This window comes from Anopheles arabiensis, chromosome 2 (genome assembly GCF_016920715.1).
Source record: "Anopheles arabiensis isolate DONGOLA chromosome 2, AaraD3, whole genome shotgun sequence".
Lineage (NCBI taxonomy): Eukaryota > Metazoa > Arthropoda > Insecta > Diptera > Culicidae > Anopheles > Anopheles arabiensis.
Window position 1 is genome coordinate 43743094 of NC_053517.1, and position 72089 is coordinate 43815182.

Consider the following 72089-nt stretch of genomic DNA (forward strand, 5'->3'; position numbering starts at 1 on the left):
CGTGCATAAGTATATCCTGGGCCGGGATATTTTTAGACGAGACAACATCCACACAATCCATACGAAAACAAAACGATAGAAACTTAACCTCTTCGTAATGAAGTGTAAGACATTCACTACCCCAAACACAGCTTCGTCTATGTAGATTGTGTCGTTCATTATTGCCTAATGGTCCAATGGCTCATATAAAAACATATACATCGGAAACCAGATGGCAACGACTGTTGTGTGCTTACAGAAAATTTCATACACACCTTTACTTGCGCACAATGTGATTTCTCAAGAGCTCTAGAGAAGGTTAAAAGATATCCCAGACCATTTAACTCAGACTCTGCTACACGATTATGCTGGTTTTCTAGATCATATGCAACGTATTTAGCAGCAGCAGAAAGAACGTTGAAGCCATGCAGCTAGAAACCGGTCCAATGTAATGTCGAATGTTTTTAAGTCTAATAAAAATGTATTCTTCACACTTATTTTCAAAGCTGTATCCAGCAGTTTAGTTCACCATCAGCAAAACAAATGTAGTGGCAAGTGTTGATGAGGTACTGGTGAATCTTTGTTTAGTATACTGTTTTGATCATTTTCAGTGGATCACTTAAAGCGGATAGGAGTAATAAATATCTTTTTTTCCTATAGGGACATTGCTTTAATAGCATAGCCATCTCTGGTAAAAAAGTGAAATAATATAAGAAATTACTCAGCTGGATGTTACTATTACGAAAAAACTCAACGACTGTCATAAATCGCGGTTGTAAAAAGGGGGTGGTAACGAGTTAATCAAAAATATGAAACGATGAAAAAAGAGAAGAAAAGAACAAAATTACAAATTATATAAGAATAATTTTCATATATTTACTTAAGAACACGTTTTTCTCAATATATAGTTTCAGTTAGACATTGTGTGTACTTTGATTGTTCTGTTTATTATTGACTTAATTAACATTATTTTTTTTTCAACTTGAATGGCATTAACCGTAGGGTTTGAGGTTAACATTATACAGTTCCTTCAAAGTTTGGTTCATACTATTACAATACAAAGTTTGCAATAGAGAGTAGATTCATCGTACACTAGGCTGTTTGTCAAACTACAAAAATATCCACAGAGTTTGGCATTTGTCATTATGATTATAAACATACCATAACTATAGCAATTGGTTAGCCCCATTATCTGTTCCGATTTTCTCATATTCAATTTATTTTAATGCAGCATTCTCGATAAAAACATCGACAGTTGGTTATAGGATATCTTCAATGGATTCGGATTGTTTACACCTTTTACATCCTGAAAATGAAACAAATCACTATAATACGTAACAGCGTGCCAGCCTCAGGGTAAACCCACCAACAACAAAAGTAACTGTTACACATCAACAACTTTGCTGCAAGGTATAATCATGGTAAAAGTGATGAAGGAATGTTTGGTGCTGAAATATTGAGGCCGCGCAGCAAGGTTGTTTCCAAATGAATGAACTCTTTTTAATGATGGTTCTGGGCAGATTCACGCGAATCTGCCCGCAGGAAAGCGTTCAGCGGTTTGTCGAGCAAATTAGAAAGGCTGGCTAACTTTCAGCGTTTGCTCCTTTCCAGCTGACTTACATTGCGGTGCAAATGTTCGCACATGACTACACAAGTTTACTAATTTGCTTTGCTTTTCTGCCAGGGCTTGGCTTGGCGGTGAGTCCGACCGTCCAGAGTTTGGCAATGAATGAATGAGACAAACAAACCATTCGTGTGATACTTAATTCAGCCTACAGCATTTTATAGGTTCACCCTGTTCGCGGTGCTCCATCTTCTTTTTAGGCATAACGACCGTTGTCGGTCAAGACCTGTCTGTATCTCTAATAGGTTTATCATCAGTGACTCAATGATTATCTATAGCAGGATAGTCAGTCCAACATATGGGAAGTCACGGTCCATACTGAGATTGAAGCCATGGTGAGCATGTTTGAAAGTCGTGCGAGATGATCACTGTACCAACGGACATCTTCGTGAGTTGTGATTGAGCTAGGTAAAATTTGATTGATTAGATTATTTTTAATTAAAGTTGTGTTTTTATTTAAATTTAAATGAAAACTGCTTATGTAACTGCTTAAGTATAAAACTTGCATCTATTAAATACCTAGGGATACCCGGTGGTCTGTTGGATAACATTCAGAAAACTGGAAACTGGTCTCCATTATAATATTAATTAGCCACATTATCAGTATGAATGACTTTCTGCTAGCGTGATGCAATGAGATCAGACGTGTAGGTTATTGTAAAATTTTAAAGGGATCTAAATTTAAATTGTTTATTATGAAATAAAATTACAATTTGTTGTGTAATTTAATGTTTAAAAAATAAATAAATGTTAAAACTCTCATAAATATAAGCGCACCTTAGTGTGATTACTTACAATCATTTTAGTACGTTAAAACATATTTTAGCAAATGTATGTAAACCAGGAGAGAACAAACTTATATAACAACACGTATTAAAGGTGTGCATAAATTAATTCATAATACTGTTGTTGATGACAGAAGGGGCTAAAGGTAGTTTATACTCATATTTTGGGTTGGGTCTAATGAAATTAGCATATTTTGTACGCATTAAACAACTAGTGATAATTTGATGCATACAAAGTTGGACACGTCGACAAGTAACTTTTGAACTTTCAGGACTATGGGCTCCTTTTATGGTAAAGGTGAGGGAAAGGTTCTGAAATAAAGTACCTGTCCACCTAACAACTTTAACCCAACAAGAAATGTTGTCATACCTTTGAGACGAGCATACTTAATTAGGGTAGTGATTCCATTATACAGGTATAAACAAAGAAGTATTATATTAAAAAAAGATTTATGAGTAGCTTACGGGTTGTGTATACCAAGTACAACTAAAATATTTGATGTCGTTCTTATTGGTGTAGCAACGTGTCCATCTCGGACTAATACAATCCTCGTTCGTCATTAATATTTACAAAACTCGTTAGCATAAACAACCTACTCTAGGACTTATTCCTTTACGGGAACCAGCTTGTCTGCTGTTAGGCCTTTCATCGATATCCTTTATATAATATTAATTCTATGAAAAATCAATTATTTGAAAAATGTCAATATCATTGTCGTTGACGAATTTTCAATCAATGACCTTTTTGAAAATAAGTGACCTTTTTTATTTTTTGTTTACAAGTTAATGATTTTATCCTTATCTTAAAATCTAACACTATTCTTTGCAAGTCGTTTTGCGCTTATACTCTGATACTGGGTAGTTGCGGTTTACTTAATGCTACTCGCCGATTTTATTAAAAAAAATTATTTAGTATACATGCAATTTTAGTTAAAATTCCTTGAAAATGGTAGTAATACGTAGATATTTTAAAAGTTATCTTTGTCAATGGCTGTCTGTTGAGAGGATAGTGTCGATGGTGGGGTCCAATTTGCAGGTGATGCGTTCTGCAGTATTTCGATGGTGAGCCGGATGTGTCGGATCCGAAGTTGTGATAACACTATCTGATCTTGGTGTGGTTAACAGTCGCTCCATCGTGATGTTGTAGTATTGATGGTTCTCAGGAAAACTTTTTCCCCACTGCAAACTTAACAACCGTTCCAACTATTAACGACGATGGTATAGCTAAGCCGAATGAAGTCACGGTGGGGAAGGGTGTTATGTTAGCATATCAAGTTACTACAACCTGCGTTGCTAATCAATCTGTTATTTCGTTTCCATGAATACCTATGTGACGAGGGATCCACCAGAAGGTGACTTCTGGTGAATTTGGTATATTGCTGAGCTGTTGGATGTTCGGGTCACAAGTGGTTCAAGATTCAAATGCCTAAAGGACACTTGCACTGTCAGTGAAGATCGCGTTGGGATTATCTCTGCATAGACCCTCGTCATCAGCGATAATCATGGCTATTGCTTCGATGGTGAAGATAGAGGTATAAATAAGTGGTCTGGCCGAAAGGTATTGAAACCGGTTTGTATTGATCCATCGGTGTAGATCAAATGGTGGTTGTGGAAATTTTGCTGAACAACCTCAGCAAAATTATGATAGATGAGGATTGAGGGTTTACGCCCATTACGCTAAGTTAAAAAGACGAAGTATCTATGACAATGCTTTTATGATCATTACAATATTTGCACCAATTATTGAAAAGTGCTAGATACGTTTTGTTATTGCTCAGCCTCACTTGGACCTAAATTGTTTAGTTGATGAAGCACTATTCCAGCAGATACCAAACGAACATGCTTGGTATGCTGGTACTAATATAAATTCGATAAATTTGCTGAATTCATTTCTTTTCTACTAATTGTTATCGAGGAGCAAAGATCAAAATGCGACACATCACGAAGTTTTGCTGTATTTTCCAGGAAGAGGAATAGAAAGAGAAAAAGACACAGCAATTAAATATACCAAACGGAACAGATAACGACCACGAGAGGTCTAACGGGAAGTGAGGTACGAAGCAATAAATAGAAAAGAAGGCGTATGAAGCAACTCTAAATCATTCCAATTTTGAGAACTTTAGCACACGCTGGAGAACCTCCCTTACCGCCAATCGAGATGCATTGCGACGGGAAAATCTGGAAAGAAATAAACGGAGAGCCACTCAATAGATAACTCCTACCGTGGTACGAATGGAACAGGGGTAAATGAAGAACGAAACTTATGCTCATCAATTTCTTTGACCAACGCCCCCGAACTCTATTTCCAACTCCCTACCCCAAACCTCACCACTCCACTAGGAAACACTTGAATCGAACGGTTCTACTTCAATTTCGTTAGATGTGTTCTGCAGCGCTGTTTTCCTCCCTCTATGCCGATGGTAGACCAAATGCCAATACACTAACAGTTTCATCCACGCTGCAAATCGTTTCGTCCACGCTGCACACTTCTCGAAACACTTCAGCTACGAGTGGTATCGAGAGCATGTCAGCATACCAGGAATGAAAAAGCAATGGTGGAAACCATGTCACACGCTTTCAGAAGCGCAAACCTTCGCATGCAAACCGTGTCAATTGATCGAAATATTCCACACTATCAGATTTGAATTTTTGGCGTACCAGTATGATTGCGATGCACTCTTTGTTTGCGAACCGTTTTCTGTCCTATGCACGTGTTCTAGGGCTGTCTGTTATCTTCTCAGCCGGTTTAGGAACAATCCTCATTTTGCCACAATATTCAAAAGCCACAAATTGTTTTGGAGGGTGCTCACCGTGTGATCTAAGTGCTTTTTGGCCGATGATGAAAAAATAAACTTCAATTGCTGATTTAGCGGAAATAGTGGAGTGGAAGTACAAATTTCACAAACCAAATGCATAAAGTATAAACATAAACGAATTGAATGAGAACGATTTTAGTATTAGGAATTGTAATTGGAAGAAACATTTTCATGTCCCATTTTTGCTTGTATTATATCCATTCGAGTCGATTTGTTTACTAATTCTTATTATTATGCTTTAACATGAAAATCCCTGGAATCAAGAAAGAACAATATATATGCAAAAATAAAAGTATAATGATGAGCAAGTACGTTGAATTTTGTAAATCCAAATTAACAAACCACTCTATCGGGCAATGAGCCTCTCGACGATTAAATTATACTGATTGTGGAGAAGAGTGCAATTTCGAGGTCGGTTAAATGGTGCAGTGTAAATAAACTACCGCACATTATGCAGTCCCTGAGTCCTTTTATCTGTCGATAAGAGTATGTGTGCTGCAATCCAATCAAATTAAGTAAGATACTATACGTGTTGATAAATATTAACGATTGATCATGCAGCCTGGCCTAGAGTGTTTATCGGCAGAGGGAACCACATAAAGGATGCATTCGTAACGTTTCGGACGAATCGTCCAAAATATCCCGATTGAGGCCTTTGACCCTTAGTCACTCTTTTGCTAAACCTGAAGAAAGGTCGATAGTTGTTTCTTCTTCTTCTTCTTCTTCTTCTTCTTCTTCTTCTTCTTCTTCTTCTTCTTCTTCTTCTTCTTCTTCTTCTTCTTCTTCTTCTTCTTCTTCTTCTTCTTCTTCTTCTTCTTCTTCTTTGACACAAAAACCGCTGTCGGTCAAGGCATGCCTGTAGCACTAGTGGGCTCTGCTTTCAGTGCCTTATTTATTACCATAGCCGGCTAGTCAGTCCTACCGGATAGTAGGCATGGGGGCACGGTCCATTCGGGACTTGAACCTATGACGGGCATGATGTTAAGTCGTACGAATTGAAGACTGTACCACCAGACCTGTCTCAATGGTTGTTTAGCGGCCCCAATGTTTAGTCTCTATGCTAAGTAAAACTCGTTCTTATTGGTGTCTCTTATTGGATTGAAATACGTTTGTTTTTATTCAAGTAATAATAAACTCCGGGTGAAAGAAGCAGCTTATTGAAACAATACAGCTGTACGAGAGTTTTTTCATTCTCTAACCGAACGGCCACACAGGACGAAATGCACAACAAAATATCTATCAGGAAACGCATCACAGAATCCAGCTAATGTGCTGCGTAAAGAAATAACGTATACAAAATTGTCACTAAATCTATTATGTCACTTCAATATCAAGAAGGGTAACTGCACCAATATTCGGCAGTGTACTTGTTTTCGGCAAGGGTAACTAAAAACGTGTAGTCTGGAAAAACCCGTTGAAAATAGTCTCCACACATATTTTTTTAAATAGAGATATGCTCACTCCTTATTCATATAGGAAGTATCATATCACTTCCTTGCATATTTTTCAAAATATCAAACAAAATGGGAAGAGTTCAACATGTTTCTGCAAATTTGCTGTCAGCCAATAGTCCGGCAGGTTTTTAAGAGAACCAGAATAGCAAATGAATGAATGTGTGGTTTTTAGGAAACATTCTATGGTTGTATAATTTATTCTAACCCGTTTAGAATTTTAAAATCACGTAAAACATGTAAATACTCACTTTAAATACTGCCGATAAAAGGTACACGCTAAATGTTGATTTTTAACAAATCAATGTGGGCTCCTGTCGAAACTTGAAACAATAACACACTTTTGATTTTGCTGCATTCATTTATAACTTGATCAGAACACTACAATGCGTATGTCAACACATAACACATTTCACATTTCTTGTATGATATAATACCAATTTCACTGTAAATAATCCAATAACTTGAGCGAAAAATGATAATTTGTGAGCCAGTTGAAGCCGTAATCTAAAGCCGTCAATATTTTCTCAAGCAGAACATTCCCTTATTCGACGAAATGATGAATTATTCACTGAAAAAATGACGAAATACTTGATATTAAAGTTATTAACTGGATTTAGTTGCGATTTTGTACACGTTATTTGTTTACATTGCACATCAGTTGGTTGCTGTAATGCGTTTCCTGACAGATATTTCATTTCGCTGTATATTTCCCCTCGTGTAGCCGCGTGGTTACACTAGCGGACTTTTCTTTGAAGTGTTTTGCAAGACAAGAAACCCGTATTTTGAACAACGCCTGCCAAGACTAGAATGGTTTGTTGACGTTGTTTATGCATTCCTTCTAATAGGGCTCATATGCGTACACATACATATGAACTTTCGAACATCATCATAGATTATGTTTTAATCCATCAGCATGACAGGCTGCTCACTGTGGTAGTGTTCGCACTCTGTCTATTTATTCGCATCACAAGATATATGCTTTTTATTGTGCCCTCAATGAAAGTGAGAGAGTGCATTTTGTTGTTGTTAGTGCTTCGACAATGTGATAATAAATATGTATAAACGTATCCATCAACAAACATACATTAGCTCGATCGAATACTTGAAAGTTTACATGAAGGTTATCCCAAACATCAGGGTTATTGTAACGTATTGCAAAACAGAACCACGAAGGTAAAAGGACTTTGTGCGATCTTGTACAGTGCGTTTATTCTCTTGCGTTGAGCGTTTACCTTCTCTGTTTATCATTTATATATTTGTGACTAACTTTGTTTCATAGATGTTTTTGAATAGCATGTTTATATTTTTGAATGCCATCAACCAAACCAACCAAGAATCCAAAATTAACGGCAGACATCAACGTGGCGTCTACACGGAGTATATTAGTCGAATCGTGAAAACGTAACGGCCAAGTTGGCGAACAAATTAAATATTTAAAACATAATGAACTTAACCAGATAAAAAATTCCCGAAATCTGATTCGTGAGCAAAATCATAATTAACATTAATTTTTTTTTTAATATTTTGAGTTCACATTTGTTGACAGTTGTTCACAGTTGTTGATAAATCTGACAACTAAGTAATTAAGTTTTGATTTTGTAAGCTGTGAGTTTTTGGCTTGTGATTCCCTTTGTGCCTTAAAAATTAAAATAAACTTCTACAGGCATGTTCTGCGATTCATTATATTTTACATAAGGTTTTATTGAACGGTCTAGCTTTTTTCATCACGCCACACGTAACCACAATCCTTCCTGCGCATACATACTTTTGAAACACATTACGACAAAATTCGCTCCAATTTGCATAAGCTGATAAAAAAAGTTGAAGGTGTTGAAAGCATTCCTGCAAAAGAATGAGGCACCATTCTTCCATGACCAATCCAACTTATTCTACAAATTCCAAACGTGTAGAATTTCTCTAAGAAAAAAAGCTTTTGCTAGATCAGCAAGAAAGCATCAGGAGATTCCAGATTTCACGATTTTACTATTGGATATAGATTGAATGAAATTAAATTTCCTCTACTTTGAGATGTCTAAAAACCGTTGTAACCTGAAATTTGAAAGTAATAAATTGCGAGACGCATCTTCTAAAACCGCAATAACATTGACAAGGAATATTATTCCAGCACCGGTAACATACGAAAAGCACTTCATCCTATGTTTCGGGAGCGTAACGTGCAAGTTGCCAATCATGAGTGTCCATGGAATTTATTACTGATACTTTATATGGTGTGCACTTTTCCATTTATGGCACTATGCAGTTGTGGCCAACTACACTACTAATATAATTTTTAAATTGTTTTTCAGTATAAATTATTTTCAGTTGATGTTTATTTTGAGGGGCAGCGATGGTACTGACTTGCGAATACTTGGTGCGATTGACCTGTATCTATATCGATACACACAATATTGGTTTCCTCCAATCCTGCAAGCATAGATCATGGAACATTTTCATATCATTAGGTTTGTTTATCATGTTTAATATAAATGCATTGTATTTTTGTTTGTTCTTGTGTGATGATTATTATAATAATATACAGGCGTATTCTATTTTGAGCTCAATTCGATTCGAGTCGAGAATATGAACTCCAAAATGAACTTTTCTATACAAATGAACACAAAAAAAATCATCAACTCGACGAGGAGACGACTCGATTATAAGAAAAGAATACGCCTGATAACTTCATAATTTTTGGCACATGTTTTAACGACTATTAGGTAACGAATTGAAAGGGTAATGACAGCTACACTGAAATATTCATCTTTTTCACTTCATTACAAGTATATTTCATATTCTTCTCAATTTCTCTAATGTGTCTACTGACTAACATTTTGACGTATGTCTGATATTAATTATTCAAATTTACCCACTCCATTTTCAGCTAAAGTATACCTATGCGGGTCTCGTTATAATTTGGAGATACGCGAAATTAGATTGTTTTTCCAGTCAACCAGTTTTGGTGATATGGGTAAGTATGCTTATGTTTTTTTGCACTACCTCAATATGAATCCTTTTTCATTCATATGGCTCCATTATTTGTGATGCTTAAGGTGAAATTCAATGCACAATTTGCTGTCTTACAGGCGACCCTGTTTTGCGTGAAGTTAATGTGATACGAGTAACAAGGCAAAGAAAAAAAATTAAATAAAGGTTGCCTGTGTAAAACATGCTTTAAAAAGACTAAATGAAGAGATGCAGCGACAAAAAAAAAATAACAAAAAAGAAAACAATGTTGTGTGTGAAGCAGATGTCACTGGCAGCTTTATACTTCAGTTCTTCACGGATCAAGCTTGATCAAATTGGTTTCATCTATAGCTCACGCAGGATGTTGAGTCTCGTTGACATTTCTTCACACTGTACAATTTTTTCCCGTTTATTGTTTTCCATAAATAACAAAACAGAATTTAAAAAAACAGGGCATATTCAGAATCGGCTTTACCACTTGATGTGACAGTAAACAAAACTTCTCGGATTGTTTAGTGCCATTGAAATGTTTGGCATTTACTTTTGAAATTACTTTTGAACATGTTATAAATAATTTGTGGTCTCGTGTATTTTTTTTTTTTTTTGTACGGATTGCATACTTTCTAGCAAATGTAGCATCCTGAAAAGGACGGGTTGAATTATGAATCTAGGTTTAGCTAGAAATTCATCGTTTAGTCAGGAATTCATCGAAATCAGTAGCACTACAGGTTGATCATATATCACAACTATCAAATTTGTAAGTTCTAACTTTTCGTGTGGACTGTTGTTACTAGTATCACTCAGCAGCAAGTATCACATCCTAATAAAGACATTAGTTTGACTACAAGCGCCTTAACTAAAAAATGAAGTTAAATTGTTTTGTTCTTTTACCATTAATATTGTTACCATCATGGGCTCTCACTTCCAGTCGATTCATAAAGGCAAAAACTTCCACTCACAGTAGGTCTTCCACGAAACATAAAAAATGCTCCGAAGCTCATCGTCGATTTGACCGAAGCAGCATCTTCGTATTGCAATCGCTTTTGTCCTCGTGATTGTTCGGATTCGTTCGTTTTATCGCCGACTCACGAGGGACCAAAGAGCGTTAGCAGGGAAGTCGTACATTGGATGAAAACAACTGAACGAGATATTGCAAGACCTCATCTATCCCAAGGCCAGCCATGCGTCAGTCAGCTCGTAAACGTTATCATTGTCGGACGGATTCGCGTCCTCGGTTTCCCGGGTACACCTACTCGATGGCACGTTTTTGTTGTGGTCGCGATACGGGTACATGCGAATGGTATGAGCATTTGTGTTATTGAAAGTGTTTTGAGAGTAAAGGTACGCCATGATGCTGAGTAATAAGAGAGTGTGTGCGTTTGAATGAGTGAAGTCAATCAGTTCTAATGAAGCAAACGTATTCCTGAGTGAAAGTGATGAAGTGTGCCAACGGCCATACCCTCTGCCCATGTTCATGAGCAAACATCTATTTACATTGATGAAGAGCTGCTTCTTCACTCATCCGCGTGGTTGGCTTTCGAAGGTCAAAAGGAACTCATTAGTACTAAAGGAACCACCAATCACTAATTAGTCCCGAAAAAACATCCCAAGGTTGGAAAATGGAAAAGAATATTGTAGCCCATGATCAACACGCTATATGTATAGAATCCAGTAGACATCTAGGAAAAAAAAACCCGGAACTCATATCATATTATATTGCCTATGCATATCACACCGTTATCACTAGGTCTGCTTCAGACTCAAAGTGCAAGAAACAACTTACGATGAGGGTTTCATAGAGGTCAGTGTTAAACGAGCACCGAGAAACGGTAGCAGATTTGATAGGCTACACAAACAGGGTGCCAACGGTGTCGTTATGTCTGGTGCAAAACCACAAAACTTCCTTAACGATGCATTTTTTAGCACTGGTTGAGGACAGTGACTTAGTAGGTATAGGTTGGCCAGACTAGTACTAGGTGTCTTGATCGCGTGCTATGCTAACATCTATTAGCCGGAGGCATTTTGTGGCGAGCTATCGTTATACTCTACAATTTGGTCATGGCTAGATTGCCATCTAAGTTTTGTCTTTAGCTAAGGCAGCTTCCGGCAGACACGTGAGTGGTTCGACATTTTCCCCATATGGAAGAGCAATGGAAGAGAGCATACGATTACATAGAACAGACTAGTTAAGAACTAGTAACTCAGTTCTAGTATTTTATGAGCGTGGTTTACTCCTCACTTCAAAATCCATTGCCTTTCTGATATGGTCATTGTGGATAGGTTGTAAGTCAAGAATCTAATGAGAGTATAATATTCAACCTCGATTCAGCAACTTTTCAAATGTATTATTTTAATTGTTTGTGTGCGATGCTGTTTTTTATGAACAGTTTTCTTTCAAAAGGAAGCGTTTTATTTTAAGCTATTGTAAGCATATTGGCGCAACAACATATGGCTTTTGTTGAAAACCATTTCCCTTTACCAACCGCAAATTTAGCTTTGTTTTTCTGTTCCGACAATAGTATACCGGAATAGTTTGAATAGCTTACCTAATTGAAAAAATACGTTGCTCATCTAATATGAATCACAATGCATTTTAGCTACTCTCAATTGATTTGTGGTAATTTCTGTGGTATTCATTCTGGGCGAATATTTCCAGGCTTACCTCATTTTATTTCTCTTGGGCGGAATGGGACAACTGAGGGTCTGTCAGGCGATTAATTATTATTATTTATTGAATTAAACGGGCAGTGTGGTCTAATTGAGTATTTCTAATGTGAGATTAACTCAAAAAGTCCGTTTTGCTACTTAACTAATTGTTACACAACTGAAAGACACATATTATTCTGGTGATTTTTTTTTTGATTATTTATGTTGCATCTCAATAGTATAGAAAGTCTGGGGTCATTTAATATTTAAAAAAACATCAAAACCTTAATGAATAGAAATGTTCAAAGACTGTGGAAAGATAGATAGCCGAAAAATCAACTTATTAAATTTGTATCACTGATATCTTCATGTGAAAAGAATGTTGACTTATCAGTTTCATAAAATGTTATTCCAGTATTTAAACCCCAAAATGAGTGAAACATCTACACTTACTCTTAAAATATAAGTTTCTCATCAATTGATATTGCATAGAGCAGTGAATTTGTTACAAACAAATGTTTTTTTGTGCAGATATTACTTTGATGGATATAGAAAGTGAAGATCCTAACTCGTGCTATTTATAGTCCGCGCAGAATGTGAAGTGTTTTCGTTTCTTGTTCTACACATATGTTATTCAACGGTATGCAGTTCTCACCTCTGTTTGAATAGTTTATGCAATTACAGCTCCCATCGGATACAGTTGCAACATCACCTCTGCATTGGACAACCGCATACTAGCGAGCGCATCATTCGTTCGCCCATGTCATCTCATTAGAACCATGCGAGTATTTGCTAGACTTTTCATAAAAATTAAACACACGCAAAACATTATCCGGTAAGTAGTAGTAAGCAAAATGACTGTTATGTGAAGAAGATTCATTCGTTAATTATATGGAAATTATATTTGTTTTGCCAAACTACCAACTACTGTTTTGTTACTAGATAAGCTATTATTAAACTGACTTTCTATTAACGTACCAACATCTCTACTGCTGTGTTTGCGTTCCAAAACAAAGTTTTTTTCACGCTTTTGACCATCCAATTTAGATTGAAATCAAACAAATATCATTATTTCTAATGATTAGGTATCAAAAATTCAAAATGGGGTTAAAAAAACTCTCATTTTAGTCCACTTTTAAATAATTGGAAAAAGTGAGTGCTGCGATCCTATGTAATTGAACGGCCCAAAGCCTTATGTTTTGATTGTACGATCCTTTTGTTAGTGGTTTGTTTATCATAGGCATGTGAAAGTAGGTTGCAGTTTGTTACTTATTTTCTAAAATACTATTGAACCAAAAACACACCAGTAATGGCACAAGAGGCTGGATCAGCCGTACCGGTGAATTCGTTCGACAAAAAACGTTCGTCACTCATGAGAAAACAGGGTTGTGCCATTAGGTTGGGCATAACAAAACCTAGACGGTTTTCAAGTTTTTGATCTAGAGGTCTATGCAATGAGCGAAAATGACCGTCGTGGCGAACGTTCCAGGGAACGAACGAGTTCACCCGTACGGCTGAATATCTCTGTAAGCTGACGGTCCCTTAAAGATTCACTTTAGAGATATTTCACTGTGATTCGGGTGATTTGAGAGCAGAAATTAGTTTAATAAAAAATCGGGTTTTTTATCCATTAATAATCATGTATTTTCCTAACACAAAAATACATAATATTTTAAAAAAATGAATGCTCTATCTACTCTAGACACACATAACATGAATATTGGGATTTAATCCACTTAAAACATATGAAATACGTTGGCTGTTCTCTTAAGTGTGCATCTGTTGCCAAATTACAGTCGCCAACTCAAACTACTTAAAAACATTGCCCGTCATGGGTTTAAGTCTTATATGAACCGTCCCCCCGTAGTAAGGATTGACTATCTGCCTGCTTGGAAATAAATTAAGTCTCGAAAGCCTGTCTGTAAAGGCCAGCTTGTCCACGTAGGACGTTACGCCAAATAGATGAAGAAGAAGAAGAATATTATTATAACGGTACGTTTTTTTACTGTTTACACTTTTGTTTTATATTTACATAATTGCTGGCACTTTCTTCGATACAATACTCAAGGTTGCATTTTTCACCGAATATATCTAAGATGTCAATTCAAATATATTTTTCATCGATAAAGCTCGCAATCGATGATGAGAGACTGTAAACTTTTTGGAAATGACACAGCTATTTTCACCATTTCATCTCAAACGTTAACTGCTCATCAGTAAATTATTTATCTGAAAATTTTGTTATTTCCGATTTTATATTGACGTGTCATAAAAACATTTTATAAAAAAATACAAAAAGATGTAAAGTAACCTATATTATAGGATGAGTTTTTCCTCTCGCCGAAAATTGGGACAATAGTGCCATGTTAAGCAAATGGGCATGTAACTTACATGCAGAAATTTGGTACAATTAAATTTTGCATTTTAATTATATCTTTCAACATTTAAATGATTGTCAGTTTTTTTATGCATAAATTCTTTCTTTTTTTTAAGACTTTTTTCAAAGGGTGTTTTGCACTGTGTAACGTGTTTCTATTCATTTGCATTAGGCAATCTATTGACATTATATCTTTATATTTTGTATAGTATTCTTTTTTCATTAATCCGCCTCCTTTCATTCGTGTGCGATCTCGTGGTACAGTAATTAACTCGTAAGCCTTAATAAAATGCTCGTTCTGGATTCAAACCTCATATGAACCGTCTGATGTGCCATGGCATTGATTGCTAAGTGTCATATTCGTTTTTGTGATCTCATTTGCAGCAAATACAACAAACATAGTAATACGGAATACGGCTCCCCTAACGAATCCCCAGTTCTCTTCAAATACCCAATAATAGACTATCCTACTATCCTATCTATATACTCCAATTAAACCAATCTCTCAAGTTCCTGTTCAAGAAATCTCAACATGTAAAGCAATATTTTGTTTTGTTATTTGTTATAGGTCATATTAACTTTTAATTGCTTTTATTTACCTTAGACATATTTTTTAAAGGGCATTCAGTTTTCTGAAATGCCCAAACGTACACTGGTGTATCCCATTAAATACAACTCCTCTTTAATTTTTGCAACAAATTTTTTTGAAGTTTTCATTGTTTATTCAAGAGCTCCAGCGCATACAACATACCTTTTTGTTGTTTTTTTTCACATCATGCACTGCTCTAATTCTTGTTTAGATCCCTAGTTTAATGGATCCGAGATTACTTTTTTCCGGCTTGTTAGTCATTTAGGGTAGATGGTATCGTGCACGCTGCAAATTAATTACATCAAAATGGTCACGGTATCATGGACGGGCGCGTGATCCGTCCTATAGTTAATGCCAAGATTCGTTGGTCCTTGAGTTAGGGACAACACACCGGGACATGACCTTTATTTACAATGGGTACTTTCGGGAAAACTCGCGTTTATACCCGCTATCATCCTTTCCATCATCCTGTTTTCCTTTATGCCTATTGGTGGTTGAAAAACCGAAAAAGCTATTAGAAAGATTTAAGAGTTTTTCCGCAAGGGAGGAAAAAGTAGCAAGAATCTCTTGAGTGATTAATGTTAAACTGATTGGCGTAATTCCGCTAATCTTAAACGGACGTTCAAATCGATTTAACTTCGTCATATGACCGCATATTATAAATCATAAGTCTTGTTAGTATCAACTGTTTGAACAAAATAATAACTACGTTCAAACAGGTTTAAATGTTCATGTATGATAACTAAATATAACATATTATTTAGTTCATTAACGGGAACTAGTGGTCAATTCGATAGACGCGTTTGCTCCTAGGATGACGCATTGGATTAAAATCTCCAGTGGACCGTTCCCCCGCATCAAATATGGATCATACCCGAACGTATGATACTAAAAAGTCTTGGAAACCTGTACGATCGCAAAGAAAATAGACGGATAAGTTGTTTCATTATAGCCCATATAAAGTGTTTGAGTGTTACAATATAAATACCAACATGAAACAATTGTTAAATTCATAGTTATATCAGTACATACAATGTTCCTGATTGTATGATGCTAAAGTTAGCGATTCATGTCAAAGCGACAATGCAATCTGAGGCATATACTTAAAGTGATAAAATACTTTTAAATGTTAAAAAAGGAACCTATCTTTGATTTCCGGATACGGCCAACCATTTCTTCCTAACTGTGGAATTGGGATCATGAAAATGAAGCTAACAAAGACGTTGAAATAAGAAATACTACAAATGATAGGAAACAAATTTGTACGATCTTCAAGTTGGATTTTATTCGGATTCAGTTGCATGTACATTGATAAAGCTCTAAAAATGAGTAAAGCTATGATTTAACAGTGATCCAGTCAACAGTGAATAAGAAAGCTAACTTCATTGCCATATCAAATAGCTCATCCGATCCGCTGGTCGGCATGATTTTCTTGATGTTTGATCTACTGTTACAACACGTATATCTAAACCTAAACCCTACGTTCATCACGTAACGCTATCACCATCAACAGCTCTTGATACACTTAATGTTCCAGTCAAGTCCTCCTGAACCGAAGGACCTTCACACCCTATTCTGTGTTTTGCTCGTTGGACCACATTTATTTTTATATTATCGTTAGTTTTCCCGTGAATCACAACCGTTATCCTCTCACTCGACATTCTTCACAGAAACTAAGCCGCTCTCAATCTCAAACACTCTCGCATCAAACGAAATTCGTTTCACCGCACGTCAGCCATACCAGTACCATCATAAACTTGTTGGCTATTGTTTTGCTCTTTTTTAGAGCTTTTCTGTTCAGATAAAGTATGGACCAATCATCATCGCACATACATAATCTAATGTTGTGCTGTTCATTCCATACTGGCAAGTTTTGAGGTTTTTCTTTTTCACTATGGGTTTGGCCGGATGATTCATGCAAGTGGACTGGATATCTTAGATAACTTTTCATACGTTTCGTACGGCTTCTTTATGATATACCATTTGCGCACCTATCTTTTGTTTCGACTTTTTTCTAAGTCTCGTAATATCGATTTAGTAAGCTTTTTTATTATTTGTTAGTGTATATTAAGCGACAAATTTTTGCAAAAGACAGCTTTTATCGGTTAATTTAATCTTTTATTAAATAGAGAGCAGCGGGCGTGTAGGCTTTTTTTCGAAATATTATAATTCGTATTAAAGAAATTTATAATCAGCTATTTAGGTGTCATAGCGATTTAAGTATTAGATCAATGGGTAACCTTATGCAAAAGTTATTCACATACATCTCATGCCAAACAACAAAAATAATAAAAATGTAATCCCGAAAGAAAAAAAAGCTTCTTTCCGGTTGTCTAACAATTTTCCCCTCTCATTCGACATAAACGACGTGTTGGAAGCTTACCGCATCATTCTACATAGCAGTTTGGTAAAATTTGTTTGGTAACTGGATCGTTCGGATTGAACACGTTCTGTCGGAGCTCAGGTGTTAAACGTATAAGTTTTGGTTATGGCGCTCGCCGTAAAAAGGATCGTGTATAAATCTTTCTATGCAAATTTCGTGTTTTGATTGATTATATATTCTTTTGATCTTTTTCTTACGCTGTTTCAATCGAACCTATTTAAAATTAGTGCCACAAATGAGATTGAGTTCCTTTGCCCTCCATATTATTTTATTTGCAAACAATTTTACTTAATCTTTTTCCAATAACTCTTTTTTGTTGTAATTACACTCAATATATGATGGGCTTAAACGCATGACGGGAATTTTATTGAGTCGTACGAGTTGACGACTGCGGTCTCAGGGATTTCAAAGAAAATCTGGATAGGAGGGTTAATCTTGTACTATAATAATTATCAATCATTGTGTTATTTCATTTCATTTCATTTCACTTCAGCTCAGCTGTAAGCAATGTGCAACACGATAGTTTTTTACAAATGTCCCTTTTGCAATTAACGTCGTGTGTAAAAAATAATTAGTTGTTAAGAAAAATCACATTATGTCACTTAATTTATAGTAGAGTAGTAAAGTGTGTTGACGCTAAATTTTCGTCTTAATAACTGGTGCATTACTGGTGCAGACTTCTTTATGTTGTTTTGTGGCTATAGGCACTGTCAACCGATATCATTTCATTAGCTACTTGCAAATAAATTTCCATAACTTCGATAAAAAGTAGTTTGCGGTCTGTATTGCTATTCTATGTAGCATTTTGATGCATTTTGATGCTCAAACATGTTTTACATTGCACATTTAATTCATGATTTTCGTCATAGTTAAAGAGGGCATTACTCAAATGAAGTCACGTATAAAACTACGAGTTTTTTTTTATCAAAACATTTTATTTATCGATCCGTAGTAGGTAAAGGTAGAACGCAAAGAAAAATATTCAGTGCTAGTCAAGCTACGTTTTTTCTCCTGGCATAACTTGTTTAGTGACACGCGTTTGTATTGTGTTGTTAAGTACTCGAATGGGATCGAATTTCGGTTCATTTAAGTGAATGTGAGTGAACCGAGTCATTGTTTAGCAAAAAAGCAATACCTGTACAGTCTATAAATCGGTACACTACTCGAAAATCGGTAACAGTACAGATTAATCCGTTGGTCTGATCACATTAAAAATGAAGCCAATATTGACAATCTATCCTCTATATCAATCAATCTCCAATATAAAATCGACTATTTCTTGTCTTGTCTCAAAATTTGCGAACGTTGGAAAGTTCTTTTGCTCATTTTTTTGCGATTTTTTCAAATCCTCATGAATGTTTGAACTCATTTTCATAATTTTTATTTTTTCATTTTGATGTATAAAAAAAGAACCATAGCGTTTTTTTCTTGTGAATTAGTTAATTCATTTTTTTCTCGTGAGCTTAATAAACCGTACTGTTTTGGTTCATTTGGTGATGATGATGATAGGTCCCTTCTCATAACCCAACACAGGTTTGAGAAGGACGATACTTTGTCCCCCACTTAAGCGTATGTATCACCACTTAAGCGTGCGCGTGTCTCGAACCCATGTTGACTCATTCATTTACATTTACTTTATTTTTTTTTCTTTAAGCTAAACAATATTCTATCATCATCATTCAGTGCATAATGGCAAGTGCAGACAGCTACTTCAACATCATACTTATAAGCTATCAATGGCTTTAATATGTCATCAAGATATCGATTTTACCCCTATAAAAATAGGGACATTTTCACTCTGTTTTAATCAAAATACTAGAAAAATTCAATTAAAAATTGCATCTCAAGGTGCCAATTATTGTTAAAGTGTTCCTATCAATTCACCATAGCTGTACCAATTGTGGCTGTATGCCAAAGCTCGTGGATACTGACACCAAAATTATTTTGTGACATTGTTTTAACTTAAGTCAAGTAATAATACGTTGACTGCAACAATATAAGTAATAAATACGTAAAATTTTCAAATATCCGCTTTCTATCACTGGTTGTATTCATAACTACGCTCAATCAATCGCACAATTGATGGGAGGATAATCCCTAAAAAAATAATTTCTTATACATTTCTGATTACATCTCTACCGTAGATCGTACATCGTTGGACACACTTCATATCACCTGACAATGCTTCATATCGACAGAACCCAATCCAGATCCTGGAAGCTATACCGAATCCAGCTACCGTTTCATATTTTGCGAAAAACCTGCCATGAAGTACTCAATGACTATGGCAACCTATGGGCGTGTCTAGTGTTATTGTTGTGATATTAATATTGTAAATACATTACAAATGATAAAAAAATCCTTTGCTTCCATTAAGAATTGTTTTGCAAGAATTACTATCATAATTTTTATTATTTTAGAATAACATTACTACGGTCGTATGTTCAATCTGCATCGACAGATTTTATTTTCTTGTTTGCAACAGAATTTATCGCTTCATGTACAATGCTATGTAAAAAAAGAATTCGATTTAAATAATTTGTAAAACGTATTCTTCAACGTGGAGCTAATTATTCCGCCTATTTATAGATTTAATCATGGCAAATGTATCCATCATTGCAACCATTGATAAACTGTTCCAAATGTCAAGCTTGTGCAATCGAATTCGCATCATTGGACATGAACTAGGGGGGAAGTCCGTGGAGGCAACATAACTACCATCATGAATGCCATGTATGGTATGGTAGGAATGAAACAAACGTTGAATAAAGAAACGTGGCCAAATTGAGAGAAACGCAAATGCGATTGTATTGAATGGCTAATGAGCAGTAGGAAATAAAATGCTTTTGCCGGAAATTCGAGCAAGGAGGAAATGTTTCAGAAGTGGCCCGAATTGTTTCCTTCCGCATTGCTACGTTCAACGCAAACGTAGTATACATATTTTAATAATGGGTTCTAGTCAGCTTTTTTATATGGAGTTTGACAGTTGGAGGCTGAAACCATGTCAACACTCCATACAAATTCACACACAAAACACTAACCTGCGATTTAACCAATGACGGGCATGTTATTAAGTCGTTTGAATGAATTTTATTTTTGAAAGCACATTTAAAACTTTTTTGAATTGCGCGATAAAGTTTGCCAAATTCCTAATAAGAATTGTAATGTCAGTCCTAGCCTGACTAGCGTACTTTTTTGTCTTGATAGTTTTTGTACATGTGATTGAGATAATTTTGTGAATAAGACTAAAGGCACAAAGAGAGTGATTTGTTATGCCAACAGCACAAACAACGTAAGGATGAAGGGATCAAACGCGTTAAGAAAATTTGGAAAAATAAATGAAGGTAATTAAGTAAAAAAAAAGGTTCTGAAGCACTAATGTACAGTCACGAGGCAATGAATCAAAACATCATCATTCACACTAAGTGTCAACGAACAAAGCAAAACAAAACAAAAAGCAAAAAAAAGGGAAGTGGGCACTGAAGGGGATAAAAGAGATTTATCTTGTTGCTCAACGGTTGCCTTTGTATGTCACAACGGTTTCCAGCATCGATCCCTTAGGATACTTTTTAGGGGTACTAGTACTCCTTTTCTCTCAAATGATTTTATTTTTTATAACTTCATAGTTAAAGGGTAGTTTTTTGTCAACCAAGCCGACTGATCACTAGATGCGTTGTTACGCCTTTTTTGTGTGATGGCGTGTTCCTGAATTTGGGCTTGTATTTTGATGTTGAACAATGGGATGGTTTTCTTTAAAACCTGTGGTCAACTTAACCCGCGAAACATAAAAGTGATAAAACTTGAATGTTAAAGTTATACGTCATACTTCAAGCATTGCAATTTATGACAATTCTTAAAAAAATAAAATTGTAGTGTAGATAAATATGGACATTATATATTTGTGTTGCGTTTCAATAAATCTTTCAGATGCGCTAAGAAAACAAAATTTCGATGTTTTTATTGAAGCTCTTCCTGCGGATTTTAAAACATCGTAAATATAAACACAGAAAAACCTAAGACTGTCATCGTAACATTGCAATAACCCAACAATCTTTAGAAATGATTTATAAATAAATCTCTTTACTTGTTTTGTTAACGTACGCTTGTTAAAAGTAAGCTGAGAATAAAATAAATAATAATAATATAATATTTACTCCACAGGAAGGAGCCCTTAGATCAGATATGTCCAACTGGAGGCTCGCAGATCACATGTAGGTTCTGAGGGCTATAAACAAACATATAATCTCTCAATATGCTGATATTAAGTTGAACTGGAATAATCAGGTGGATATACCACCGTACTACACACGTCTCAAACTTTTAGGACTAGAGATGCTTAAAAAACGTAGAGACTTACAAGTAAGCTTCATTGAAGGGTTAGTTCTAGGAACAATTCATACACCATCGCTTCTTCATAAATTATGCTTTTGCGTTCCTAGTTTAGCATCGCGGCAATCTTGAATATTATATTAATCGAATATATCGAACACATAATATGGTGCAAATGACTCCAGGAGCATCATGACCAACACTCAGAATTAATCGGAACCTAACCGTGACAACATTTAGAAACATTTTAAAGACATTATTGGTAGAATATGCTCTCTTTTACGAGTATTTTTTTAATTTAAAAAAACAGCAGTACTGTACAATAGTATTCATGAAGCAATAAAATGCCATGTTATATTTCTCGAATTTCAGAAACTCGGATGAAATTTATCACTTCCTGCTTGTCATGACTACGCTTTCTGCTTGTCATGAGTAAATTTTCACGCATGCTAGCAACGTAAAGATGCTCTAGGCGAGTAATTTATGACTCCTTTTTTCACTAAAGAATTCGTACTGTAAAAGATGCTACAAAGGAATGAAACTACTTCAACATAATCCGTAGCTTAGGGCAGGGTGAACTAGGAAAGATCAAGTACGTGCTAATGGCGCTAAACTAGCGTAAGGTAAAATAATGGTAAAAAACGTAGCAAAACACCTTTAAAACCAACTACTTCATCGTCCAAGCCAGCACGCTTGCCAATCATATTGCAGACAAATGATAAAATATAATTGTGCTTTGGAGGTCAGCTGGTATTACTTTGGACATTTTTCATCATTAAGATTACCATGATTTCGAAATGTCTTCGCCATCATGTTTTAAATCCTGATTATTAGCTTTCTTTTGACACCATAACAACATTTAAATTTAATTGAAGACTTGAAATGGTGAAATACAGGGTTGCCCACGATTTATTGATTGATTCCTATTAATTTTAGTTCGTTCCCATATTTTTTTGGTGCGTTCCCACGATTTTTGGCCGTTTCCCAGAATTTTTTGTTCCAATTGTATTGTTATCCAATCGGGAAATACCAATAGATTATGGGAACGAACCAAAAATCTATGGGATACGATCAAAAAATCGTGAGAACGAACCAAAAAATTATGGGAACTGACCAATAAACCCTGTAAAAAGAAAGTAAACTTGTTCAGAAACAATAATATTTCCTTTATTACTTCATCATTTTTCTAAAAGAGTTTTTCATATCATACAAAAATTCCATAACTGAATAATTTCTCTGAGTTATTTTTCATCTTCATGTGCACTTGAATCTGAGCAGTTTCAGTCTACAGCAGGGAAAAATCTTAAAATACCAGCTGATCAGCAACTGGGATTATTTCATTTTACATTCTATATTTTTATATCTATATTCTATATTCATTTCATAGATGCTTACACCAAGTTTGTAATATGAAAAGATAATCAGAAATAGTATCCATGCAGTACACAAAAGATGGGTATGCTACATAACGTAAAGCTTTGCAAAAAATTACAGAAAACAAGCAGTCTGAACTTGTAAATCTTTGAACGGGTAAATTGCGAACAACTTGGGTAAAGCTGAGTTTAATCTTACTCGTCGATTGTGTCTATTGAATTGAAGAATCAGTCCATTTTTAATGTCCTGACAATTGAATAAATAAAAGCCTTTGCAGGTTTTAACAAAATAATTTTCAATTTCAACAACATCTGCATTGCTTGCGAGATGTATTACTTGCACGAACAGCTGTCAAAGATTGTATTTGAATCACAATGAAATCACTTGGTCCACATGAATTTCAACATGTTGCAACCTAGATTGAGTTTGACAGTTCTTTGTGATGTGTTGAAAATCATGTATAAGAACTGAAATTTTATTATCATGCCAATACAATTTGTGGCAGCTGTTCTCGGAGGTGGTGTATAATGATGCACACTTTCGAAAGTGGATTGGGAAACCCTGTATTACATTTTTAATAATTCATACAGGGTTTTTCAAGTCATTTAGCAATGTGTGCTGCATATTTTATCGATCACGAAATTTACTTTGACTCCTTACTTTGACGTACGAGTTGCGATGTTAAAATCGAAGCAATCCGAAACAGTGTTGAATACAGTAATAACATAATTTTAAGTACTTTAACAGATAATGTGTTGTTTCACGATATATTGCATGCTTCAGGTTCTGCCTCGCATCAGTTCCCAGATAAAACCTCGTGCTTTCGAACACCCGTATGCTCCCATCTTCGGAATCTGCTCTTGGCGCTGCTTAAACATTAAGATTCAGTTTCCTTACTGTTCCATTTTATGCTCCACATGAACCGGTAAAACTCTTCTTCTGTTTGAGATTTCTTTGGTAAAACAGTGCAATTGGTACCAATTTGTTTGTAGTAAACTGTATGAAAATAATGCAACGCGCAACACACAGCAACAAGCTGTTACTATCCTTGGCTGCCGAGCGTGTGAATTGTTTACCGTTATTCCCATGAGATATTACGAAACAAGCGAATACTTCATTACAATAATGTTTGCCCGCCGGAATGAAAATAGAATCAGCGCAGTGTGTGGCTAACAGTCACATACATGGATTTGCTGTGTTGAGGGAATTTTCCAGGGTATTTCTCGGCTTAGCTTTATTCAGCCTTCATCCGCTTCTGGCGATATGACGCTGTAGTTGATAGCACCAAGCAAAGGCAGCTGCAATAGTGAAATCACGAACAACAAAACAACTTTTTGCCTATCTCTCACCAACTCCCTTCAATTTTATGTCTCCACCGAATTTACGATCTTTTTTCATTAACCCATTCCAACATCCTGGTAGTCCCATGGCTGCAATGAGCTTTACGCCTGCAATGAGCCTGACGTTGGAGGGTTCGTTGAATATATGCTATTAACAGTTGGTTGGTTCACATTTTCGTTCGCACTTACGCACATGCAGGGGCTTTGGCGTTACCATACTCAACCACAGGAGGTTCATGGTACTTGATAAACCCGTACACAAGCTGAAAGTCACGGGTAAAAGCAAACAGCAACAGATGATGATTTTATTTCCCGCGCACGCAACACAACTGTTGGTGGAGGCAAATTTGGCTGCTATCCAGTAGCGACCCTGTGCAATGTATATGGTCGACTCCTGATGGTTTACACACTTCGTGGACAGATTTTTGACACAAACCGAGCAAAGCGTCACAGTTGAGTGTACGGTAAGGTTGGCACGAAGACAAGCAACGAAACAAAATATTTTAACGTTTCCTCTTCATCACGCGTGAAAGCGTAGGGCTATGTACTTGAATCAAAAAACAGAAACCAAAAAGGCATATCCCGTTGTATTCTCTCGATATTTGCACAGTGAGAAATTAAATAAAAGGTATTTGAAATAAGAGGTACCGTTGTAAAAAGGGCACGTAAAAAACAGCTTTTGAGCTGAGGTGGGTGGGGGGTGTTTTTCGGGATTGAATGAAAATAATAAATACTAAAAATATTAAAATATTACAACATTAAATAATAATAAAATACAATTAATGCCACTAATAATGGATTCCTCTACCGTGCAGGCTTTATCAAACGGTTCGTAATTTTTGTTGTTTTTGCTATTTTTGCTTCTTTAATGTCACACCCATTTTGGCAAAAATCGCTACGTTGGCTCCTAAATGGTAGTGTACAAAAACATTAACGACCGTTTGCACCAACGTGCAATCTGAACCTTACAGTAACGTAATTTAAATAATGCAGTACAAATTGGTCGATCCATAGTTGAATAATGTTGTAGACACTGTATAGTTAAAAAAATACGGTCTTGCGTCAACTAAATTTTTAAAGAGGTCGTTTATCCTGCGCATGGTGTATTTATATTTTCTCTTCCCGCGATAGCCGTTCTGCCATCACGTTACACAGCGAAGCTTTGCCCTTATCTCATTCTTCGAAAATTTGAAGAGAACCTTGACAACTGAGGAGTCAAACGTATCGCCTATCATTTACGTGATTGTTTTTGTTTTCGTGTGCCATTAAAAGGGCAAGCGGGTTGTCAGCACAGTTACTTCAACATTCACCATATTATTGCATCTCTAATACCTCGCTGACGTGAACTACCTGCATACGAGATCTTGGTGCTCTGCTAGATTGTAAGCTCAAGTTTCATGAACATCTTAAAAGTGTTATATCCAGGAGTATCCAGGCATTAGCACTCATAATGTGTAAAGAGTTTCACGATTATATGTGCCTAAAAGTCGTATACTGCGCCATCGTTTGGTCCATCTTACAATATTGTTTTGTAGTATGGTGCCCCTTTGCAGCCCGCTCAATCAATCGCCTGGAAAGTATTCAACGAAAGTTTACTAGATACGCTTTACGGCTCCTTACTACCAACGGTGCCTGTTGCTTGGTTTGGAGACGCTTAATGTCAGGAGAAAAAACATGCAACCCTCTGCAGCTTATTGTTTAATTGTTGAATTGTTTATTGTATTGGCCAAACAAGCGGCCTTATCACTGAATTAAAACTATAACTTAAATAACTATCACAAAGAGCAGGTTAAACGCAGTGTACAATATCAAGACGGATCAACAGAATCTCGTAGGTTGGTGCCAGTCAAATCAAATATAACGCTGATTAAATTTACGGGCAATCGCAGTCATAGGGTCGTTCTTGCTGTATGTACGTCTTGTAAGGTCAGTTCTTATTAGTCTGTAGTTACTGAACACTCTCGGAGGGACATTTATATTGACTCTAGCCAGTAGTTCTGGCGAGCCAGTAGTTATGTGTCGTGAGTTAAATGTTGTGAGTGACCTGTTTGATTTTAACATTTCTACGTCAGTGTTCAAAGATCGACTATGTCAGCGTTTCCATTCTGATAGTTTATAAGTATACATATTAGTTAAGCTATTTGTGTAGACCCGTGAAGGTCCGACAATTCATCATATAATTAAATAATAACATTGGTGGCTTTGTATTTCCGTGCAATGCTTTCCACATCCTTCCATGAATACTTTAAATCTAAATATTTTTGGAAAAAGTTAAATCTAGGAAAAAAACTAACATCACGCGCTTGTACATTTTTATTACAGAAATATAAACAAAGCTTCTCAAACCGGACACAGCATGGTAGCCCAAACCTCACTAACGCTAATGAATTGCGATTCTACAATAATCTACTCTAATTGAAAACACCTGGTCGAATACTCTCCAAATTAACCATTCCGATAGCTACCAGTTCTTGGTTATCTATTAAGAGAACTTAGCGAATAGAAAAAAGCAATCAAAAACCAAATATCAAAAACTAAAAGCGAAAACACGTAGTAATGCTCCAATTTCTTGGACAACTCATTCGCTCAAAGCCACGCAAGCGGCTACTTTACGTTTTCCCCATTGGGCCTCTATCTTTCTCAGTCAGTGCCAACAGACGCGTAGCTTGTCAGCTTCTGACGTTTACAGTATCGTTGTAGTCATACCTGCCTTTAGGGAAACTGGGAAAAGAAGGCTGTTTCCTCAAACGTACAAACGAAAGTGGATAAGTGAGCTCGTTATGCCGTTACGCTCCAGTCTAGTTCTTACGGAAGCCCGTCATTTGCAGTAAAACGGTACTTTGCATCTGTACGGTCAAATTTATTCAACTAATTATCACATCATTTTTCCATTATCTACTACACACGTTTTACTTCTCTGAAACGTTCCTTTTCAACGTTGGCGTAGAAGTTTACCGAGAGTCGTGAGTTTAAAATGGTCTCCGCTGGAGATAATATAATGACAATGTAATTGGTGTGTGAGAAAACGAATTTGTTGTTTTAGTGCCACATGAGGTACAGACTTTTTTTAAAGAAGATCACAATTTGAAACATAAAGTGATGTGACCATGGACATCCTAAGAAACATATCCTTTTACATTTATTACATATCTGACTAATGATTTATTATTATAGACTAATGACACTCTCACTCCAAACGTCACTGTGACTGGTCGAAGATTCTCTGCGCTCCGACTATTTTCAATATTATTCCGAGAAAACCTGTATCTTTGCTGAACTTGTTGCTGGTGTAGGTGACTTCATTGCCTGGTTTTGTTTAACAACTGGATTATTCACCGTCAATCACCTGGAAACGTTTTCCGGCCCACAATCATTACGTCGCTTCAACATCACAATCAATCGCTCATCCACAAAGCAATGGCTGGTATTTGTTCCGCCTGCGCTAACGACATCGTAGCTGCTGATCGCATTGTGAAATGCCAGGGTTGGTGCAACTCTGAGTTTCACTTCTCATGCAGCGGACTTTCTGAGGAACTTTCCGCTACTATAGAGTCCTGTGCACAACTTTTTTGGGCTTGTAAAGCCTGTGTAAAGTTTCACAAGGATCCGCGTACGGCCGTGTTGAGGTCATCCACCCCGTACACTCACACTTCTGTCGACCTACTGTCCAGCATAGCCGACCTTAAAGCGGGCCTCCGTAGTGAGCTGTCACAGCATACCACAGCTATTAAGTTAGAGCTTCTGGAAGTTTTAAAGGCGGAGATCCGTTCCTGCTTGCGATCGACGCATGCCGCCACCGATTTACCGTCTCAACGGCCCATTCATCACAATTCAGCGCCTAAATTGTTTAATTCAGTGGTCAAAAATATCCCCGGTACTATTACACCCACACTACAACAGTATCCATCATTAGCCGCTTCTCTTAGTGTGAGTGCGAACGAACCGTCATCCTTCACCAATATGCCACCAGTTTACAACCCGCAAACACCACTACTCAGAGGATCGGGATCGCCGCTCGATTCTGACACACTAGACACCATCCCACACACCGATACGCGAATGTGGCTATTCTTTACGCGTTTCTCCCCATCGGTTACCACTGAGCAGATTTCTCTCATGGTACAAGTACGGCTAGCACTCGATAAGCGGGATGTGTTTGTACACCGTTTGACGAAGCTTGGTGCCGACACTAGTACACTCTCATTTATCTCATTTAAGGTGGGCATACCAGCCACTTTACGCAACAAGGCTCTCTCACCTAACACATGGCCCTCTGCTCTTACCTACCGAGAGTTCCGTGACTATCGGACCAATAATTATAACACTAATACCTGTGCAACAACTGAAACAAATTCGATGCTCGATCAAAACGTTACTCCCGCTACCGACACTTATCATAATCCTCTCTCACATTCTGGAGGGAGTGCCGCGATGCCAACTACTACAACAGATACGCTCGCACAGCCCGTTACGATTTCCTCACCTGCCATGACCACTACAGACGCAGCTTTGTTTACAAACGAACCACATCTTGACCTTAATGAGCGAATGCTTGTTACTACCACACCTACTAGGTCACCTCCCGAATGCTTAGCCGCTCCTAAAAAACGACCGAAGCGAAACGCTAAACGGACTGATGAATCTGCTGACGCTGGCCCGTCGGATGAATAGCAATCTTGCACCGCATCCGGCGATGCACCTCGTTCAGCTCATCCCAGTCTCTCTATCTACTACCAAAATGTACGTGGTCTACGAACGAAAACTACAAATCTTCGCCTGGCGCTATCAGAATCAGAATATGATTTTATCATTCTTACCGAGACTTGGCTTACTCAGTCAATACCTTCTTCGCTCCTCACTGACGATCATTATCATATCTACAGGTGCGATAGGAATCTTTCCAACAGTGCCCTCTCACGCGGTGGGGGTGTTTTAATTGCAAGTTCCTCTTCAATACCGACATGTGAAATCGCATCGCCTAATACCATACTGGAACAACTTTGGATCAAAACATTGCTGCCAGGTGTCTCTGTTTACATCGGCGTTGTTTACATTCCGCCTAGTCATGCGAATGACCCCGCAGTGATGAACGCTTTACATGATAGTGTACGTGAAATTTCAAGCCGCATCAAAGAGAGCGATTTATTATACGTCTTCGGAGATTTCAATAAACCTGATATCAGATGGGAGCTGACTAATACATCAGAAGCCACCGATTGCTCTCCATGTTATTCTGTCATGCATTATGCGCCTTTATGCAATTCCGTGGCTAATACCGATTTCGTTGATGGGTTGCATAGTACCGGATTATTTCAGTTGAGTGGTATTGCAAATCAATCTGGGCGTCAATTGGATCTGGTCTTCGCAAACCTTGCCGCAACCAATATTTTGTGCGACTCAATCACACCTCTGCACTCTGTGAATGGTACTTCGGCTCTAGAGAACTTCCTCCCATACGTAACACACTGTAGTATTCCACTTCTCAGTGAGGACTTTCATCATCCTTCATTGGATATGATGATTTATTATCCCGTACAACTATCCCACACCACCAACAGTCACACTCGCAGTACAGTCAATAGAAATTTCTTCAAAACGAATGTGGAACGTATGAATGCCCTTATTGTGTCGTTTGACCGTAATTTTGACTGCTCCAACTTTTCCACTATCGACGAAGCCACCGATTGCTTTAGCGTTTTTATGCGCTCAGCGATTAATTCCTGCGTTCCTGTTGCTCAACGAAAGCCTGGCCCCGATTGGTCTAATGCATCTTTAAGACGGTTGAAAAATAAAATCAAAAGCCTACGCGGATTACAGTAGAACGAGATCATCGCTGCATAGGAGAATTTTTTTCGATGCACTGAACAATTATCGTCGACATAATCGTGTGCTCTACCGCTCCTTCATTCGCCGTACTGAAAGGCAGCTATTTTCCAAGCCGACACGGTTCTGGAGCTTCTGGAACAAACGGCGCAATATAAGAAGTATCCCTCCGTCAATGAGCTACAATGGCCAAACTAGTATCGATACATCCGATATTTGCAACACTCTCGCCAATCGTTTCGCTGATGCATTCACCCTTCCTGTTCACAATCCTAACACACTAGCAGAGGCCACCCGCAATACTCCATCGGATGCTATCGATTTTATTATACCCACAATTGACGAAGCATTAATTGCGCGCACACTCAACGATATAAAACCATCTACATCATCTGGACCTGACAATATTCCCGCATACATATTGAAGCACTGCCGTCAATCACTCGCACCCATTCTTGCCAAAATATTTAATGATTCCCTTATGCGTGGCACGTATCCTGAGTCCTGGAAACACGCGCGAATGATTCCTATCCATAAAAAAGGCAGTCGACTTCATGCTAGTAATTATCGTGGCATTGTATCCCTATGCGCTTGTGCAAAGGTGTTTGAGCTCATTCTATACAATCCGCTACTCACAGCAGTTCAAAACTATATGAGCCCTAGTCAGCATGGATTTCTCCCAAGGAGATCTTCCACCACAAATCTTGCTGAATTTGTTGGCTACTGCTTCGACAACATGGATCGTGGTACTCAAGTTGATGCAGTATATATCGACTTCAGGGCTGCGTTCGATAGTATTTCTCATGATATTCTACTTTCGAAGCTAAAAAAACTCGGTTTCCTCGACTGGCACATCACCTGGCTGCGTTCATATTTAACTGGTCGTTCGTACTACATAAGTATAGGATCTCATCGTTCTCACTCTTTCACCAGCTCCTCCGGTGTGCCTCAAGGGAGTAATTTGGGACCGCTACTCTTCCTCATCTATATAAATGATCTATCTTTCGTTTTACCGCCAGGCCAACACCTAATGTACGCCGACGATGTAAAAATATTCGCTCCAGTTAGAAACGACAGTGACTGTGTACGCCTTCAAACGATCCTTGAGAATCTGGATAGCTGGTGCAGCAGAAACGCTCTCCAAGTGTGTGCTGATAAATGCCAGTGTATATCATTTAGCAGAGCCCGTCACCCCATCACGTTTACATACACTATGCTCAACACGGCTTTGGCTCGCACGACATGTATCCGTGATCTGGGGGTGCTACTCGATCAGAAGATGTCATTTCGCCCTCACATTGATAGCGTTGTTGCGAAGGGAAATCAGCTACTTGGTTTAATTACGCGGACCTGTAGCGAGTTTACCGATCCCATGTGCGTCAAGTCGATCTTCTGTGCCATCGTAAGGTCGTGCCTGGAGTACTGCTGTCCGATCTGGTGCCCGCTTGGCGTTGGTGACATCAATCGCCTCGAAGCCATTCAACGGAGACTCACCAGGTACGCGGTTCGACTCCTTCCATGGCAATCCCACCACGCTCGGCCCACCTACCATCAGCGGTGTCTGCTTCTCGGACTCGAACCACTCTGCTCTCGACGTAAAAACGCCCAATGCCTTTTCATATTTCGGCTCCTTAACGGAGAGATCGATTCCCCGGCATTACTAGCCAGCATCAATTTGTTCGCTCCCTGTCGGATTCTTAGATCCAACTTCCATCTCCGTGTACCGCGTACCCGCAACAACCATAGCCAGGGACACCCTATTATACGTATGTCCCTCGAGTTCAATGAAGTGTTAGATTTGTTCGATTTTAGTATGTCTACTTCCACGTTCAAGGAGAAATTGCGTCTACGTCACATGTAATGTTTGCTTATAACTAGATGTTTATTTATATGCTCCTTAATTTAATTATAAGGTTGCCGATTAGACACGATGGTCCGTCGGTTTATATATGAAATAAATAAATAAATAAATAAATAAATTATGAGTGTACTATGTCACCTAAAATGAATGTCTTTTAAATATAATAACGTTAGAGTTAAGCGAGTTTTAGCTATAATATACTTTTCGTTTACACATTTTCGTTTCTTCTTCATTTGCTTGCAATTGGTGATTTTATCCCCTACATAGAATATAAGGTATGATTCCGACTGAAGAGTGAATTTTCTTATTTAAATTAAAAGTTGTTAGTCTACACAAGCCACAAGCCGGTCTCGTAGTACAGTCGTCAACTCGTACGACTTAACAACGTGTCCGTCATCGTTTCAAACCCCAAATAGACCGTGCGTCCATACGTAGGACTGATTATCCTGCTATGGGGGGGGGGGGGGTAAAATCGTAAAGTCACTGAAAGCCAAGCCCATAAGTGTTACAGGCAGGCCTTGACCGACAACGGCTGTTGAGCCAACAGAAGTAGAAGACGAAGTCTACACAAGAGCTTGCTAAAGCTATGTGCTGTTTAAACCTATTCTAACCACATAGAAATGGTATGAACGTGTGATCAGGAATGTCCTTCTGATCCTTAGTCAAAGGAATCCATTTTTTATTGACATTATTGTTGATTTGTGTTTTCAATATGTCAGCCATGGTGATACTTTCATAAGGACTCCTTAGACCTTGCGTGAAATGAAATTTATTTTCAAATGAATTAAAAAACTGAAACAGCTAGTCCGGATCGAGTCAAGGTGGGTTTAGTCCGACCCGTGGGTCTAGCGAATTTGGATAGACTCGAATGTTCAGTAGATGCGAGAAAGTATCCCGACACGTTGGTGTATTCAGGTCGGGTCGGGTCAAAGCAGGTTCAATACTCAAACTGAAGTCGCACCAGGTTCGAAGTTGCTAATGATTTCTCGCACCTATTGAAGAACGTCGGGTCGTGAAAGGAGGCACTGAACAGGTTTGCTCTTAAAACCGCAATGTGCCAGGATGCGCAAGGAAATCTCATGACGGACGAGCGGGAGGTGATCGAAAGGTGAAAGTGCTACTTCGAAGGACACCTGAATGGATCAGAGACAGGAGAGGCTGGCGCAAGTGGCAGAACAAGGCAACCGCCACAGCATCAGCACAGAAATAACAACAGCGACAGCATTGGCGCAGACGACGAGGTGCCCCCACCATCTCTGGATGAAATTGCCAGCGCCATTAAGCAGCTTAAGAGCAATAAGTCTGCCGGCAGCAATGGACTGGCGGCCGAGCTCTTCAAGATGGGGCCGGAGAGGCTTACCGTCGAAATGCATCAGCTGATCGTAAAAGTCTGGGAGCAGGAGGAACTACCGGAGGAGTGGAAGCTGGATGTCATTCACCCAGTCTACAAAAAGGGCAACAGGCTGGATTGCTCGAATTTTCGAGCCATCACAGTCCTGAATGCCGGCTACATGATCCTGTCCCAGATCCTGTTCTGCAGATTTGCGCACCTTGCTACAAATTTTGTCGGCAGCTAACAAGCTGGGTTTGTTGGAGGCAAATCCACCACCGACCAAATTTTCACACTACGGCAGATCCTCCAGAAGTGCCGGGAGTGCCAGATCCCTACGCACTTCCTGTTCATGGACTTCAAGGCGGATTACGACACCATAGACAGGAATGAGCTTTGGAACATCATGCAGCGGTACCATTTCCTCAGACTCAGACCATCTGGGAAGCAGTGTATTAGATGAAGGTGACAATCTCAAGGTAGTAAAGGAGCTCCCCTATCTCGGGACGATCGTTACTTCGAAAAACGACATCAACAGCGAATTTCGGAGACGCATTGTCCATTGTCTATGTGCTTCACCGACTGCTGAACCATCCAAGCGGAGGATGCAAACGCTCTGGGCGTGTTTGACCGACGCATCCTCCGGACCATCTTTGGCGATGTGTTTGAGCATGGAGCGTAGAGGAGAAGGATGAACCACGAGCATACTGAGCTGTACAGCGAACCGAGCATCCTTACGGTGGCAAACGCTAGCAGGATGCGATGGCTGGGGCATGTCATGAGGATGCCGGACTCATGCCTCACCAAGAATGTGTTTGACAGCGATCCACAGTTCGGCATAAGGCGCAAGGGACCATAGCGAACACGATAGCTGGATCAGGTGTAGCGAGACCTGTTGGAAATCGGGTGTCTAAATGAATGGTAGGCTGCAGCCAGGGACCGAGCATCCTGGGGAATGAATGTTGACCGGGCCATGTCACATTGACGTGCTCTATTGTGAGCATGCCAACAAGAGAGATTGAGAGAGACGTTTAGAACATTTTTAGAACCAATTGAACAATATGCAAGGCACTCTACGATCAGCAGTTGAGGAATAAATATTTAATTATTAAGAATATTGTTATTATTCCCTAAGGCCCGGGTCTCTAAACATGTTCCTATGAACAACATTTGTTCAATGGCAACATTTCTGTATTTTTCTGTTTATTTCAAAAATTGTGCACATATTTGCACAATAAAATGCTTCATAATTAAGTTGAATTTACTTCCCATCCATTTTGGTTTACAAACAACTTCGAAAATGTTACTGCAACAAATAAACATGAAACAATTCGTTTTTTTCTCTTGCAACAAAAATGTTCCCGTAACATGGGTTTGACAATTTGTCGATACGATTTGGAAACAAATGTTCCCGCAACATTTTCATAGACCGATGAAGAATCTATGTTACTTGATTGATATTACCTCCGCACATCGCATTTCGTCACTATTTTGTAAGCTCCAAAGCTCCAAAGCTCCAAGCTTTGTAGGAGATCCAAAAAATTTTCCACGACAATTTTTGGCGACACTTTCCATCCGTCTTGGTTTTAGCACGAAAATATGGCTAATTTCGATTGTTTCTTCGCGAAACGCGAGCGCTGCGTTTCTGTGCAAATTTAACAAACTCGCGGCAATCACGGCTGCCCATGATTTTGTTCTAAAATCAAGAAGTTTACAAAAATAGGTCATCTAGAAGCAGTGTTAGCAAACGCGTGTTCCCGCGAATTCAGTAAGCTAGCATACCTAAAGACCCTTGTATTAGGGGTCTCCAAGCTTTTCACTTCACGGGCCGCATTGCTTTACAAATAACGTTGTTGTGTGCAATTTTGACGTTTTGATAATAAAATGCTTACTAAATATGAATCAACTAAGTTAAGTGAACAAAATATTTTAATGAAATCAGTCAAATCAATAAACTATTTATTTTAACATCAAAAAGTCATCGCTGGACACATTACACGCTAACGAGGGACCGAGGGTCTTAGCTCGGAGGCTAATACCCTAGTAGATGGGGTTTGCTGCGAGATTACATGGATTTTTTTTTTCTTTTAGCTCAACAACCGTTGCCGGTCAAGGCCTGCCTGTACCACTTGTGTGCCTTGGCTTTCAATGACTAATTGATTTCCCCCCATAGCAGGATAGTCAGTCCTACGTATGGCGGCACGGTCTATTTGGGGATTGAACCCATGACGGGCATGTTGTTAAGTCGTACGAGTTAACGACTGTACTACGAGACCGGCCAACACATGGACTTTACTCTATCTAAAGTCCATTCCAAAATTAGTTAACTTACCTTCTACGCTTGCCTTCTTCTAGTCCCTTTTACCAAGGTCCATCAACTGATGAATTTTTATTTTTATACATACATGGTTTTGTTTAACCAATATCAATTTCCAAATTAATTTACTCTTGATATTCTCGGAACTTTAGGATATTTTCGATTCTTGGAATTATGAAATTTAATTATTTGTTTATAATTCAAAATATGGGTTAAATCGTAAATTTCAAAAATACAGAATCTCAAAATTATCAACATCTAAGAAAGCAAGGCTACGAACAACATTAGGGGAACTGGGGGTAGTTTCGACACCTTAAGGGTTTCCCTTGATTGCAATACTTTTGTCAATGTAAACTTAATAGTGGACATCGACAAAGCTTTTTTGATTCATTATGTACCATTTTACGAGAAACTACGGTTCCTACTTTTATTTTAATAACATTTTGATACAAATAAAAAAAATGTCTTTTTTGTTGCATCAAGACTGCAATGCGGGTAAGATCGACACCATGATGGGGTAAAATCGATACCTTGTGGAGTGATGTCGACACATTGGTTATAACTTTTAAAATAATTAACTCTGATGGCCGGTTGTTTTTCATTGAAGCTCAACAAAGTATTTCGTACCAATTTTAAGAAAAAATAATACAAAACATTATTGAAATACACAAAAGAAATGAAGTTACAAACAAGAACAAATGTCTCGTTACAAATAGTATGGAACCAGACTCTATATAGTAGAAGCTGCGGAGATAGCATCTGGTTTACGAAATGAGTGGTTAAGATTACTTAAAAAAAATAACCTTGCATCCAGTATTATCCAGCAATCTTCTTCTGTTTTTTTTCTTTCATAAAATCGAAGGGTGTTTAATTTTATGTTTCTCTGCTAAATCGACAGCCAAAAGTCGAACGTCGGCCAATGTAATTCCATACCAGTGAATATTTTTTTCTTCAGTTTAGCCTTAACCGGCCTAAAGTAAGCCTAATATATGGTCCAAGCCATAACAATATTTATTTTAATAATTAACTATATGTACTTAATCATGATGTGAGTCCGAGTTTGGCAGACGTTTTATGCGTTAATGATAGCTCAATTCCATAATTATAAGCTCCTTGGTTAGTTGACATCGCTAGTATCAGTATCGCTAGTGAGCTTCTAAGGTATTTTTAATTGAGTGTTTGCTCAGCTTAGTCATTATGTTTGCCGTACATAGTTGCGGGACATCTGTAGAAAATATAGGCCCTTTCAATTTACGAAATAAAAAAAAGTTAACATGATATAAATAAGCATAACACTACTACGGAGTGTGGTGTCGATTTTACCCTCATTGGCCACACAAGTTTTAGTGACATTTTATACTATATAGTCTAATATAAAAATTACGCCCTTTTATATAGAACTAATCAATAGTGTTTATATAACAATACTATTAACACGGAAACTATATTTTTGTTGAAATAACGCCACAATTCCTTAAGTCCCAGAAGTAAAAAATTACATCGACTGTCAATCAGAACCACCATGTATTTATTTTGTTGTTTTTTTATAATTGACAGGTTTCTGATCAGTAAAAAATAACTCAAATATTCGAAACAGTTAATATAAATAAGGTGTCCCAATTTTTGTCCCTTAAAAAGTTCTATAAATACTAAATCGGCAAGGTGTCGATGTTACCCACAATGTCGAATCAACCTTGACTTCCCCTAATATCAATAGAAACAGTTTAACCGGAAAAGAAGGTTAAGTGGAAACATATGTTGTGAAACATATTTACAAAACAACTATAACTAACTGCAATATGCAACAACGATTAGCATTGTACATATTATTGATGGTCATACATTTTTGGGGCTTTTAAAGGAATCATGAATTGCAATTCATCGCTGCCCTTTGATGTATACAACATTTTCCTTTGGTATCATTTGGAGAGCAATTAAGTGCCACCGTTTACAGTTCGAAAGGAATACATCTCTGACAGGATAAATAAACAAGTAACTTAACACAGCCAACAATTTAGTGAAAGAGGCAGCAAAAGTTATTCGTTATTCAGCAGAAGAAAATATGGTATAATTTTCTTTAAGTGTTAAGTATTAAATTAAAAGTATTAAATATTGTGTGCGGATGCTCTTAAATACAAACCGTAATCTGTTACACTAATTGAGTTCCTTGTAAGTGAAGGAACCACAAGCCATAACCAATGACACTTATTTTGAATAATGTTTTATTCATGTATATTATACTCATTTGTCTCTATATTTGTCTAACGCCTAATTTGATATTAATGTTTAATTACAGACAGTTATGTTGTTGTGAAGAACAGTTTCATCAATCAATATCAATGGATTACTGTAGTGCAATTATGCAGAGACATAAAATATGACTCTTGCTGTATCGTAGTATTGATCATGTAGTGGATTAGAAAAAAGAAGTCCAACTGAACCGAGACTATCCCATAGAACCAAACAACCAACCAGCAACGGCAAAAATTCTAAAGGTGTCCAAGGAGATGAATTCAATCTGGCGTGTGATAGTATTTCTAATAATACTATGGCGAATTTGCTACAATAACAATCTCTTGGTCCACGGCTGTCCTCTGGAGTGTATCTGTCTATCACAAACACAGGTAACATTTAAATTAATTAGTATTTCAAATGTATTCCAACGAAATGCAAATGAACCACAATATCTACAGCAAATTTAAAAATGGAATATTTGAAAAACTAAAAACTGTATCATGTTTAGAAAATGTCTTAGACGCTTAGGATTTAGAATGATGAACAACCTGAAATGTTGACTGTGACACAAGAGTGCCTGTGACAAAAGGCATGGAAAGTATTCTTCAAATTCTATTTTAAAAAATGAGGAAAAGTTTTTTATAGAGGGGAATAGACATAACCTAATCAATATCACAGAAGATATCGGTAAATCAGTAAATCTGAGTTTATATTGAGTGCGGTTATTTTATTGCAAGTACTTTACATCATATCATCAACTTTTGCTCAAACGCTTCCTACTTAATGTTTTCTTAACTTTTTATGGTCGTAAACGCCAATCCTAACAGCATAAAGAAACGAGACGTTAATCTAATCATAGTTTTGCTAACCAAAACGATTCATACGGAAAAATGAAATAATCTTGAACCGGCAATATGGTCATAGTACAATTTAGTGCCAAATTTAACTCCAACTTTTAACATAGGATATACGGGTACTGCTTGGAGTTCTCAGTGCATATCGAGGTTAAACAAAGAATGGACATTACAATGGCTCTCTGATTTGGGTAAAACTTATTCATTATTCAGCTAGCACTAACGATTTGTTTATAAGTTATGGGGAGTGAAAGCAAACACTGACTTCAAATACTTTCAAGTACAACGAGATACTAATAAGATTGTGCAAAATATCATTTCTGTAAATTGCTCTGTATTAAAACCTTCTTTTCCAACTTGTTTCCACATAAAAAATAACTGCTAAATTAAAGTTTCCTCGCCTTTCCTAGAAGCACAACGCCTCAAAAGAACAAGTGTTGAAAGTTCAAAAGAGAACGCTATGCTGGAACTTTCTTATCACCGAATGAGAAACATTTATGGTCTTCCATAGTGTACGTTAGATTGCCAATTCTCGTGTGTTCAAGCTACATTCGAGCCAAAGTGGAAATTCTCGCGAGACAGGATACATTTCGAGAGGCGAAATAAAGTTTCATGCTATGTTGGTTGTACGAGTCTCAGACCAATTTAGTAATCGATTTATAAGGCTTCTAAGTGGTCGAAGGAGAAGGGAAATATTCTATAACAAGCTGTTTTTATTCCGTTTAATAGAATGATAGTTGTTTAATACCATACGTGAGCATTTAAGAAGGGTATATAATACGATTTTATTCGTTTGCTTGTATGAATGATGATGTATCGAATGTTATTTTACTCTTTCTTATCAATTTATTTTAATTATTTTTAATACTTATCCAACGGATTCTATAGGTCATGTGCAACACTGGCGCTCTGCGTGAGATACCATTGAAAGCCATCCCTGTCACGGTAGAGCAACTGTCACTCACCAAAAACTACTTCCCAATCATCAAAAGTGATGCATTTGGAGGATTGAGAGCGTTACGAAAGCTGTCACTCGATGGCAATAACATCACCACTATTAAACCATTTGCTTTCCGTGGTCTACCACGGCTGCGAGATCTCTCGATCCAGCATACACCTCTGGCAACGGTTGCCTCATTTGCCTTTGCCGGGCTGCAGAACGTCTCGCAGATACAGCTGTCACACAACAAAATCCTACGCATCGAAGGGTACGCATTTGCCGGGGCCGTCAACATTCGACAGATACATCTCGCCGACAACCCAACCGTAACGATCGAGACGAACGCATTCTCCAGCCTTAGCAACGTCGATCGACTCATCCTACCGTCGGGTATACGTGTGATCGAGCCGGACGCTTTCTATGGACTTGAAACGGTTGGCTATCTGAAGCTTTCTTTCATGGATCTTGCCTCCCTGGAGCCGTACACATTCCGGGGCCTGACGCACGTCAAACTGCTCTCCCTGCAAGAATCTGATCTAGGTATCATACGAGCTGGCGCCTTTGAGGGTCTTGTGCAGGTCGAGTTACTCAACATACTCAACAACAAAATTGATGCCATTCAGGAGCTCAACATTACTGCGGCCAATAGAATTAGGGTGCTTCGGATACAGGGTAACCATCTGCTCGAAACTCCCGAAAGTGGCTCGATCGTGCTTGAGGGCATCGATACACTGCATGTAAATAGTAACTACTTTCCGTGCGGATGTCACATCCACACGCTCCTAGATAGTCCCCTCGCAAACGGTACTTACTTGTCACACAGTGGGGCTCCCGCCGGTGACTTCCTCTCCAAGAACTACTGCATCTCCCCGCTCGAGGTTAATGGGATGCCTATGAGCTCAATCGATATATACTCAATCGGGCGCTGTCTTGAACAGGTTACACGAGAAAATCTCGAAGCAGCCAACTCAGTCATATCAACTATGCTGCGGAGACAGTCTTGGAACAGGTGGCTGCAGTGGCGAAGTAAACATAGTAAGCGATCTCAAGAGACGACACTTATTTCAGCTGTCTCGTCGGCTGTGCGGTTTCTGGCGGCATCGCCTATCATAGCAATTAAGTTTGTAGTATACTTAAAAAATTTTAACATAAAAATCAGTTGAACTTTACCTTTTTGGTGTCAGTTAGTAAGATATTTTTTTATGAAATCAGAACTATTCGATTTCTTCTTATTCGGTTCCGAAGACGTAAATCTGTATACTATAAAGTCGGATACTGTAAATCTAGAATAACTAATTACAGAGAGAGAGAGAGAGAGAGAGAGAGAGAGAGAGAGAGAGAGAGAGAGAGAGAGAGAGAGCTAATAGAGTAACTGCATTATTAGTTAGACTTGTTTGCATTTAGCGAGTTCATTTTATTTAACAACTAATTTAATTTATGAGAGGAAATTAATAAATTGATAAAATAATAAATTAATAGATGCTTACATGATTTGTTTGTTTCATTTCCCACTTCTGCTTCTGTTGTAAAATCCACTATACAAATATGATGTGCATATCATCCGAGCAAACCATATATAATAAACAATGAAATGCTTCACTCGAAAACGCCTTTTTATGATGTTTTGCCCCAACATAGGATAACATAATCAATAATAATCTTTTCAATAACTAACCCGATATTTTTAAAATATGAATATATAATTTACATTCTATCAAAATAATTGTTTTATTTTTGTTTCGTTTCACTTTAAAAATGCCTATGCTACACAATGCTAGCCTATGTTGCTGACAAGATTCCTTCTTCAATGCCCATCTTTGCAAGAATTTTGTGGTTTCTACCGTCAAATATACTTTATGGTAGTTCAAGGAGTTTCTGTTAGAAAGTTGAAAATAAAATACTGTTCTACATTGAGCCCAAAGTATCAACTGTATTTTTTTTCTTATTTTTTTCTTTGACGCAAAAAACGCAGTCGGACAAGCACTATCATTGCTACTGATGGTCTTAGCTCTCAGTGACATAATTTATTACCCATTGAAAAATAACCTGCAAAATACTACGAGAGACACGGTCCATACGAGGCTTGATGTGATGGCATGTTGTTAAGTCGAGCGAGTTGACGTTGTATCACGGGACCGACTCATCTGTTGTCAATTAGCTTTATGAAAACTACTCAAGATACAACCATGTACCACGTTGTGCATCATCTAAAAATGATTTCGTTACCCTACGTTCAATTCAATCGGTCTAATTACGAACGTGGTTTTGGGAACAGTAATATTTAATAACAATGTATATCTACATAGAAGCAAGACCAATGCGATATCGTTTGAACGCTTATCGCAATCAAATTATTATGATTAGTGGGAGTAGTTTTCCAACCGTCAGTATAATATGTTTGTAAATATTATAAAATAAGACGGTAACATTTATGTATATTAAAAAAATAGTAAAATTCTAAAACGCATGCAATTCAGCCCCATCACTGACAGTCCATCTCTGAAGTTTGACAATGACCGTTATGTTTTACGAATCTAGGAAGATCAAGATAAATTGTAATAATTTAGTCAAGAAAATTTGAAAAATCATCCAACTCCAGTTATACTATCGCAGGCAGCAAAGAAACTATTCTAAGTAAAAGGAAAAGAAAACCACAGCTTGCAAACGATGAAGATATAAAAACATAGTCTAGTCGTTTTGGGCTGAAACTGGTTATGCAAACAAGCATAATCTTAAATGAAACAAAATACAACCCATTATTGAATTGTTTTAACACGACATAAGTTGTATATTTTGGCTTAAAATGTTAGGTAAAACATATGCATATCTTAACAATAAGCCAGCATATCAACAAATAAATAAAGCGCTCAATATATACCATACGATTTAAAAAAAAAACTTGTGAAATGGCAACGGAAAAAACCTTCTAAAAAAATCAAACAGAACAGAAAATCAGTATAAAAATATGCCAATGTGTAGACCTTTGGTAAGAGGTGTAGTATTTGATTAATTATACAAAATGGTGGAAGAACTCAACAATACACAAATCATTGTTATTCTACCATGTGGTTGTAGTTAAATAAATTACACATTTTTTATAAAAAAACTAAACCAGATATTTGTCTTTCTGTTGTGGGTAAAATATCGAGGTAAGTTTTTAGTTATGTTTTTAAAAATGCATTGATACAAAACATCTAGATGTTTATATTAACTTGTTGGTAAACATATTGAAAACTGCGCCATGAAAAAGTGCATTGATTATTGCAAAAAAGCAATCAATGTAACAAATTACAAAACTATTATACCACTAAGTTCGCACGAAAAAATTCTCAAGAGTTTTTTTATGTTTACCATTTACCATTCACTTACCAATCCGTTTCTAATACTCCCGTTCCTTGTGAACGTGTGTTGTCACAAATGGGTTGAGTGATTTTTTACGTTTTTAGTATGATAGAACCCTTTCCACATATCCCCATGCTGGCGAGTCTCGAACAGACCTAGAACACAAAACCGAGTGACGACAATCCGTGTAAATACGGATAGACATCTAATTAAACTCTGGGGGAATGAAATAGTAAAACGTTTTGCTAGCATGATACATAACCATTGAACTATTGATCAATCGATCTGCATAGCTCGCATGGTATGGTTGCTTTTACAATGTGTTCGTACGAAAGGCAAGCAATAATGTGTATTCCAATTTAGCTTGGATGGTTTCCAGTTTTCTTCAAACACTTAAGGACACAGTCATAAAATAATATCATTATGCAGAAATTCCCCGGAATACGCCATTCTAGAAGTACGTGATTTCATTATACGCGATATTCTTAATTTGACAGTTCTTTGAACAAATTACACTGATTTAACACATCAATTGTCAAATATAAAACAATTTCCCTTTTAATTGAATTTCAAAAATCATTTTAAAAAGTACAAAATTGTATTCTTCAGTTGAAATCAGATCAAATAATTATATTTGAAACTAAAACCTACGACCTCAAGCAAAATTACTATCAAACCGAACCGCGGTAGTCTCCAGCCCGCATTAATAGCGTATATCGGGGATTACCTGTATATCACGTTTTTTGGACTACATGGACCGAGTAAATTGTGGCGTCATAATTTAGCGTTTATCAACAATGAATAATTATAACTCATTTTACTAATAATTTTACTAATAAGTTAAACAGATAAAATTGACCTTTCATTTTCTTTACTTTTCACAAATTATCTGGTTTATCTACTTTTTGTTGAAAATGTCTGCTTAATTTTAGCGTCTCGCACTTTCCTATCAAATTTTAATTGGCTCTTTATTTGCCCTTTAAAATTAATGAACGCACGTGCGCCTATATTTTATACAACTCATTAGTCGTCACAACTACATCAGAAAACCCTCAATCTATCAGATTCACTAATTGCAATAACTAACAACAGTGTCGATCATCGTTGATTTGGACATTGTCACTGTCTGTCGACTGCATGTAGCAAAACCATACTAAACAACTCACGCGTTATCTTTCTCGTTCCGGGTAATGCAGTCGTCCAGTTTTTATCATCTTCGTGTTCTTACTTTACCTTAGTTCCCACACCAATCATTTTAATTTCAATACTTTGGTACATGCACTTAGAATGAATGAGACATAAATGACCGATATTTTTTTTTCAAATATATTAAAAAACATAAACTATAGAGTATAAAATGAGCCTAGTTAAATTTTCTATTGAATGCTTATGTCGATTAAAATGAGTTGCTAAATCGGTGTATTTAATTAACGTGTTTTTGCTGGATTATATCTATAACTTCTTTTGGTTTTATGATTGCGCGGGGTCTGCAAATAATGGTTAATTGAATCATTCATCATTGTATTACATCGGAATTTAAAAAGCACACATCACAATTTCGCCCACATATATAAGGACTTATTTGTTACCATAGATGATGTTGTAATTATGATAAAGTTTAATTGAACATTTGTCCAACTTATTTCAGAAAGGAACAAACATTGCATTGGTTTTCCGTTCTCGGGCTTAAAAACTAGTTTTATTCAACACAGCATTCAAAGAGCTTTTTGAGCTTCAATTTGATGTGTGCAAATATCACAGAATATGTGGCCAAACTTCTATAGTTTTCTAAAGTTATTTATTTAAATCAATTAAAAAGCATCTGTTTACGTAACGGTAAAGTGTATCAATGTATCAATGACAAGTTGCATAGTTCTATCCAATCAATCAACCTATCTATCAGCGTTTTGAAGTACAACTTTTGTTCAATCAAAATCAATCGGGTGAGTAATTGAGCAAATGCCAGTTTCAGCAGACACTATCGGAAAGTCACTGATTTGGGGTGTTAAGGTAATATAAACGAGTTCTTACCAGTCAATTGGGTAGGATCGAAGGTAACAATGGCATTTGTCAGCTCAGTTTGGAAACGTTGAGTAAATTGAAATTGGCCACCAGCGGGGAGATATTGACAAGGAGCAATGTGACTAGTTCTAAAAGTAAATGTTCATCTAGAGACAAGTTTAAAATACCGAATATAACTCAGATTCTCTTAAGAGAAAATAATTAATTATTATAATGAGAATAAAAAAATGCTACTTCCTCGTATGTAACGTATGAATAAGACAAAATTCAAATTATCGCTCTTTCATAATTCTAATCTTTCGAAAAAAAATGTTTTCGTAGTGTGATGGGCCTGTAAGCTTTTTTCAACAGGCGATTTTTGAACAGCGATCGACAAAGTACTTCGCGCGAGCCGTATGCGGCTCTTTGAAATCGAGATGGCGGCTCTTAATGATATATTTACGATATCATAGAACTTTCACACATTTTTGCTCTTGGTTTAACAATTTGGCTCTTCGCGTAAAACTCCATGGACATTTTTGTATAATTTAGCTCTTTTGGCCGCAAAGTTTGCCAGCCACTGTTTTAAAATGTTAGTTTAGAGGATTAGTTTATGAAATTTTAAAAATGAAGATTTTTGAGCTCTTTTTAATGCAAAATATGCAAAATACATTTCCCTTTTATTTATTACGTAACATAGCCTTCAGCTACTCACTTTCTAGTAGGGATTGCCTAGATCTAGCGCAAACTCTAAGTGTCTTAGTGGACAATTAATGGTATCTGTGCTAAGCCTAAAATGAATAAGGCAACGGAAGCGCAACGCATAGATACTGTTCTTGATTGAACAAATAAGTCCTTCCAAGATCGTTCCGAACTTACTTCTTGAGGAAGAATAGTATTCTTTATGGCGCGATTCTCCCTTTGTGTTGTGCTCTGCTTCTCTTTTTGTGTTGTGAATTTAACATCATTTGTAGTTGACATCAGCTTGGCATGTCGCGCATTTCGTTTCTGAATAATATTTCAGTTGTGCCTCAAGTATTATCTAATTAGTTTATTGCCTTTATGTTTAAGCTTATGTATTTTATGCATGTAAACCAATATGTTATCTCAACAAAAGAACTTGAAATATAGTTACAGCAAATTGGTAGCATGGTTAAGCGTGCGGATAGGCAATTGACAGCAATCCCCAGATATGTTGTCAAATATTCAGTTTTCGAGGATGGGTCGCTAAACTTAGCGAAACAATGTATTCTTTAGGCTTTGACGTGCTTCATATGAGCATGTGTCAATACATATAAAAACTTTTTTTGAAACTAAAAGCACGTATGTTTTGTAATACGTACCAATACTCACCTGCGTGTGACAAACCTATGGACGGATGGAAAGTGTAACACGTTAAATGAAATTTTCTTCGTAAGATAATATAATTAAGTTGTACCAAATGACCTAATAGAAAGGCCGCACGTGACTAGCATTTAGTTTCCTCGGAATATTTTCTGTTTAGTTTCGAAAGATACCACCCACCTGGTGGGTGTAAAGTCTCGCCTGCTTGAAAGGAATACAACCTTCCTGTCGTTGTATTTGGGCAACGAAATAGATGACGCTACTTTAGGATGTCAAGAATTACAAGGGCTTCAACAATGTTCACCCATTTCATATAAATGAGAAAACATGATTTTCTTCCTCCTTTACTTAATGCAATAGGAAAACTTGAATCTCACCTTCCTTGTTCTGATGTTGTAGCCTTCTTTTGAACTGCCTTATTTTGCATTTCTAATTTTGTGTCAAGCGATCTTGAAAATAAAGTACAACCTTGATATCAATCGGAGTAACTTTTGTCTAAAGCAGTATTCATATTGATAACAAACCGCAACGTGCAAAGAGAAAAAATAAGCTTGTTGCGTACAGGAAATTATAGCTAGTTACAGAACTTGTACATCTGTTATCCTTCATAGTTACCTCAAATCAATTGTTGGCACTTGTTGTAGGTAGTTTGGTAGCAATTCAAATATGAAAGGAAATGGATTGCAAAACGTGACAGGTCTACACGTGTAAAATGCCCAAAGCATCATGTCATGTGGTGTTGCTCAATGGGCAGTTTACACCACAACCCTGGCCCCAAACCGGATTTAGTAGAACTGTAACATGCTAGGCAAATCTAGAATCTAATGCTTGACGCATACAGCATATACCGTCCTGGTAGAGTGCTTGTTTACGAAATAGAAACACACTCTCTCAAGTGAACAGCAGGATAATGCTTATCCGGCCGTAAGTGCATGCCTATTGGCAAATTAATACAACCACGGGACAAATATCGACCAGTATGTATGCTGCTGTCGAAGCGCAATGGGACCACAGTAATAGGAAATGTAAACTTATATTTCTTGCCCATCTGATAAGGTGCCAATGGGAATGTGCATCCAGCTCTGTTAACCAGGGCTGCACATTTTCGTTTGTGTGTTCAGTGCCAAGCACCTAAATGCTAATGCAATGGCTAAGGCAAATGCCAAGTTAGAGCGTAAGTTGTTTGCTTATCTTCCTATGTAATTCCCCGTTTTATTCTGCTGTTCAGGGTTTTCGTAAAGCATACAAAGTTAAACTAGCATCAAAACGATGCATTCACCGTCAATATTCCAGCATATAATGAAATGAGTTCAATTTCGTGAAGTCAGAAGTTTTGCGCAGAATAAAATCTTCGTCGAAAACATTAACCGTAATTTGACAGAATTATTCCTAAAATATGAGTTTTTATTATAAAAATTTCATACCCAAAAATTGCATACTACCCAAACACTTTGGGCTTGGGAGCAATCGAAAAGATACAAAAAACAAAAACACACGATATTTTCCTCGGTTTGTCAATAGATGGCAAGGAAATTTGTTTGTAATCCATCAAGTGATGCTTAGCATAGATTGCTTGAAAAATATTGGCCAAGGCTGCTACACTTCTTCTACCTCAGTGCAAAAGTGTGTTTAACAGATAATTTCTAGCAGAATATGCCGTGTGAGAACGTAGCTTTTAGCCTTGTCGAAACGATTTCTGCTTAAAACTCCTGTCAAAATCACCGTCTCTCATGGCAACGTAAAATCGAGCATTCTGAAGAAATTAAAAATTATTATGATGGATATTAAATGTCAGATGGATGTGGAATAACATTTTGCACGCGGTGAATAATAAAATTTAAATTCTAGACTGAATTGAAAACGCTGTATGCGTAAAGGCAGGTTTTACAGAAGTGATGATGCTAAGAAGTGAATATTGAGACACAAACATGTGTCTTTAGCACTGACAAGGTGTGATATCCAAGAAACTGATCTGATTTGTTTGTTATGTTTTTTTGTTTTCGTTTTGATATTTTGCTTTTATTTATATTGTTCTCGTGATTTAATATTTAATAATTTAGGAAAAGTAACTTTGCAAATAGGTAGCTCAAACAGCTAAGTCGAGTAATTATAATGAGGTTCGATTAGGATCGCAGTACATGAACGTTAGACGGGACAGTAGTAACGTTTTATTATGCGTCTGTTTTAAGGATGAAATCTGTAAGAAGATTTTCCTGAAATATTGAAAAAAAATATTGAAGTTTTCAGTTTATTTTCTTTTCTATGCACAAACACTGTTCGCAAACTCGGCGCGTGACTTGTCGAACAGCATTTACTTCACAGCACATTTAGTGAACACTGAGTGAACACTGTGATGAGTGAACACTGAGCGATCGCGGTGGAAAGTATTCAGTTATCGACAAGTTTTGGGTTTATATTTCGGTGGCCCAACTGGATAAAACTCCTCCAAATGACTCATAAAACGAACTTTTTTGGCGCAACAACCGTTGTCGGCCAAGGCCAGCCTGAGCCAATAATGGACTTGGTTATCAGTGACTTATTGATAATCCATAGCAGGATAGTCCGTTCTTTGGAAAAGGTGCCGCGGCTACAACTCGTGACGGGCATGTAGTGAATGTAAAAGGAAAACTTAACTAAACGAAATAAAATCAGAACACAAGGAACATTTTTTAAAATCAATCTTATCGAATACTATGGACAGCATAACAATATTCTTTACAGTGCCATCAGCACTCACACGCGTTATCATCATCCCAATATTTCCGAAGAATGGATGGGTAGCATTGAAAGAATCAAATAGTTTTTAATTGCATTAAAAATCAAAACATCATGTGAAACATGTTGAAGAAATTTCTTTCAATGTTATTCTTACAAACTATTTTTTATAGTTTTATGTTTTTTTATCTATGCTGTAAAAGTTTAAACTATATATAATTATTGTACATGATTTTTTTCAGGTTCAAATATTCAACCTTTCCTTTAATTTACTAGCATAAGGCTATCACGGATCGTAAATGAAAAATTTATTCATGCAAGCATAATTTTGATTGCTTAAGATTACATCACTTTATTTAAGCAGCAATTAAACGATGCCTCAAAGGTGTCGAGATACCTCTACTCCCACATTCCTCATTTTTATCCCTCCGCCTACTATTCCACCCGATATCATAATCTGGGTGGTGTTGATGATCCCTATCATTACCAACAACCGGCGGTTTTATCACCTCGAGCTTTCATTTCGCACTTGATGTGCGATGTACACTCTGCGTATATAACTTTTTTGCATTCATAGTGGTACTGTAGGATATGGTTTCAGATGTGTCAGAGAAAACTTGCAACGGTAGGCTTCACTGATTTTTAATTTGAACCTTTAGGCTACGCAGATAAAGCCGACACGTAGCATTTATAGTACTGGGTGACAGATTCAAAGAATTAATTTGCTTCATCCCTTTTTTCCTCCTACTCCTTCGTATTTGTTTTTTTAACATGTGTAATATGTACTTAATATCTCAGTTTGATGCTCGTGGTTTTTTATACGGTATCAAAAATGTTGGTTCTTCAAATCCTTCAAATATATCATGATATCTCTTACAGAGTGGCATACGACACAATGGTATCAATACCTGCCTACGGAATCTAGTATTTTGATAAGCTTGTAGTTGAGTGTCAAGATGATAATGTTGAGTTTGCAACCATAATACAGGACCCGCATGCAGTGTATTTGCTTTGCTTTTCACGATATCTGGCGTCCAGACAAACTTTTATCTAAGACAAGTTTTGCGATCTGCCAAAAAAAAAAAACAATTTAAAAAATCTGTTTGCATAAGAAAAGTTAAAATACGGCATTCTCTCCACTACCATGCGAGTCAAATGTAAATATGTATCCAACAATCAAAATCATTGTTGGGAACTAAAACCAAAGCGGATGAAATCTCTTGCCAATAACGATTTATTTTCTTATTACGCGCCAAAAAATTTGTCCGTTTTTCCGCGATTGGTTTAGAAAAGGGCTTGTTCCTATCTTGCGGCCCTTTTTAACGCTTTTTTTCTGTTACGCTTCGTGCCTTGTTCGTGTACTGGTCGCTCGTTTTAAAACGTCCCGTTTATGACAGGTAGTTGGAACGCGAGATTCCAACATTGTCCCCCCAAGTGTACCACAGCTTATCTGCCTTTAATCACCTCGCGTCATTTTAGCTGTGGCTTCACTTCCTTGCTCGACCTGTCATAAAACGCGTGCATTTGTTTACGTCTCGTTCTCCTTATTGCAAACTACCTCGTGGTATGCTTTGATCCCGTGCTGTTTTCCGAACAATTATTTCCCTGTGCCTAAAATCATTGCGTAAGTTATTACAAGCCTGTAACTTGTGCACCGGACAAATGTGCACACGATTGCCGAGACGGTGGATCGTTTTACAGCCCTTCCTAGCAGAGTGTTTGGCAGTTTCCTCGCAGTTGCTATGCGGTGGTCCCCCAACGGATAGAAGCTACACTTATTAGCTGGTTTACTAGATCGCTCCACGGGCGCCTCGTCTTGCGGTTTCTCGTGTTTCACGGAAGGATCGGACCATTTTGTCACCGGATAGAACCGACGATCGGTCGAAGCATTGTTGCCCACTCTTCCGCGGCGTTCTTCAGCTAAGTGTGCCTTTACATTTCCGTAAGCTCGGTCGTCTACAACGGGATTAAATATGTTATTTCTTTTTAGACATACATACCGCTGCGTCACCGCAGCCTTGCAAGGCGTTCCCGGGTCGACGGAAAGATCGATCTTCGGTCGAGCGCTTTGTCGCTTGGTGTCCCACTGTTGTCCAGCTTTCGGCATGGTGGTCCGTTGCTTGCTGCAGGTGGGTGTCTTCATGGAGGTGGCATGTTGATCGTCTCGACCAACGCAAGGACCGTAAATGACCCAACCCAAGCTGGTGTTCCAAGCGACCGGTTCACCGTGTTTGCCCTTCACGGTCTTCAACGGTTGTCCCAAATGGCAGTTATCTGCTCCGATGAGTATGCGCGGCACAGCCCGCGAATATGGCCTCACAGGTAGTCCCCTCAGGTGGGGGTACTTGGCGGCCAGTTGAACCACGTCGACTGACTGTGCTGGTAGCGCGAGTTGCTTCACGGTGTGCACGTGTGTCAATTCATCCGTCGGTGACTCGTCGTAGCCGCACAGACGTATTTGCAGCCTCTCCGAATCATCCTCTTCTCTGGTCACTCCTCCCGTCCATTTTAGACTCAGCGGATGAGGTGTGCCAGTTAGACCAAGTTCGTCCCTCAGTCCTTCATCCATGAGTGTCGATGTAGACCCATCATCAAGAAAGGCGTACGTATCTACACGTCCAGCTGGTCCATGAAGAGACACCGGCACGTATTTGAGGATCGCTCCATCATTTGTTCCTGCATGGGTTAGAACGTTAACGAAAGACCCCGGGTTGTTACCTGTTGGCTCAGTTTGTTGATCCTGGTGGCGGCTGATACCGGATGATGTGTCCTCCGCGTGCAACAGCTCGTGATGTTGAACGCTGCATCCATCTACTCCACACGGTGGAGCACGGCATTTGCCAGCGTGGTAACCGAGGCATTTCCTGCACATCCTTCGCTCGTTCACAAATGCTCTCCTTGCTGCTACTGTAGTTCCCAGGAACTTCTCGCACTGTGACAGTGATCCGCAGCTCTCACCGCAGACGACGCACGCTGGCATCGACACAGGTATGTCGATCTCTGGCGTCCGGTCACTAACGTTCATCTCTTGCAGGACTGTCACGTTGCAGTAGGCCGGATGTGCTCGCCCCGTGCCGTTCGATTCCATCTGGATTGGTCGAGAGGGCTGGAATCGATCAGGCGGACTTCGACGATTCTGGAACGGTTGGGGTTGGAACTGCTGTCGTTTTGGGAGCGGGTCAGGATGTCGAGGTGCCGTATCGTGTCCCCCAGGACGGGCGTCATATCAATGACACGGCACAAATCGCTCGCCAGCTCACCAATCCACCGTCCAAACTCCATCAACGTTACCTCACGCATCCTTCTTGTGGTCCTCGCCCAATCGATACAGATGACCGGTGGCAGCTTCTTCACAAGTTCCTTCAGCAACGTGACGTCGTACATATAGGCACGCAGCCCCGACACCTTAACTGCTCCGAGCAAACGTTTCACAGCGAACCCAAACTCCACCAAGCTGGGCAAATCGTTTGTCTTAGGAGCGGCCATACACCTTATTTTCCGTATAACGGACTCAACTATCAAGTCGGGCCTTCCATAGCGAGACTTGAGGGTCTCGATCGCTTCGTTCAACCCGTCCGGGAAAGATAAGAGGTGCCCAACCGCCTCCAACGCGGGCCCGTTTAACGCGTGTTGCAGCCGGGTCACGTTCTCGTCATCCGTATAGCCACAAGCAGCGGTAGTGCGTTCATACGCGGTGATAAATACCGCCCAATCATCCACATTCCCAGAGAAGGTTGGCAAATCTCGAGGTACAGGTTGGCGTGCTGCGATCTGGCTCTGGCTCAAGAAAGTGCCGTGTATCTGCGGCCGTGTGTTGTGCAGTGTTGTGTGTCCCAAGTGCTCCGTATTCCCAAAGTGCTGTGAATTTTCCGGGCGGTTCGCGTACGCTTGATGTGTAGTGTACCCGTACTGTGTCACGTTCGGTTGTGTCTCGTACCCAAACGATGCAACGTCTCGCGGATGCGTCGCGTATCCTGCATGGTGCATGTGTGTCGCGTACCCTGCATCCTGTTGTGTTGTGTACATGCCGTGGCCATATTGTATCGTGTGAGGATTTAGTGTGCGTGTGATTCTCGCGTCGGGGTGTTGAACCACAGGATGTTGACCCCGCGAACGGCCATCCTTGTCGCGAACGGGCTGGCGCATGGAATTCTCCATGTCGCGGACCCACTCTTGAAACTCTTTCTCTTTTCGTCCAAAAGTGTTCGGGGGATGCGCGATGGCGGTCTCGCCAGTTTGCGCTTCCGCAATATCGAGCTTTAGCAGCTCGCGTTCAAGCACAATACGCCGTCTGTGCCGCTCCTCACTTTCCCATCGTGCACTTTCAGACGCTGACAGCGTCTCTTCCTCGTCGCGATCTGGATTTGCCGGACCGTTACCACTTGCCTCACCTGTCTTACTCGACGCTCCTTGTTGAGGGGTCTTACTTCCTTCTTGAGGAACGCGCCTCCGGGCGTCATCTTCGAACGAGGTTGGCTGGTACTGCTGCAATTTTTCCGCCTTACTTGCTGCCCACTCGTACACATATTCCACAGTGGAACCTTCCGACGGGGAGAGAGTCTCGCGCAATGCTCCTGGGGTGGACGATGCTCCGCGGGGGCTAGTGTACACGTTGACACGTTCTGTCCCTTGGACAGTCCCTGCGGTAGCCGGCTCTGCCCTTGGCATACCACGCAATTGCTGCTGCTCCATTGCACCTTTTGGTCACAGGCACTTCGACACACACCGCGCGTGATTTATTTTTCCGACTCGCGAAACTACACGACGAACGAGGAATGCCGTACACGAAATCGTTTATTTTGGATTTATCGAACCAAAATGTATTTGGATTTATCGAACCAAATTTTTTGGAATGTTGGGAACTAAAACCAAAGCGGATGAAATCTCTTGCCAATAACGATTTATTTTCTTATTACGCGCCAAAAAATTTGTCCGTTTTTCCGCGATTGGTTTAGAAAAGGGCTTGTTCCTATCTTGCGGCCCTTTTTAACGCTTTTTTTCTGTTACGCTTCGTGCCTTGTTCGTGTACTGGTCGCTCGTTTTAAAACGTCCCGTTTATGACAGGTAGTTGGAACGCGAGATTCCAACAATCATACATATTGACAATTGATCATGTGACGACGTTGATGAACAAGCATGGTGATAGTTTTCTTATGACGCTAGTTTTAAGCTAAAATAAATACAATAGTTTACAATGAACACAGAGTAATGCAAATTGAAATAAAACCATTACTAATAACTTAAGAACGGGTCGGAACTTATTAGTAATGGTTTTATTTCAATTTGCACTACTCTGTGTTCATTGTAAACTATTGTATTTACTTATCGGAACGGGTTTCGCCGTAGGTCCCCGGTTGAAATCCGTAATCATAGATTTCAAGGCTATAAACGATAGGCTTTGCACCCTGCGCATGCGAGGCAAATTTTTTAATATAAGCCTCATAAACGTTCACGCCCCTACCGAAGATAAAGAGGAAGAGGAGAAGGACCTTTTTTACGGCCGCCTCGCTAGAACTATAGATGCGTGCCCCAGGCATGACCTCAAAATCAACCTGGGGGACTTCAACGCAAAAGTCGGTAGGGAGCAAATGTACCGCCAATACACTGGCTGTCACAGTCTGCATGAGCACAGTAATGATAATGGTAGTAGATTGGTCCAGTTCGCCGCAGCGAACAATCTGGTTGTAGGGAGTACCAAATTTGCGCGCAAAAAAATCCACAAGATTACGTGGGCGCACCCGGGTGGCGAATCCTTCAACCAGATCGACCACGTGCTAATAAGCCGCCGACGACAGTCGAGCCTGTTAAACGTCAGAACTTATCGAGGAGCCAATATCGATTCCGATCACTACTTGGTTGGCTTAGTGATACGTTGTAGAATCGCCCGCCCCCGCGCCAATGGGGGCGGAGAAAACACGCAGCCTCGGCTCAACACGGACTCTCTAAGGGACATTACTGTCCAACAGGAATTCAAAGCCGCTTTAGACGAGTCTCTACTACCAGAAAACAGATATGAAACTACGAGCGAGAGGTGGAACGCTCTAAAAACAAAAATAATAAACTGTGCAAGAAATATACTCCCACCACGTCGTGGCAACACCAAATCTGGCTGGTTCGACGATGAATGCAGACTAGTGACCGAACGTAAGAATACTGCATACCGAGCAATGCAGCAACGGCATAGAACGCGGGCATGCGCAGTGGAATATTCACGGCTCAGACGCGAAGAGAAACGAGTTCACCGCTCCAAGAAGCATGCTTTGGAAGAGCAAAACATGCGGGAACTCGAGCAAACCAGAGAGGCGTACTGACCGACACGAAAGTTTTACCAAGCGATAGCAGGTCACCGAAACAACGTTGTACCTAAGGTAACCTGCTGTCGCAACAAGGATGGAGATCTGGTTAGTAACCAGCCAGAGGTCCTCTCGCGGTGGGCTCAGTACTTTGATGAATTACTCAACGACCAGTTAAACGAACAGCTAGAAGCGCCACTAGCAGATAGTGTCATGCTACTGCCACCTAGCATAGAAGAAACACGAAAGGCTATCCGTCGGCTGAAAAATAACAAGGCACCCGGAACCGACGGAATTGCAGCCAAACTGGTTAAGAATGGAGGGGCACGACTAGAAAACGAGATTCATCAAATTGTTACTGAGGTGTGGGATAGCGAATCGATGCCTTGTGATTGGAATCTCGGCATCATCTACCCCGTATACAAGAAGGGAGACAGGTTGGACTGCAACAACTACAGGGGTATTACGGTGTTGAATACTGCCTATAAAATATTCTCCCTGATCCTTCAGGATCGCCTTGTCCCGCACGTCGAAGAGATAGTAGGAAACTATCAAAGAGGATTCCGAAACGGAAAATCAACCACTGATCAGATCTTCACCATGCGGCAGATCTTGGAGAAGATGGCTGAATACAGAAACGACACATACCATCTCTTCATAGATTTCAAAGCCGCATACGATAGCATAGCCAGGGTAAAACTGTACGACGCTATGAGCTCATTTGGAATCCCGGCCAAACTGATAAGGCTAGTTAGAATGACTATGACCAACGTCACATGCCAGGTGAGGGTGGATGGAAAACTCTCAGGATCTTTTGCTACTACCAAGGGTCTGCGCCAGGGAGACGGGCTTGCCTGTCTCCTATTGAACTTGGCGCTAGAGAGGGCCATCCGCGACTCGAGGGTGGAGACTACGGGAACCATCTTCTATAAGTCAACCCAGATCCTGGCATACGCTGATGATATAGACATCATTGGTCTGCGGCTCTCCTATGTAGCAGAAGCCTACCAAAGGATTGAGCAGGCGGCAGAGAACCTCGGATTGCAGATAAACGAGGCAAAGACCAAACTGATGGTGGCAACATCAGCGGACCTACCAATAAATAATCAGAATCTACGTAGGCGTGATGTACAGATAGGTGAACGCACTTTTGAAGTCGTCCCAGAATTCACCTATCTTGGGTCAAAGGTCAGCAACGACAACAGTATGGAAGTTGAGTTGCGCGCAAGGATGCTGGCTGCCAACCGGTCATTCTACAGCCTGAAAAAGCAGTTTGCCTCAAAGAACCTGTCGCGACGGACGAAGCTGGGACTATATAGTACCTATATAGTACCAGTACTCACATACGCCTCTGAGACATGGACACTGTCCAAATCTGACGAAGCCCACTTAGCCGCGTTCGAGAGGAAGATGCTCAGAAGGATACTTGGCCCCGTATGTGTGGAAGGACAATGGAGGAGCCGCTAAAATGACGAGCTATACGAGATGTATGGCGACCTCACTGTCGTACAGCGTATCAAGCTCGCCAGGCTCCGGTGGGCTGGCCATGTTGTACGCATGGAAACGGACGACCCAGCCCGTAAAGTCTTTTTAGGCCGTCCACAAGGACAGAGGAGGCGTGGTAGGCCCAAATTGAGGTGGCAAGATGGCGTGGAGGCGTCCGCCATTAAGGCCGGGATAACGGGCTGGCCGACGAAGGCGCGAGACCGTGAGCGGTTTCGGACACTCCTGAGGCAGGCCAAGACCGCAAAGCGGTTGTAGCGCCGGATAAGTAAGTAAGTAAGTAATAACTTAAGAATCTAGACTTACGATTTTTTTGCCATTAAAAAACACTAAAAACATGTGATAAATATTCCAATCAAAACCGAGGAGACTCGGTTACCACTCTATTACATTAAGTTAAATTTCAATTGTTCTCTTCTGGGCACCATGTATTTCGCGTAACTAATTTAGTTTTGACAATTCAAGCTATAAAGAAAATCTATTTTTCAGTATTGGATAATCAATTTTGGCGTGCATATTTCTGCATTTTCAGAAACATATTTGAAAATTATAATTTTTAGCTTAGAATTTATGATTAAAACCACCAACGCAACGTGTTAAGAAGCAAAAAAATAGAACACTGCTTGAAGGCAAAAAAAAGATCTGTGGTAAACAGAACGTCAGGTTTGATCCTTTTACTTTCTGTCATCACGAAGATTCCACCAGCATTCGTATTTCGAATCTTTGAGGACAGAGCCGAATTATGAAGTTATATTGCTTGTAAACTGTAATGCAAACGGTTTGTGGTGTTTTGCAAGAACCTTTTAATATTTTACCCAAGCTGTCGAAGTGACTGAAACTGCTCGGAAATATGTTTTTTTTGTCAAACATTGTGAACTTATACAGCTTATTTACTTATTTACAGCTTACCAGCTTATTAACTCCTTCTGCTTGTTGCATATTCTTCTAATACTTGCTGCTTTAACGAGTAGAAATTAACAGCACTGTAATTCATATCCCCCCATACGAGGGGTAAGGGTTTCTTTAAGATTAAAATAGTATTCTTCTTAAAAAAGACATTGGGTGATTTGCCAATAGTTGCACACTTGAGGGACGTAAGCCAACGTATTTCATATGTTTGAGATGAAAAAAAACACATTATTCTTGTTATTTGTGTTCAGCACACATAATTATTGTTTCAAAAATAGTATGCATATTTTATTTTAGGGATGAAAATGATGAATAATAGCAAGAAATACTGTTTTTTTAAACCCATTTGAAAATTCATTTATTGCACACTTAAAAAAAAACTTCAAATACTATTCTTGAACAATTTAAACCCAATTATTGCACACTTTTAAATACACTGAAATAGACAAAAATAAGCCTTGAAATGGATGTTTTTCTATCGAATAGTGTTCAGAAGAGTATGAAATTCTGTTACATTAAATGTTTGTTCTTGGTACATGCCAGAACTCCGCAAAATAATGAGCGAACTTGCAATCGCACGCCAATTGTAAACAAAACACTGTCAAAATGATAGCACAGTGAAAAAAGGAGGCTTTGTGCTGTGCAATAAATAGGATCAAAGAACTCTCTTCGTTCCAATAATTAAACAGTGGATTAAAATAAGTATTTTTTTTTGTTTTGCTACCGAATCGAGCCTTATTTGCTTGATTATAATAAAAATATCAACTGTAAGTTATTTGCAGGGCAAAATAAACCTTATCTGGCGAGGCACAATTCTTAGTGGTTTTGCTAAGAAATCCATTCGATTTTTTCGAAATCAGTCGAAATATGTTCATTTGTGTTTAAAATATCAAAAAATGCTTTTAAAGAAAAATAAAATTCTTTAATATGTGGCAAAAATGCTCCATGCCTAAGGAAAATACTAGCTTTCATTAATGTTTTATAAATATATGAGTCATGTCATGTAAGATAAAGTTTTCTTTTTTATGATACGTTTAGTTCCAATTATTATTCCAGGGAAAAGGAAAAGCACAACTATCGCATGAATAATGGCTATTTTATATTTTTTTGGTTTCTCTGAAAACGGTGAGTACACTAACTTGAATGATAAAATTGTTTGTTTCAATGATATTTGGTGTGTTTCCTATTTACTTATCCACTCATCCCAAATGATTCATGTGTTTGATATATCGTAGAGATGACCTCGGGATACGTTGAAGTTGTTGCTCATCTCTATCTAGTCTCATCTGACAGTATGGTTCGATAGCAAACTGTATCATGGAACCATCAATTACTCGACCGACCGCCTGAAGCATGCAAGGACGCTTGGACGCGCGTAGAGAAAGGCAGGAGACAACGTGTCAAAGAGGTGTGAATGAGACAAGTTTGATCCGGGATTGACAATCTGTGAAAATTTGCGCTGCTTTTGTTAGCTGTCCTATGTGTTATCCTAGGGATATTATTCAGGATGATTCGAAGACTGAGTTAGTCGACAAAGCATAACTGGACTGTTGTACAGTAATGTATGCTATCAAACAAATTTATGGCTTACCAGGAGCGTTATAGCATTTCAGGATTATGCGTGGTCCCGTGGTATAGTTGTCAAATAGCAAGACTTAACCAGGAGAATAAGAATTGCTTACAGAGTCACAGCTTTGCCCGTATGGTGCTTGCAGAAATAAGAGGAAACATCATCACTTACATTGCTGCAATATAACAATGTCACTAGAACTTTTATCGATTTGTGGCTAGGAAGAGTTTATTGATCAGTTACACATTACCAGCTAGACTTGCTAGAGAACAGGTCGATCCAAAGCCCGTTGCAAGGTTGCTTGTTTCAGGTCGCTTTTAACAGTTTCATGGAATGAATGAAAATTGGCTACAAACAAACGGGTAATAGCTAAATCGGAAAAGTAGACGTATTTTATATTAGATATTTTTTAGTGCTTCAACTTCCTGCAGCATCAACGGTCTTGCCGGAGGAACCAAAAGATTATTAGTTATATTACAGCACAGTACATGTTCCAACTCGATATGAGAAATCTTTTTAACTTTCAATTAACCTCTGAGAGTAAAATGAAGCATTGAATCGGCACACAAAAGTACAATACACACCCCTTTTGCTTATAACCCAATGAAAAGATCCTTGGATTGAGGCCATAAAACATTCTAATTGTTCTAAATCGCAATAGAAAATTCGCTCCATAGCAACGTTCATCGCTGAACATAGTCATTGATCAATTTAACTGTCAAAATTTTCCCATTGGCTTTTTGCCATCTATATGGATCGAGCTGTTCTTTTTCAAAAACCCTTGATACATTATTTCAGCCAGTAAAATATGTATAAATAAATATATAAATAGCAAACGCCGATTTGTTGCAGGCTCGTTCAAGTTATCTCATAAAGGATTGAATCTTGATGCTGAACCATAAATATTTGAACAAAAAAGGTTAAAACAATTTCGAAACGATTACAACTCATTTAAAACTAAAAAAAAAAACATAAAACAAAACAATTTTAAAAATTATCTTTGTTTGTACACAAATGCGGAAATCCAATATGGTGGAGCGTTATTGTCGAATGGATACAATCTGGAATGGAACTCTTTCTGTAGCCCTAAGCTATTGAAAAATCAAACAACTGTTTTTTAAGGTTTAAGGGGTTTTAAGATTTTATTGTGTTTTTAAGTAGCTTTTTTTTACAAAATTAATATTTGATGGTGAATATACAACCAAAGCGGTAATAATGTGAATTTAAATAAACACTTGATGATGCTACAAATCCGTCAATTGTTGCAGGCTTTGACGAAAAAGTGACCTTTCATCTTTCACTTAGCCCAGATCGAGATCCTTCGAGAATGATCGACCTCATCAGTGGTAGACCCTAACCACACTAACCCTTTTCATTGTCGCTTTTGGGAATTAAAGAAATCGGTTAAACGACAAGACAAAAGGATTCATTCTGTCACCCGAAGCAAATGGTTTTTAACAAGAACAATTTATTAAGCATCGATTTTTATTTATGAAAACAAGCGTTTAATAGGCAATCTTATTTTATATTTTATTGTGACGCTAAACAAATTAATCGCTTCACTTGGGCTGTCACAAAAAAGTGGCCTTCGGTGATTACTCTAGCCACGATTTTCGGGAGCCTTTGAGCGATCGAGAATTTTCGGCCCGATCAGTGAAGGATGCTTCCTAAACTACGCGTTTGTTCCGTCCGGAATCACAGAATTTAACACCGGCAGATCGAATATATCGTCAATTTTTATCAACACCAATAATTATCTCATTCATACTTCATATTTCTCTTCATTTATTATTTTCAGGCTATAAATATATCGTTCGTCCCGATATCTCGATGATCTATATCTGACAGGAAGCAAGAAGTGCAGGTCGGATTATGCTAAACATATTTCATCAGGATAAATGGTTATTCAGCCGTCAATCAAAGGATAAGATAAACATTAGCGAATGTTAACAGTCCAAAAGGATGTCCATTTTTTTTTTCAAAGAAATATTATTTTGATCCGTTACTAGGCTAAGCAAAGAAAGGTAAGAAAAGTAGCTGAATGATTAAATAAATATTCTAAAACAGATTATAAAAAGCATCCCAAAAAATACAAAATTAAAAGGTGTCCTTATGTACCGAACTTTATTGCATTTTGTGCAACAAAATATGTTCATATGTTGCAATATTCCACATTTTTAATGACTAGAAACATGTCAACTTGTCTTTTTAAATTGGCGTATTCTTGCTTCATGGAAAAGAAAATTTCTGTTTGCTGAAACCCATTGCTCGGGATTGGGGAAAGAAAAATTAAACCTCACCTTCTCTGACCATCAAAATGAAGATATGATGGTAAAATTATCGCAAAAGTATGCGATTGCCCTTTACAAAACCAAAACCACGGGGTACACAGTGCAAAAAAATGAGTCCAGATGATGAGTTGCGTCATTTCCTGTAGCAAATTGGAAACGAGTTACGTACACGAAAGAGCGAAATATGATTTGCATATTTTGATGTTCGTTGCCGTCCGAAACACGTAGTTTAACGGAATTTTTAATATTGTAATTTTTACCTTCTCCAATTTGGTGGTAGAGGTGTGAGAAGATTCGTTTGATGAATTTTGCATGTATAAATAATGTCGTATGTCAACACGGGTGCACAAGAGTTTGATTGCATTCGTCTTATGCATGGAGCACATGTGTGAAATAGAGCTTCTTATCATTAAGCTACCAACCATCAGTTTATCAAATTTGAGCATAACTTGGAATATGTTACAACAACGTATTTCAACATACTTTATCTAATGTTATAAGTGTATTGTAAGATGATTTAAAAAAAGATTGATAAAAAAATATAGCATTACATATCTTAATCATGTCGAAGCGTTGGATTGTTATTATAAAAAATAAATTCTCCAAAGTGTTCTGAACATGTTTCCAGAAACTCATTTTTAAACTATTTATTCGTTGCTCTTTGAATACCATTGAGAGCATGTAGGTATCTTAAGCATATTCCGTTTTCGATGTTACATGCAACGTAGTCCCACATGAGAAAGAGCTTAGCATACAGCAAGGTAATAGAATGCATTAAAAGTTTTTGAATCATGCATAAACAAATCATCCGCATCGACACTTGCCCCATTTACATATTTATGGAAATTGATGTGTAGCTGCTGTGGGGTTAGCGTGATGAAAATTGTTGAATTTTCTTTGTCCTCACAATTGTCTCGTTTTACGAAACTCCTGCATAACTTTTCAACTGGAACGAAACTTTTAGTTCCGTTCAGTACATCAAACTAGTGTCAGCTAAGTGGAACATTTCATTTTGGGTTAGTCACCATACTGGTAGGCAATTTTCAAAAACTAAAACATTAATAAAACATAATTAATCGTATTGGCATATTCTAAACTTTTTTAATATAAAAAAAAGACTAGCACCTTGGCTTGGCCAAGAAGTCGAACGGTCCAAAACTACAAAAAACCCATCATGGGTTCAAAAGCGAATTAGTTGCCAGTAGCTTATTGCTGCCTAGATAGCGGCTCTTTTCCCTTCATTGATTTCTTTATACTTCCACACATGTGTATGCTTTGTCCAATAATTAGGCTTATCACTTGAAACTCTTTAAGCATTATTAAAGAATATGCCTCTATCTACTTACTTACTTATCCGGCGCTACAACCGCTTTGCGGTCTGGGCCTGCCTCAGGAGTGTCCGAAACCGCTCACGGTCTCGCGCCTTCGTCTGCCAGTCCGTTATCCCGGCCTTAATGGCGGACGCCTCCACGCCATCTTGCCACCTCAATTTGGGCCTACCACGCCTCCTCTGTCCTTGTGGACGGCCTAAAAAGAATTTACGGGCTGGGTCGTCCGTTTCCATGCGTATAACATGGCCAGCCCACCGGAGCCTGGCGAGCTTTATACGCTGTACGACAGTGAGGTCGCCGTACATCTCGTAAAGCTCGTCATTATATCGGCTCCTCCATTGTCCTTCCACACATACGGGGCCAAGTATCCTTCTGAGCATCTTCCTCTCGAACGCGGCCAAGAGGGCTTCGTCAGATTTGGACAGTGTCCATGTCTCAGAGGCGTATGTGAGTACTGGTACTATATAGGTACTATATAGTCCCAGCTTCGTCCGTCGCGACAGGTTCTTTGAGGTGAACTGCTTTTTCATGCTGTAGAATGACCGGTTGGCAGCCAACCTCCTTGCGCGCAACTCAGCTTCCATGCTATTGTCGTTTCTGATCTTTGACCCAAGATAGTTGAATTGTGGGACGACTTCAAAAGTGCGTTCACCTATCTGTACATCACGCCTACGTAGATTCGGATTATTTATTGGTAGGCCTGCTGATGTTGCCACCATCAGTTTGATCTTTACCTCGTTTATCTGCAATCTAAGGTACTCTGCCGCCTGCTCGATCCCTTGGTAGGCTTCTGCTGCATAGGAGAGCCGCATACCAATGATGTCTATATCATCAGCGTATGCCAGAATCTGGGTTGACTTATAGAAGATGATTCCCGTAGTCTCCACCCTCGAGTCGCGGATGGCCCTCTCTAGCGCCAAGTTCAATAGGAGATAGGCAAGCCCGTCCCCCTGGCGCAGACCCTTGGTGGTAGCAAAAGGTCCTGAGAGTTTTCCATCCACCCTCACCTGGCAAGTAACGTTGGTCATAGTCATTCTAACTAGCCTTATCAGTTTGGCCGGGATTCCAAAAGATCTGCCGCATGGTGAAGACCTGATCAGTGGTTGATTTTCCGTTTCGGAATCCTCTTTGATAGTTTCCGACTATCTCTTTGACGTGCGGGACAAGGCGATCCTGAAGGATCAAGGAGAATATTTTATAGGCGGTATTCAACACCGTAATACCCCTGTAGTTATTGCAGTCCAACCTGTCTCCCTTCTTGTATATGGGGTAGATGATGCCGAGTATCCAATCACAAGGCATCGATTCGCTATCCCACACCTCAGTAACCATTCGATGAGTCTCGTTTTCTAGTCGTGCCCCTCCATTCTTAACCAGTTTGGCTGCAATTCCGTCGGTTCCGGGTGCCTTGTTATTTTTCAGCCGACGGATAGCCTTTCGTGTTTCTTTTATGCTAGGTGGCAGTAGCATGACACTATCTGCTAGTGGCGCTTCTAGCTGTTCGTTAAACTGGTCGTTGAGTAATTCATCAAAGTACTGAGCCCACCGCGAGAGGACCTCTGGCTGGTTACTGACCAGATCTCCATCCTTGTTTCGACAGCAGGTAACCTTAGGTACAACGTTGTTTCGGTGACCCGCTATCGCTTCGTAATACTTTCGTGTCGGTCCGTACGCCTCTCTGGTTTGCTCGAGTTCCCGCATATTTTGCTCTTCCAAAGCATGCTTCTTGGAGCGGTGAACTCGTTTCTCTTCGCGTCTGAGCCGTGAATATTCCACTGCGCATGCCCGCGTTCTATGCCGTTGCTGCATTGCTCGGTATGCAGTATTCTTACGTTCGGTCACTAGTCTGCATTCATCGTCGAACCAGCCAGATTTGGTGTTGCCACGACTTGGTGGGAGTATATTTCTTGCACAGTTTATTATTTTTGTTTTTAGAGCGTTCCACCTCTCACTCGTAGTTTCATATTTGTTTTCTGGTAGTAGAGACTCGTCTAAAGCGGCTTTGAATTCCTGTTGGACAGTAATGTCCCTTAGAGAGTCCGTGTTGAGCCGAGGCTGCGTGTTTTCTTCGCCCCAATTGGCGCCTCTATTTTCGTAACATTGTGTATAAAAAACACGCTTGTGTTCTTTGTTTGAATCCAGCTAAAAACGGCGTTACAATTTCCTTGGCAAATCTTTTCTTCTTCTGGTGCACACTATATAATCAATTATTTTACATTAAAATCCCTCATATTTTTGTATGTAAAAAAATAACATTCATAATTCTCAGGTAACACAATTCCTGCAAAAGGGATGGAAAAGGATTTTGTAGACCCGAAGCATTTTTTATCACCAAGTTTAGTTACCATAAGAACTTCTACTTTTTCTCACGGCAGATTGTACTTATTTTCAAGATACAGTTGAAGCTTTTTTGTACCCAGTAACTAAGGATAAAGCAGCAAATAGCAACAAAACGATTTCTGCATGAAAACTCCTGTAAAACCACCGTTTGCCATTGCAACGGAAAATCAAGCAGAGTTCCGCGAATCTTATTCGATCAATTTTAGCCATCCACCGCAGGTTGAATCTATACATGTAATCTTTTGACAGGTGCGAGGAAAACAGTGTATTTTGTTGTTTAAACTTATTTTTGGCATCCCTGCGCATGAGAGAACATTCGTTTAACGGTTATTAGTGATTTTCATATGGTAAAAACAAGTGTTAATGAGTATACTTTCATAAAATCGCCATTTTCTAATCCACAGGTGAATCGTGTCATGGAAACGCAAAACGGCTCACGAATCTTTTTTTGGCGGTGGAACGGGAAAGATTCGCTATCAAACAATCGTTCCGTGGAGATTTACCTAATAAGTTCAGTGTTTGAGTGCACATCTCTTTATATGGAGTAAAGGTCACCTTAGTATTATAGCTAATGTAGAAAAGCAAAAGAAACATTTGAGTTTTCCGAGTACGAATCTTTTCGAATTTTTTTTCGACTACAACACCCTTTGACTTTCTTTTCAATCGAGAAGAGAAAATAAATTTTACTACGTTCGATTGTGGCATTCTCCCTTCGTTTTCGTGTTATTTGCACTTAAAGCAACCAGCACGTCCTTGTGAGTAAAGGTCTGCGTTCTCTACATCGATGTGTTGTGATATGTTTGTGCTGCATTACTCACAGGTAGCTCCAGTCTTATCGGGGTGTCGGTTGAAAATCGGTCAAAATCAATGTGATGTTTTCATCGCTTTCGTTCATTCTATTCACTCTGATTCCCTCTTGCAGTGGTAATTGTAATAAGTAGGTTTTAGTTCATCCTTTTTTAAAAATAACTTACAACTCTTATGAAAAGAGTAATCAATCGATAATGTGAGTCATTTTGCTGTAATAGAAAAGTGCATACAATAATACTTACTTACTTCTACATACTTATAAAGGGTGTTCGAGATAAATTTGACAGTTTCTGAGCAAATAAGAAAGGAATTTTTATCAAATTTATGTCAAATATTAAAACAAAAATTCTACAAAGTTTAGCTTACCATGTTTACCGCATTTTTTATTCGAAGTACCCCCCCTCCGCGTCGATGGCCGCCTGCACCCGCTTCCGGAACCGCGCACAAGCCCGGACAACCATGTGTCTGGGGATGGCCGCAAACACGGCATTTATTCTGGCCACCAGCTTCGCTTTGGTATTGCAGGACGCCCTGTTGGTGTCCCGCTCAACTGTGCCCCACACAAAGTAATGCATAGGTCAGGGGAGCTGGGTGGCCAAACGTCGGTGCTGGTGTATCGGTCGAAATTGGCAGTGAGCCATTGGCGTGTTTTTACGGCCGTATAGCATGGTGCAGAATCCTGCTGCCAAACGTACGGCCGCCCATTGGCCACCGTATTGTTTTTACGGTGTTCAGCGAACACATCGCCGCCTTCCGAATTTCGGCATTCGTATGGCCGGCACGAACCATCATAACACACGTTACGCGCTTGTACAATTCGGACGGGTTTCACATATTTGCGGAGCTAGACATTTTTTACACTTGTTCGCACAACTTTTAGCAATCGATTGACATATCAATCATTTCGATACGTCAACTCAACCCTGAGATATACAGCCAAAGGCCAGGTGTCAAATTTAGCCCGCACACCCTGTAAATATCCGGCGCTACAACCGCTTTGCGGTCTTGACCTGCCTCAGGAGTGTCCGAAACAAGTAATATCAAGTGTTAGGTTAAAGATTGGAAGATGCACAATATTGGAGTTTAATTGCTTCAAAAGGTACTGTTAAGGTCCATTAAAAAATGTAGATTTTAAATGAAAATAGGATACACCCAGACATACAAATTGACTGCCACATTCGCAGAACTTTCAATGCTCAATCCGCATCCACGTACTCATATATTCATTGAAATTGTGTCCAATCTCGCCGGATGCCTGTTTACATCCCGCCGGAAATTTGACACAAGCGACATGAATATTAATGCAAAAAAATCCATAAAGGTGTTACCTCAATTACTATTACTGCTAAAGGTGAACCCATTTATATTTAGGAGCTGGTCCCTAGTAATCTCCTGACCTCACCACGGTTATGTTATTCCGCACCAAAAGCAATGGAATGTGCTTAGCATGAACATTACATCCTAGCTCCAGTGGTATTGAAATGACCACGAACAGGCTTTAGTTGCGATTCTGGTTGACTATAGCTGTGATTCATAATAGTTGGGAATTATATTATTTTCATTAAATTTAGCCATTAATGGTAACTCGTCGGGTAAAATTACCGAAAAAGGAAAAATGCTGAGGAAATGTGTGTGAGAGTGAGAGGAGAGTGAGAGGGTATTACAGTAATTGAGTAGAGTCGCTAACGGGTGTTGAATTATAATCTAGTGATTTAGTGATGATAACACGAAAACATTTGCTACGCAGATCGCTTCAAATGGAAGTAAAACATTTGAAGCACTTAAAATAGAATCAAACAGGAAAAGGGGATAAAATAATTGGCAATAGTTTTTATACAATAGTTCATGATATTTTCAGTGTTAGCTAATAAAAATTCTACGCTCATCTTATGTCTTTCGAAAGAGATTGTTTAAGCTAGCTACACTCCTTACAACCAAACAAAAAGCATGAAATGCTTAAAATCCTATATCAAACTCTTAATCAATTGATTGAGTTATAATAACCTTTTAAGAATAACCGTTTGATTCATCATGCGTTTATGAGTTTGTTTTTGCTTCGTAAAATCGGATCAGCGTTAGATCGGCACATCATTTGATGGAACTTGTTTTGAGTCTCCCTTTTATAAGTAGAATTTAAACCACATTATCGACTGATTTTCAACACACATGTTTTCTTGTCTGCTTCATGTACAAAAATGTATTGATTGCGAGAAAGCTCGCCTTTTTTAGGGTCACCTAACGTAGGAATGGTGCTGAAAAGCCGTTACATTACACTGTCTAAGCAATGGCGCCCTCAAGAAGGTTGCTGCACAAAAACACACCTGTCAGCAACGTCAGCATCACAAATTGTATTCAATTTTGTCGCTGCTTCTATTTATTTACCTTTTCTGAAGGATATTCTGTTCATCGGCAGTCAACACTTAATTTTCTTTTTGTCTGTTTGGTCTTCCATGTTATATCGATTTCGCTAAAAAAGGGTGTCACCCATACGGTTGCGCAGCGTGCATCAGATTTCAGCTCACGTCTCACAAATAATCGAATCACATCAACAAAAACAAGGTTCCACCCTCAAGTAGCACCCGTTCGAACGTAAAAAATATGCTTTCCACCAACTGCGCGGCCTCCACGTACAAAACGATAGAACGCTGACACAACTACGTCATCAAACTGAGGTGGGATTCATTTGGATACAACCTGACTGAAATGTGATAGGCAGGTAGATCGGTAAATCGGTAACACTGAGAGAATGGCAAAACTACATACGAGCTGGTAAGATATTTTTTAATATTATTGTTTATGATTAAAATGATTGAAAACTTAATTTTGTAACATAAAAAATATAGCAGCTCTATATTCTCAGGGCCTTGGCCATCTGACGCCCTCGGAAGAAATACGGTCATGCGACCTCGGCCACCCTTCCCCACCCTTGTTCAGTTATTCAGCGACACATTCGCTTTTAAATTAACTAATTGGGTTACAATTGCATCCAATAGAATTCTATACAGTATTTTGTTTTCTATAGAAATTAGTAACAGGTTAGTGAGGCGTTCCTGTCCCTTGGTGATCATAAATATTTTTTAATTATTTTTTATTTACAAAAACACGTTTTACATGACGCTACTGTTATTAGTAATATTTTAAAAAATCGGAAACTTGTCGTTTCATTTGCATACAGATCTTCTAATGAATACTTCTGTATACAATTTAGAAGATCACTAGGTGACGCACTGTGAAAATTATCCATGAGTAACGGCATTTGCGATGCATAACATGCACCAGTCATCGTATCCTGCCCATGCCATCGTATACACCTTTATAAGCTCGTGGTTCATCGGGAGTAGTATGCACGGTTTCCCCCGTATCCGCGTATCCAGATGTTGCTGTTCATCTTTGTTGATCGTTGTCCGAAGTAACAACTGTTCCAAGTTAGCAGAACTCCTTTATCATCTCGAGATTGTCACTTCCCAGTTGATCTGGGTATAGCCTTCTTGGCTCGCGCTTCGAATGACATCTTCCAGAGGAGACAGGAGAGTCCATCACCTTGCTCCCTGTGAGATTCGAATGATTCTAACATCCAATTCGACACTTTCACCTTGCACTGCACCTCGCTCATAGTATCATCTAACAGCCGGATCAATTTCCCAGAAAAAGTATTTACGCTACATGATGTTATAGCTATAGCTCATTTCGGTTTATGATGTCATACACCACCATGAACAGGATGAAGTCGATGAACAGGTGATGAGCAAAGAGTGCAGAACAGGATATGAGACGGCATCTTATGAGCGTTGTTGAGAACTGAGGTAGCTCGAAATTGGAGCAGTCCCCTTGACACGATTTATATTTATATGAACCACATTACAACAATCAACATCTGTTTGCGAAGCATAGTTTTTTTAACCATAACCTTACCATTGCAAACGACTACGCAAAAAAAAACAAGCAAAAAACAAAAAAAGCAAGACAATATACATATAAAAATAGGGTCTATTGAATTGTTTTCTGAGCACCGTGAATAAAATTATGTTACTAAGGATGTTAAAATCACACTTCACTTTTTCATTTAATTCATTTTTCACACTGATTCAAGAAAAAACACAAAATTATGGACAAATTATGGACTCATGCCGATTATTGTTGATTGTATTATTCATTTCTTTCCGACTCATTGATCATTAATCACAGTGCATTGGTTACATGCTAGTTGATAGAGAATTTTGATAAGAGAAGTCATATCGTAGTTTGTAGGTTCAATTCATTAGGAATCTTTTTTTATGAGTGTTAAGAATATCAAAGTTATTTTTTTATCAACAAAACAATCATAGCATTGAACAGTGTCAAACGTATCATTTGTGCATTTTTCTTTTTCGGCGTTTTGTACTCGAATAAACGTACAAATAAAGAGAATAATAAAATATATCTGACCCATCCCTAGTACTTTCCTTAAAAAAGCTCAATTCGATTTTTAAATGCAAATGCCAATTTGTAACAAGTTTAGTTTTTGGAATTGAGCAAAAACGCGCAAAAACGAATCTGACAACCGTTTCACATTAAGTCAACAAGCACTCTGCCAAAGGAGTTTGATAGTTTTGATAACAGATAGTATAGTATTGAATAAATTGATTCGAATTTGTGCTAAACAATGAATTAATCCGTAACAAGAGCTGATGTAGTTCGTCTTCGTTTTAAAATTGTTTGCCGAAGCGCCTTCATTCATGTGTCATAATATCCCATTACCAAGATGCTCCCTGAACTATTGCTTGCAAGGTTATAGGTTGGACATTGAGTGTATTGTCCATTGTAATTTAATTCATGCTTAATGCTTCAGTCAAATCATTCCTGCCTTCAAGTCATATGTAATTAATTTATCGCAACATAAAAAGATGTGCGCTATAAGACGAAGAAGTTGAGCATCCATAGAACCGAAGGTTGTCTTGATTGTCTTGCTCAAGCGATTATTCCCATTATTGAACATAACATTCTGCTGAACATTTTTTGTTGCGAAAATGCATGAATGAAATTCGATTCCTCGTATAGGAGCCATAATTGATGCTCGTTAACGATAAAACAATGTAAGAATTACAGCCAATGTAATTGATACGCAAAATGCAGAAGTGGCAAACCAATAAACAATAGCATGTTGCTGCAAGCTTAAATCAGCATCAATTCGATTGATTTTCCAGGAATAGCTTATGAACATGTTTACTAACGATAGCTTTTGAAAACATTTTTATTCAAAAGTGAGTTGTACATATAAGGTATTTAATACCAGTTCAAGAGATCTTTGGTTGATATTGCTTGAACAACAGCAATAAATGATAAAATGAAAGATTTAAGGAGTTTTCCTAAACAGCCATGTACAGTTAAGGGTTTGGGCTGCAGCTATGCTGGAATGTTTGGAATTTTAGAGATTGCTATTTACTCTGGAATCACTTTCCTACAATAACATTGTGAACACAGTTTTAAATAATATTTAACATTGTTTAATATGCTTGCGTTGAAGATAGTCTTATACCTTCCTCCCACTTTTTCCATTGAATGTTAGTCCAGGTGTCGTTGTCGAAGTTCTACATGTGATCCAATTCCAAGCCTGGTCTACATGTTTCTATTTATTAGTGTT

The 72089-nt window shown here is 38.6% G+C and overlaps 1 protein-coding gene across 6 annotated transcripts; it reads left to right on the plus strand.

The window, feature by feature from the left end:
* Window positions 1-10813: 10813 nt before the first annotated feature.
* On the plus strand, window positions 10814-42923 carry LOC120895678 (leucine-rich repeat-containing protein 15-like). Of its 6 annotated transcripts, none has more exons than XM_040299221.1 (4): window positions 10814-10963; window positions 12761-13103; window positions 38288-38615; window positions 39969-42923. In XM_040299221.1, exons 3-4 carry the CDS (start codon window positions 38499-38501, stop codon window positions 41181-41183), a joined length of 1332 nt encoding a protein of 443 aa, XP_040155155.1. In that variant the 5' UTR covers window positions 10814-10963; window positions 12761-13103; window positions 38288-38498; the 3' UTR covers window positions 41184-42923. The 6 variants fall into 6 exon arrangements, with proteins under 6 accessions (XP_040155155.1, XP_040155156.1, XP_040155157.1 ...); XM_040299222.1 differs by having other exon boundaries at window positions 12938-13103; XM_040299223.1 differs by having other exon boundaries at window positions 12953-13103.
* The last annotated feature ends 29166 nt before the right edge of the window (window positions 42924-72089 follow it).

What these genes read in the sequence shown, in the direction of transcription:
- LOC120895678 (XM_040299221.1), top strand. Translation starts at nt 38,499, where the DNA reads ATGAATTCAATCTGGCGTGTGATAGTATTTCTAATAATACTATGGCGA. An exon ending in TCTGTCTATCACAAACACAG is followed by an intron (nt 38,616 to 39,968) that starts GTAACATTTAAA and finishes CGGATTCTATAG; the next exon opens with GTCATGTGCAACACTGGCGC.